The sequence below is a fragment of the Achroia grisella genome, unplaced genomic scaffold (genome assembly GCF_030625045.1).
Source record: "Achroia grisella isolate CSIRO2021 unplaced genomic scaffold, CSIRO_AGI_Agris_v1 utg780, whole genome shotgun sequence".
NCBI classification, from domain to species: Eukaryota; Metazoa; Arthropoda; class Insecta; order Lepidoptera; family Pyralidae; genus Achroia; species Achroia grisella.
In genome coordinates this window covers 8,202,026-8,274,114 of record NW_026713020.1, presented here as the reverse complement: position 1 = coordinate 8,274,114, position 72,089 = coordinate 8,202,026, and the positions used below count along the sequence as shown (strand labels likewise).

The window sequence follows — 72,089 nt, the reverse complement described above, 5'->3', positions numbered from 1 at the left end:
TATTAAATATACAATTTATTATTACGCTAGAATAAATACTCGACAGCCGGAAAACGTGTACAAATTATACAGTAGTATCTAACGAAGGTGTTTCTAATATATCTGGATAGATCTAGTTGATACCAGTTCATCGAATTATAATCCTGATGTTATTAATTTAACAAAGAAATACCAATTGCGACAATTCGCTATCAATTAGGTAATTATGCTAAAATCGTTGATAGAGCGTATTATACATAATTCATATTAATAATAATTCATATTATAATCTCTCTCATTGTTTTTTTACGATATCTTTGTTGTTACATTCTAGTTATTGTTTTTATTCAAATTCAAATTCAAAATATCTTTATTCATGTAGGTCTATTACAGACTCTTATGATATGTCAAATCTACCGTCAGTTCGGAATGATATCGAGATGAGAAGAACTGACAAGAAACTCAACTGATATAAATACATGGATACTTTTTTCAAATTTGGGAAATAGAGTACATTTAATTTTTTATTTATTTATACATAGAAATAATCACATCTATATCTATACAAACAATCAAATTCATGAATTATATATATTTTGTGCCGTCGAGTGGTCTAATCGAACCCGCGACCATCGGACGTAAAGCGGTGTGCTAGACCTCTAGACCATTCATGAGGATTGTTTGTATCGCTGAGCAATGTTTTAATATAAAATGTATCCATGAATATCACTAGTAAAATTACTGGAGTTATTACGTCATGTAAATTCATAAAAAATGAATCTCAAATGAAATGAAAACTTACAAAAATAATAACTGAGGACGATTCACACAGCGCCATCTAGTTTCAGAGCTTGTATTGCAAGTGCTAGACAACTGATATAAATACATAAATACATTTTTTTGTATATATATACATATTATACATATAAAACACTCAGACTGATACATATCTATAATGATACTCATGAATACAAATGTTTGCACAACGGTCATCTTGTTGTTTTTACTTTGTTTTTAACACTAAACTTTACTACAGTTACCAAAAAATCAATAGAGGTGAAGCGGTGTGTAAAAACCGAAAAATATGGGTCTCAATTATATGTTTGGGATCACATTAGTTGATTTTATAAAGAGATAACATCTAGTGAAAGTATGTTTTCCATTTTAAATTCAAAATCAAAATGAAAAAGCATTTTTTCATGTAGGACATTTTAGTCGCTTATTAACGTGAATTTTTATATTATAATAACTAGCTGTACCCGCGACTTCGCCCGCGTGGATTTTAACTTTGTTTTTCTAAAATAAAAGTAGCATAAGTTACTCCTTATTACATCAGCTGCCTGCCAAAAAAAGTCACGTCAAAATCGGCCAAGCCATTTCAGAAATTAATTAGCCGGAACAAACAGACAGACAGACAAAACTTGTAATAAAAATGGGTTATTTCAATATTAAAACAGACACCTCAATTTTATTTATATATATAGATTTTTTCCCTACCGTCATGTCTTATACCGACGATGTACCCACTGGTACAAATGACAGAACGCCCAAAGTGGACTTGGATACGATCCTGATAAAGGAATTGGGACAATTCGGGTTGTTTCAAATCATTCAATTTTCTCTACCTAACAAAATTGTGTTGTTATATTTCGTACTGACCTCATAAACTATTGTGTGGTTCCTCTCATAAATCCAAGAGGTGCATCTCAGAGTCTCATTAACGTGGAATGCGTCGGCAGTGCACGTGTGGTCGATGGGACGGAGTTTCTCGCAGCGACCCCCTGACTCCGGGAAGGCCCACACACCCCAACCACCGGTCTCGAACTCCGGCGGAGACGACTCGCATTGTGGTACTTTGCATCTGAAATCAATGTTGGTACCTTATCATCATCATAATCCACTTGGAAATCGCTTAACAGACTGCGAACCCAGATGGGCCGCTGCAGGTACAACTTGGCAAAGTGAGGTGCCGCTTCAAGGGAGGCTTGTGACTGCGGAGCACCATCCCAGACTATGGCACACCTGCTAGCTTGTCCTGTGTGCCCAGCATCCTGCATAAAGGAGGACCTAAGGGAAGTGACGGAGTGCGCAAGGGTCGTCGCGGAGTTCTGGGGAAAATATATTTAAATATATATATTTCGTTGCCGTTGAAACGAAAGAAGAAAGAAGATCATTATGGGACACAGTCACCTAGATACATCAAAATAATAATTGCATTTAATAATGTCTAGTAAGACAAATTCAATATTGTCTACTAGGCACTGCTGTGTCTAAACTGTGTCACCCCACCTTACATTTTCCTATTGTCATTTAGTATATAAGATCATTATTTCTATGTACATATTGTCAGTTTATTATCATCTGTAATATACATCGTCTCGACCAACAACATAGTATCATTTACCTGCAACAATCATAATCATGACTAAAATTCTCACTAAAACTCATCATCATCATCATCACTAAAATTAAGACGACGCATCGCAAATATTGACGTTGGAAATCTCGATTTTTCTCAGCAATTACAAATCATTCGTGGCTGACATAAAAACAATTGTGATTGTTACAGCCTATGCTGTAAATAATATAAATGACGTAGTGGAGTAACTTGAAACAGTCATGCTCGCTATAAAGTTCAAACTTGTGGCGGCGTGGTGGGCCGGGTCGATGTGCTCCCTCTAATATGGTTGAGTGCAACGATGGCTGGCTCATCCGTCATACTCGTGAAATGGTGCTGCTTGTGGGGACTAGTCTGTTCAGGTTGCGAACACTGATTAGATTTTTTTGTTTTTTGCAATAGCATATGCTGGTGGTCACTCTATTCTCCCAAATTTGAACTTTAATGACTGTGTATTATTGTAAACATGTACATTTATTTGAAAAGAATACGAGCTGAGTTTCTTGTCAGTTCTTCTCATCTCGAAATCATTCCGAACTGACGGTAGATTAGACATATCATAAGAGTCTGTAATAGACCTACATGAATAAAGATATTTTGAATTTTGAATTTAATAAAAAAATACGAGCTGAGTTTCTTGTCAGTTCTTCTCATCTCGAAATCATTCCGAACTGACGGTAGATTAGACATACCGTAAGAGTCTGTAGTAGACCTACATGAATAAAGATATTTCGTATTTTGAATTTAAAAAAAAAACGAGCTGAGTTTCTTGTCAGTTCTTCTCATCTCGAAACTGAGGTAGATTAGACATACCATAAGAGTCTGTAGTAGACCTACATGAATAAAGATATTTCGTATTTTGAATTTAAAAAAAAAACGAGCTGAGTTTCTTGTCAGTTCTTCTCATCTCGAAATCACTCCGAACTGATGGTAAAATTGACATATCATAAGAGTCTGTAATAGACCTACATGAATAAAGATATTTAGAATTTGAATTTGAATTCCATTCTGTATATCTGCGAAGTGCATTACACAATGACTACACTCATTGTTGGAGAATAAATTAAACTACAAAGACATGAGACGAGAGCAACGGAAGATATATTATTGACTTATTATATTGATCATACTTACGCACTCTATATTTCGACATATGACTTACAAATTCAAGTAATTTCATGTGATTCCTGTACAAATTGATATTTCAGAGACTATATATATTTGTAATGAAATTAACTGTCAACGTGCTACAGTAACCGTTTACCATCAGTCGGTCGTATGGTGGTATAAAATCAAAACTTAAAAGTTGTTACAAAATCTTAGCATTATGATTTATTATAGGCGAATATTTTATGAAGTGAAGTGCGTAGCGGTTTCTATGTTGATTGTCGCATGCCTAATCCTTGTTGTTAATTAAATATAAGTAAATCAATATTTATTTAAAAGAGCAACACACAAGTTTCTTGCTTATTCTTCTTGTGATGAATCTGCATTCCGAATAAGCGGTAGAATAAAAAAACTTGACTATTCCAAAGTGCTTATTCAATTCAAATTCATAATTCAAATTCAAATTCAAATTTTTCAAATTCAAATTCAAATTTTTCAAATTCAAAATTTTTTTTTTCAAATTCAAATTCAAAATATCTTTATTCATGTAGGTCCACTACAGACTCCCATTATATGTCAAATCTACCGTCAGTTCGGAATGATATCGAGATGAGAAGAACTGACAAGAAACTCAGCTCGTATTAAGTTTATTTGAATAAAGATTATTTCTATTTCTATTTCTATTTCTATTTCTATAAGTAACTAGCTGTGTCCGCGGTTTCACCCACATCAAATTTACAACTTATGTGTCATTCTGATCTATAAGCTATTACATAGCAAACTACGCTAATATAACAATACTAGCTATTGCACGCGGCTTCGCTCGCGTTAATTTATCCCTTTAGGGGTGGAATTTATCAAAATCCTTTCTTAGAAAATGCCTACGTCATAATAGCTTTATGCATGCAAAGTCTCAGCCCGATCGGTTTAAAAATGACAAAGTTTCAAATAAATTTTCATCCCCTATTTTATCCCCTTGGGGGTAGAATTAATCAAAATCCTTTCTTAGCGGATGCCTACGTCATAACATCTGCTTGCATGCCAAATTTCAGCCCGATCCGTCCAGTGGTTTAAGCTGTGCGTTGATAGATCACTATGTCAGTCAGTCAGTCAGTCAGTCACCTTTGAGTTATATATACTTAGATGTGCAACACTACAAACACTAGTAGTAGAGAGTTAATTCCATTATAATTATTATAAGTATGACACTACTGTCAGTAACTTACTGTTAAGTATTTACCACAGTAGAATAAAAAAAAAATGTTGGTCAACAAACAGTTACACATTATACATATGGCTTTAGGCTATTTTCTAATATTTTTTAACAGTTGTGTCACTCTCTACGTTAACCAATGAGTACTATAATTATATAATACTGCCAGGCCAGTTACATAGATTATGTGTTACTTATTAATTAACTGCCATTACTAATTCTACTAGAAAGAAAGAAAGAAAAATATTTTATTCAGTGCAATGTAAAAAATACAATATAAACAACAAACGAAAAAAAAGAGCAAATAAAATGTACATATAATTAAAATTAATTTACCATAACTAAAAAATAAACATAACTAAAACTATTTTATATTAACAATACAGAGAAAAGTAAAAATTTTATGCTGACCACAATGCAGACTTTTATATGTTGTGACAACCAACATATAAATCCAAAACTAATTGCAAAATTTAATTTAAATGACAATTGTTTAAGTGATGTTTCGTTTCGTTCACTTGTACTCAAAGTTAACAGCTATTTATAAAATTTCACGCTCCAATGCACAGGCACTTGTATAAATAATAACATGGTTACTCAAGTATATCATTGTGAGTACATTTACAATATGCTCAACTTATATTGTTTACAATATATTGTTGATACAAAGATAATGTATTTACATAAATTATTGTACAACTAAAAGCCTAAAATTAAAAACCTTATAATGTATATAATATACTAACTAAAATATATTAGTCCCTTTAGGCAAGGTTCCGAAGATACTGGCAGCGTTCCCTCTTTGAATGGCTAGACTAATTCTTTGTCAGAGGTAGCTGCCAGCTCTTCGGTCTTCTGTGATGTAATAATTAGTTTGATTAAATAGAAAAATGTTAATTTTCAAAATTAGAAGCTAGAATTGCCTCCTCTCATATAAGTCAATTAAATTAACCACGCCGTCTTAATCATTATCTAAATACTTTTAAAATTATATATAATACTTGTGTGTAAATTTAAAACTTTAAACGTAAAAATAAATTAAATTAATAAAAATCTTTAAATACAATAAATTAAAAAAAAATTGTCTGTCTGTTTGTTCCGGCTAATCTCTGAAAGGGCTGGACCGATTTTGACGGGACTTTTATTGGCAGGTAACTGATGTAATAAACAGTAAATTAGGCTACTTTTATTTTAGAAAAATAAAGTTAAATTCTCGCGGGGACAGCTAGTAATAAATATGATTTTGACATAATAAGTAAGTTATGTTAATTATCAGTTAAACGGAAAGATAAAATAAGAAATGATGAAGTACTGCAAAGGGTTAATGAATATATCATTGACACAGACAGATTATATGTATATATCATTGAAAATATACGGTGGAAAATGTTAGGGCACTTATACGATACGATGTATTTATGAATAATATTATAGAAGGAAAGAAAAAGTAGAAGGAAAGAGGGGAAGGGAGAGAACATAAAGAATACAGATAAATGTAGATCATGGAAGAAAGGAGAGGAAGGGGAAGAACAGAATGCAGACGAACGCAGATCAAGGAAAAGTTGGAGATGTATCGTATCAACAATTAAAGAAATTAATGGAAGATCGTGCGAAATGGTTAGAGCTCCACCAATAAAAGTGCGGCTCTTAAGTTATGAATGAATGAAGTAAGCAAAGTTATTCAAATTCAAATTGTAGGGCATATTAGCCGCTTATGAACGTCAAATTTTTTACATTATATTTTTAATTTTTTCCCTACCGTCCAGTACTGTATTTAGATCCAAATGATAAGAACTGGCAAGAAACTTAATTGAATTACTTTTTTTTTATTCAGTTTATTTACAATGTATATTTATATAGGTGTCTATGTTTAACATTAAATGAAAATCCTGTGCATGAACAACTATTGCCATGCACATTCATTCAAGTAATCGTTTAGTGAGTAATAGGCTTTGCTCAATAGATATGATTTAATTGCAATTGATAGAAATGAAAAGAATGTTTTAAAGAAAGAGGCAAATGAATGTAGATGGTTATATGGGTAGAGGAAGGCGGAAAAGAAATGGATGGACTGTGTGCAAGAAAGGGAGTGAATAACGAGATGACAAAAGAGGGATGTATGGAAGAAAAACACATCTTGTTACTTGTTGCTATCATCTGGTTGAATGCTAAAAAATAAATTCTAAACATCTGTTAAATCATATTTACTGAGCAAGGCCTATTACTCACTAAACGATTACTTGAATGACGAGCGTGCATAAATAATGTTCGGATTTTCATTTAAAAATAGATACCTATATAAATACCTATGCATTGTAAATAAACTGTTTCTGTGAGTTTCTTGCCAGTTCTTCTCAATTGGATCTATATACCGAACTGGACGGTAGGGAAAAAAAATATAATGTAAAAACTTGACGTTCATAAGCGGCTAAAATGTCCTACATGAATAAACGATTTTTGAATTTGAATTTGAATTTGAAAATAGACTAGTTTAACACAGTACTGGTTTCCCTCGAGACCAGTATACTGTGATAAACTGGTCTAATAAATATCCGAATTAAATTGGTGTTTTTACATATAGTCCCACCATATGTAAAAAAACCAAATTGATTCAGACTTCAAATATATACTTGATACTGTAATTATATGGAAAAATAAAGCTTAGAATAAATAAATATTGAAATTAGGTGTTATAATACAACCTGTAGTGTAAGAAATGTTTAATTTATATTTTCCAGTTGCTTGTTTTCCCAGTAGTTAATACATTACATTTAAAGGAAAAATACTTGAACAATTACCAGTGACATGTTGAGGAAGTGTGTCGCTAGATGGTGAGTGCTATATGAAGATTTCATTGTCATTTGAATATTGAGGCCATGTTATTTCTAGTTTAATTTTTCCCTCTGCGTTATCTGCATACTTTATCTATCCTAGCGGTCAGCGCAGGACATTATTATGATATACATTAACGACCTCGTTGGTCTAACGGTCTAGCACACCGATTTATGTCCGATGGTCGCGGGTTCGATTCCTCGCACGGCACAAATATTTGTATTCATGAGTATGATTGTTTGTATCGGTCTGGGTGTTTTCTTTGTATAATATGTATGTATTTACGAAAAAAAAATATCTATGTACTTGTATCAGTTATCTGGTACCCGTAACACAAGATAGCTTAACTTGGGTCTAAATGGCGCTGTGTGAATTGTCCTGAGATTATTATTATATATATACATATATATGTATATGTATATATAATCGTTTGAGGGGTCAGGTAGTTGTTATATGTGTATATATTTATTTACGGCCTCGGTGGTCTTACAGTTAAGCACACAGCCTTATTTCTAAAGATCGCGGGTTCGACATACTCATGAATATAAATATTTGTAATGTGCTAGAAATCGAACTCGCGACCATACAGTAAGAGAGTATGCTCACCGCTAAACCACCGAGGTCATGGAATAATTCAATCTTTCTAGTTTATATAAAGATCTAAACTAATAGGTCTAATCTAAACTAAGACGTGACAACTAATGACCATATCCCATTTGCAATGTTGTAAGATGTTCCGAAAACGAACTCACGACCATCAGAAGAGTGCTCACCGCTAAACCACCGAGGTCATGGAATAATGGAATCTTTCTAATTTAATCTTCTAAATATATATAACTCAAAGCTGACTGACTGACATAGCGATCTATCAACGCACAGCCCAAACCACTGGACGGATCGGGCTGAAATTTGGCATGCAGGTAGATGTTATGACGTAGGCATCCGCTAAGAAAGGATTTGCTTTAATTCTACCCCCAAGGGGAGGATAAAATAGGGGATGAAAGTTTGTATGAAACTTTGTCAATTTTAAACCAGGCTGAGACTTTGCATACATAAAGCTACTATGACGTAGGCATCCCCTAAGAAAACATTTTGATAAATTCCATCCCTAAGGGTATAAATTAACGCGAGCAAAGCCGCGGGTAAATGCTAGTAAGGTCTAAAGTATGTACATATCTACCTGATGACGTGACAACTAATGGACCGTATCCCGTTGGTTTATCTTTGCAGTGTTGTAAGTTCCTCCATCCGGCGGGCCTGACCGTCTTCCATAGATTAAATAATTAAACACATGGCATTGACAACAATCTAGTTTATAGTAGAACATTTTTTTTTATATATACAATACATAGATATAGATAGATAAATAAATAATTTATTTCCAATCTCAGCACTTATATATCTACATATAAATAAAATGCAATATACTTGTTTATATATTTGTAATATAAATAACTATTTCGTTATATACTCGTATCTTATAATATAATATATAAAAAATATATTATTTACCTAACCTAATTGTACAACTAAGAACCTAAAATTAAAAAGCTTAAATAAAATATAATGTGATGACTAAAATATATTATTAAAAGGGGTCCCTTTAGGCAACGTTCCGAAGATAAAAATAAATAAAATTGGAGTGTCTGTTTGTTATATTGAAATAACACTTTTTAGTACATGCATATGAATATAAATACACCAATTTACAATTTTTGTCTGTCTGTTTGTTCCGGCTAATCTCTGAAATGGCTGGACCGATTTTGACGGGACTTTTCTTGGCAGGTATCTGATGTAATAAGAAGTTACTTAGGCCACTTTTATTTTAGAAAAATAAAGTTAAATTCCACTTAGACGAAATCGCGGGTACAGCTAGTACAAAATATGCAATACATTAGATAGATTGCTTTCAGCAATAAGGCCGCCTAATTGTAACTATACATTTTGTCCTTTAACATATTGTTTATGGCTTTTTCTTTATCTATCTATCTATCTACATTTAACCTAAATCTTATGACTGTGAACTGTCTTTAACAATCAAAACAGGAAATGATACCCTAATTCTCGTTTCCTGATTTAAAAGATTCGCTTCCTCTCTGTATTCATCTATTGAGTTGTAAACACCAGGAAAATAAACTGTTTGTACTTATTTGTGTAGTTACAACTAGAATTTGCTAACGATATCATCATTTTATAAGTAGCTGTGACGTGGTCGAGTGGAATGAGCAGTCATGCTCACTAAAATGTCCAGACGTCTGGCGGCGTGGTGGGCCGGGTCATTGGCTCCCTAAAATATGGTCGCAGTGATGGCTGGCTCATCCGTCATACTCGTGAACGGGTGCTGCTTGTAGGGACTGGTCTGCTCTTATCACTACGACTGATTTAATCTTATTGTATATTTATATTTGATAAAAAAAGTTTGTATTCACACGTTACTTGTAAATGTGAACTGGTTGGTAGTTTGTATTCACACGTTTCGACTGGTAAATGTGAACTTACAAGGATTATTTAAAAGAGCAACACACAAGTTTCTTGCTCGTTCTTCTAGTGAGAAGAAGATGTTACATTCTATTCTATAGAATAGAATAGAAGTAATAATAATAAATAACCCTGGATAATTACCATAGCGCCACCTGGTCCCACTGTAAGCAGAGCTTCTATTATAGGTACTAGACAACAGATATAAATACTTATATATATTTTTTGTGAATACATACATAATATATATAGAAAACTCCCAGACCGATACAAACAATCATACTCATGAATACAATTGTTTGTGCCGTTCGAGGAATCGAACCCGCGACCATCGGAAGTAAAGATGTTACACCGCTAGACCACCGAGACTGTTAATAAATTTACTTTAAACTTACTTATTTAATTATCTTAGATGTCACAGTTATATTTTTTTAATCTAGCACTCATTCGCAATTGTTTGTGCCTTCGCTCGTTCTTGTTAATAAATTTACTTTAAACTTACTTATTTAATTATCTTAGTGTCATCACTACAAGAACGTACATACATATTATACATAGAAAACACCCAGACTGATACAAACAATTATACTCATGAATACAAATGTTTGTTCCGTGCGAGGAATAGAACCACGACCATCGGATAGTAAATTGGTGTGCTAAACCACTAGACCACCGGAACTGCCAAATAATAGAATAGAATAGGAAATTCTTTATTCAAATAAACTTAAATTTAAGCACTTTTGAATAGCCATACTTATTCTTTTTAATCTACCGCTCATTCGGAAAGCTGTCTCATCACAAGAAGAACGAGAAAGAAACTTGCGTGTTTCTCTTTTGTGTTCACATTTTTTAATTTAAATATAATAGAAACTACCGACTACTACTAATAACTACTACTACTAATTCATTAGAGTCAAATATTAAATACACAACGAAATGGTTGAGTAACTAAATTAGAGTAAGACGTAGTGAGCTACATCAGTGTAAAGTTTCATCGAAATCCGTTCAGTAGTTTTTGCGTAAAAGAGTATCAAACATCCATACTTACAAACTTTCGCGTTCTACTATCATCTATCTATGCATCCATCCATCCATACTGACAGACTTGCGCATTTATAATATTCCTAAGATATTTCAGCAGATCAGCTCGACAAGCACGTTCACGAGTATGACGGATGATAATGCACATAAAGTTTTTAGTGTCACGTCACGCGCGAACGACTAACTACAGTAAGTACTTATATAACACAATAATCTATACAGATAAATAAAATTGTAGTGTCTGTTTGTAATATTGAAATAACCGTTTTTTACTACATGCTTATGAATATAAATACGGTACATACGCCAAATTAACATTTACACAAATTACAAATTTACAAAAAACAAATTACAATTTTTGTCTGTCTGTCTACCTATCTATTTGTTCTGGCTAATCTCTGAAATGGCTGGACCGATTTTGACGGGATTTTTCTGGCAAGTAGCTGATGTAATAAGGAGTAACTTAGGCTACTTATATTTTAGAAAAAAAATTCAATTTAGAAAAACAAAGTTAAATTCCACGCGGACAAAAACGCGAGTACAGCTAGTCTTTATATATAAAAATAACGTGTCGCGTTGTTTGTCCGCGATGAACTACTAAATTACTGAAGCAATTGCAAATTTGACTTGCACATTGTGTGCAATTTGATCCAACTTGAAAGATAGGATAGCTTACATCTCAATTTATAGTTGCAATATCTAGACACGCGGTAGCGTGTCAAGCCGAGTTTCAAGTAAGACAACTGGCGAGCAGCACCGTGTGTATATTTACACGAACCATTTGGAGCCACTTTTGACACCCTCATAACTCAAAAATTCTTTCACATAAACCTGTCAAATATATATATACGAAATATACTGTAGCCTTCGCAAGTTTTAAACATGTTACTTGTCGGTTCCTATTTTATTATTAGTAGTAACTAGCAATCGAAAGTAATAATTGGTATATGAGAACTGTCCAAGCTAGACCTTAGGCTACAGTATATTAACCTAAGTTATAAGAAGAAATGATATTTTATATTGTTATAAATACATTTCAGGACAGACCATTGAACTTGGCACCCATTTAGATCTCATCTCTTTTGTCGTAGAAGTCAACAATCAAGGCATATATCATAATATTAAACTCGGCTATCATTTCACATTTATGTTTTTGTTGGGATTAAATTCAAATTCAAAATATCTTTATTCATGTAGGTCTATTACAGACTCTTATGATATGTCAAATCTACCGTCAGTTCGGAATGATATCGAGATGAGAAGAACTGGCAAGAAACTCAGCTCGTATTTTTTTCAAATAATAGTGGAACATGTTTATGATAAATACAGTTATTAAAATTCAAATTTGGGAGAATAATTATTTAATTATTTATTTAAGAATAATTATTTTATTCAAGAACCTTAGCCACAGCAACGCGTGGTCGGGTCTGCTAATTGTCTGTTAAATCAGGCGTGATACACAACAACATGTTTTCATTCATTGTTGTTTAGATAAGGACGGTATAGTTTTTTTAACGATTACTAGAAGACTAGCTGCCCCGCGCAACTTTGTCTGCATCACACGTACTTAACATTTCATCATCTGCTTCTTCCTTATCCCATTTATTTGTGGTCGGCGTAATATGTTTTTCTCTTCCATTCATCCCTGTTCGCAGTCATCGCGTTATTTACTCCCTTTCTTACCATATCATCTTTCACACAGTCCATCCATTTCTTTTTCGCCTTCCTCTGCTCCTATAACCATTCACATTCATATATAACACCTTCCTTAAGATATTATATTGCAATCATTCTTATCATCTGCTTCTTCCTTATCCCATTTATTTGTGGTCGGCGTAATATGTTTTTCGCTTCCATTCATCCCCGTTCGCAGTCATCGCGTTATTTACTTCCTTTCTTACCATATCATCTTTCACACAGTCCATCCATCTCTTTTTCGGCCTTCTTCTGCCCTTATAACCATCCACATTCATATGTAACACCTTTCTTAAAATATTATCCTCGCTCCTACGCATTACATGTCCATACCATGATAGACGATTACTCTTCAACCTCTCTGACACCGGCGCCACTTTCATACTTCCTCTGATGTATTCATTCTTTATCTTATCCATTCTTCTCACACCACCATCCACCACACATCCACGTACTTATCATTATATATCGCCCAATTTACAAAATATCTTCCTAAATTATTGCCTATGTGTTATTCTGATGTATAAGCTAGGTTGCTGTAAAGTTTCATCAAAATCCATTCAGTAGTTTTTGCATGATAGAGTATCAAACATCCATACTTACAGACTTTCGCGTTTAAAATATTACTAGTTACTCCCATAACTTCGCACGGGTGTACATGTATTATATATATAAATCTTCCTCTTGAATCACTCGATCTATTCAAAAAACCGCTTCAAAATCCGTTGCGTAGTTTTAGAGATTTAAGCATACATAGGCACGGAAAGACATCGACAGCGACATCGACTTTGTTTTATACTATGTAATGATTAAGATAAAACAAAGTGTGCCCATTCGCTTCCGCAATATGGTTTTTATATCACTCTATTTACACGTGTAACCAACTCTTTGTCATGACCTAATAGAGAAGGTGTGAATATTCTATAAACCATGTTATCAATGGAAATAACTCTTAGAAACCTACATATTACTATTTGATTACAAACAGGTTGTTTCGTTTCCTATGCCTGATTATGTGTCCATTAATAATAATAATAATAATCTCAGGACAATTCACACAGCGCCATCTAGACCCAAGTTAAGCTAACTAAAGCTTGTGTTATGGGTAGTACATAACTGATACAAATACATAGATTTTTTTCGTTAAATCCATACATATTATACATAGAAAACACCCAGACCGATACAAGCAATCATACTCATGAATACAAATGTTTGTGCCGTGCGAGGAATCGAACCCGCGACCATCGAAAGTAAAGGAATGTGCTAAACCGCTAGACCATCGAGGCCGTCAAAATAAAATATTTTTTTTTTATTTATTTATTTATTTAATTAACACAATATAATTTTAGTTCGCAATAGTAGAACTTGACTTGTATTTGGAACTATCAAGTAGTCCATACCTACATAATAAAAAGTAATAAACAATAGGCCAATAAAATATTATTCTTTCTTTCTCTCTTTCTTTCTTTCTTTCTCTCTTTCTTTCTTTCTTTCTTTCTTTCTTTCTTTCTTTCTTCAATAAATCAGTGATATGTCGACCTCCACGCGGTAATATCTGGAAAATGTCGTCATTAATGAGTATGATACTCACGAATACATACATTCATATTCACGAGTATGATTGTTTGTATCGGTCTGGTTTTTATCTAAGAATGTTATGTAATTAAAAAAAAAATTTCTAAGTATTTATATCAGTTGTCTAGTACCCATAAAACAAGCTCTGCTTATCTTGGAACTAGATGGCACCGTGATAATAATCCAGGGATGTTATTACTATATAAAGTTACTAGCTGTGCCCGCGGTTTTACCCGGTGAAATATATATCCTATACGTTATTCTGATGTATAAGCTATATTGCTGTAAAGTTTCATCAAAATCCGTTCAGTAGTTTCTGCGTGAATGAGTAACAAACACCCATCCATACTCATCAACTTTTATAATTCTAATAAGATATTAGTAATTTTAACTTTGATTTTTAGTATTTGCTACAGAGCAAAAAATTGCCCAATTTTTCCCAATAGTCCCATAGTCCCGGAGCTAGTCGTGAATTGAAGCTCTCATATTTATGAAGCCGACTGTACTAAGATTGTTATCAACATCAGCTGTTTTATTATCATATATAAAGTCATTTAATTTATTTACATAAAATGATTAATGAATACAAAAGGAATGACGGATTTCTTCCAATCAACCTTTGAATGACTGAAAGGTATTGTGGAGTGGTGGAAATATATACATATATATATATATACATGACAATAACAACAAAGGAAAAAGAAGCAAACACATTACATATAACTATAATATATAACAACTAGAATATTAAATAAATATTTAAGTTTAATATATAAATATACCTACATATAAATAAAATAATAATTATGAAATAAAAAATATATAAATAGTAGTTTTATAAAAATATTTCACCTACAGAAACTTACCTTTTCAACGAATACCAGTAACTTGTATTATTTTACAAATAGAAATAGAAATAATTTAAAAATATATTATTGGGCGAAATATAATAACAAATCTCAAGCAAGTGCGCGCGGGACAACTAGTATTCAATATTGTGAAACATATAAGCACTGTATTCTAAAAATAAATAAATAAATTTAGTTAAAAATTTTTTTTAAAGTAAATAAATAAATAAACATTACCTGTAATTAAGATCGGCTGCTGCAAAGATATATTGTCCATTGTACACCGCACTGAAGAGAATTGGGAATATAATGAAGCAATACGTCAGCATCTGGTAGCGGCCGAACTGCCCCAGCTCGGCCAGGATCGAATCCAGGTCCACTCCATCCTTGTGCTTCTCCATGGTCACAATTGTTCACACATAATAGGAAGGAACGTCGTCGCTCAACCGCGGCCGGACTCAGTCTGCATTACGATTCGAAGCATTATCAAGTACTAGAATGTTGTTATACACAAATCACGGGGAAATGTGGAGACACCTTCATAAAACAACTGCTACGAGAGATAATCCAGAATATGTGTCTAACAGTCTGTTAAGTAATTTGTCTAAACTGTGTATGCCATCTTTTTATAATCATCTTTGAGGGTAGATACAATATACTGTTTTAAATTTGATGTGGTCATTATTTATACATATAATTAGTAAAAATCACGGGATCTTACCACGTTTTATATTTATTTGCTGAGTCCCGAGAATCACGGGTAGCAAATAAATATAAAACGTGGTAACATCCCGTGATTTTTACTAATTATACGTATAGATACAATACATATTTTTTTTTTATAACACGGGACAAACGATCATGCACTCACCTGATGGTAAGTGATTACCGCCGCCCATGAGTACCCGCAACACCAGGGGAATTGCAAGTACGTTGTCGGCCTTTTAAAAAGGAATAAGCTCTGTTCTTGAAGGTTTCAATATCGTATCGGTTCGGAAATACCATTGCTGGAAGGTGATTCCACAATGTGGTTGTGCGAGGCAAAAAGTTTCTAGAAAACCGCACTGTGGAGGACCGCCATTATTTTGATAATCAGTACATTCGGACTTAATAGTCTAGCGCAGAGGTTCCCTAACTCTTTTCTGTCGTTGACCCCTTGCCATCATCATCTGCTTCTTCCTTATCCCATTTATTTGCGGTCGTCGTAATGTTCTTCTCTTCCATTCATCCCTGTTCGCAGTCATCGCGTTATTTACTTCCTTTCTCACCATATCATCTTTCACACAGTCCATCCATCTCTTTTTCGGCCTTCCTCTGCCGTTATAACCATCCCGACTCCTTGCCATATATTTCGGTTTTGGGTAGACCGCCATTCTTACCTGGTATTGATTTTTTATAACTTTCCAACTGTAGTAAAGTTTAGTGTTAAACACATAAAGTAAAAACAACAAGATGACGGTTGTCGTAGACCCCTTGCAGTTTTCATAGACCCCTGGGGGTAGATATAGACCATTTTGGGACTCACTGGTCTAACGGTTTAGCATACCGACTTCCAATGGTCCCGGGTTCCCGGAGTATAATTGTTTGTATCGGTCTAAGTGTTTTCCATGTTATATGAACTTTATATTATTGATATCTATTTTTATATATCACTTTTGAGTAACATATTGTTTTGTTACTTTCCCTCGCTGTGAGAAGAAGAAGAAGAATACACATTTTTACTAGTATTTAGTTTTTATTAAAATAGTAGTTGTGTTCCCGCTCCAGTAACATTATATAATATATGTATGTATTTCCAAAACAATATATCTATGTATTTGATGGCCTAGCGGTTTAGCACACCGCTTTTCTTCGGTCGCGGGTTCGATTCCTCGCACGGTACATTTGTATTTATGAGTATAATTGTTTGTATCAATCTGGGTACTTTTGATGTATATTACAATAAAATATTATATTACATATGAATGTGGATGGTTCTCTTTTTCGATCTTCCTCTATCATAAGGGTAGAGGAAGATCGAAAAAGAGATGAATGGACTGTGTGAAAGATGATATGGTGAGAAAGGGAGTAAATAACCAGATGACTGCGAACAGAGATGAATGGAAAAGAAGAACATATTACGACGACCACAAATAAATGGGATAAGGAAGACGATAATTATGATGATTACAATAAAATATCTATGTATTTATATCAGTTGTATAGTACACATAACACAAGCTCTGCTTAGCTTGGGACTAGATGGCGCTGGTCAGTAGACGATTATTTCGTGAAAGGTCTACCCTTTCACGAAATAATCATCTACTGACCTTAGAAATCGCATTGTCTATACGTAAAGTAATTTTAAGTACTGACAGTGGCACTCAATGAGGAAGTAGCCATTATTATTGCTAAAAGTTGTATATAGATGGCGTGATTGGTATCGATGGAATTCTTCATAGTTTTGCAAACGTTTTAAAAAACAAAACTGTGTTTTCAAAAATGTTTAATCAATTTTTAGAAAGTTATATATACATGTTAAAATGAAATAATGCGTTTAGAAAAGTAATTTTCATATATTTACTCATTATCTGTGGTACCGATAAGTAATTTAGAATTTTCGTATTACGTTGATCTCTTAAATGCAAAAATGTTGGTCATCTGATAAGATAGCTGCTTTCAATACTAAGTAGCGTATCTATTAAGTAGTATTGTGACGAAATAGTGATAATCTTTAGAGATAACTAGCTGTTACTCGCGATTTTGTCCAATATACATAGTTAAACAACCAACAATAACGTTCTCGAGGAGAGTTGGTGACAGTCTGGCGGTCGGCCGTAAAAAACATGTAGAATCTAAAATGAAAGTAGTCTAAGTTACTCTATATAATATTAGCTATCTACGAGTAAAATTTCCGTCAAAATCGGTCCCGCCATTTCAGAGATTAGCAATACCAAACTAATAGAAAGATTTTTTTAAATAAATTTTTTAATGTAAGTGCTGTAAAATAATTTTAATATGGATTTCGTGAAAAGCTGTTAATTTTATATATTAGGGAGATGTTTCAATATTATTTATTTATATAAATAATTGAGTAGATATAGTAGCTGCTTACTGTAGTAATATATTCATTTACGTGGTTGTAAATTGTGATAAAAATAGAATAGAATAGAATAGAAAATCATTTATTCAAATAAACTTACATCGAAGCACTTTTGAATAGTCATCACATTTTTTTTAATCTATTCTGAAAGCTGTCTCATCACAAGAAGAACGAGCAAGAAACTTGTATGTTGCTCTTTTAAATAATTTTATTCTTACTTTACAATTTAAGATTAAGTGTGTGGGAAGGAAATCAGTCATAGTGATTAGGGCAAACCAGTCCCTACAAGCAGCACCCGTACACGAGTATGACGGATGAGCCAACCATCACTGCGCTTGACCATATTTTAGGGAGTCCAATGACCCGGCCAACTTTAGAAGAGAATAGAATATCATATCATATCATTTAACTTTGTATCAATAATTTAAGAATAGAATAGAATAGAAAATCATTTATTCAAGTAAACTTAATTTAAGCACTTTTGAATAGTCATAACAAATTTTTTTTTATCTACCGCTCGTAAGTGTACCTGACAGAAACTATTACAATACGAAATTGTATTAAATAAACAATCACTTAGTGAAGAGATTCTCAACATTGTGAAATTCTGCCTTGACATATATGTACACATGGCATCTTGAAGGAAAATTACTCTAAAGAAGTTTATCAGGTAGCATTGTGACGTACAGATCAATAACGTTGTAACATTTATCTATATCTATCTTGATACAGCAAGTTTCATTTTCGTAATAGCTACTTATATTCTACGGACTCGGTGGTTTAGCGGTTAACACACCGCCTTACTTCAATTGATTGCGAGTTCGATTCCTCGCACTGTACGCACATTTGTATACTTACGAATTAAGTACATTATGAAACTAGCTGTTCCCGCGACTTCTCCGCGTGGAATTTAACTTTATTTTTCTAAAATAAAAGTAGCCTAAGTTACTCCTTATTACATCAGCTACCTGCCAAAAAAAGTCCCGTCAAAATAGGTCCAGCCATTTCAGAGATGAGCCGGAACAAACAGACAGACAGACAAAAATGAAAAAAAAAGTTATTTTGGTGTATTTACCGTATTTATATTCATATGCATGTTGTAAAAAACGGTTGTTTCATTATTACAAACAGAGACTCCAATTTTATGTATATATTATAGATTATATATATCTGTATAATGTTTTTATAGAAAAACTTTAAATCCATAGCACTGACAATATTATCTAATTACACTAATAATGAGTGCGTAGCGATTTCTATGTTGATTATCGCATGCCTCTTACTTGTTATACTGTAATTATTTATATAAAAAAAACATCTATTAAAAAGAGCAACACACAAGTTTCTTGCTCGTTCTTCTTGTGATGAATCTGCATTCCGAATGAGTGGTAGAATCAAAATATGACTATTCAAAAGTGCTTGTTTGCAAAAGTGTTGTTATTTGAATAAAGATTATTTCTATTTCTATTATATAAAAATAACGTATCTATATATTACCATCAGTTGTCTAGTATCGATAACCCAAACTCTGCTTAATGTGGAACTAGATGGCGCTGTGTGAATTGTCCTGAGATATTATTACTAAATTAAACTATATATGTTTACACATCAAATGTGCGAATCCAGTCACCTTATATGTACCTCCTTGTTATTGGCCTTGTATGCAAATATATAAATAATGGAATGGTGCACCAGCCTGCGGTTTTTTTTATGACGCAGGAGACAAACGAGCATGCGGCTCACCTGATGGTAAGTGATTACCGCCGCCCATGAGCACCCGCAAGACCAGGGGAATTGCAAGTACGTTGTCAGCCTTTTCTTGAAGGTTTCAATATCCTATCAAACGGTTTACGCTGGTGGAGTCCCAGTGGAGGATAAGAAGAACATAAGGGCAGATCAGTGAGGTCATCATGGCAAATTCAGTAGAAAGGGGAAAGGTATTGTTAGTAATGTGGATTAATAGATTAGCTATAGTTAGCTATAGTTATTATCGAGCGATCTACTGTATGAAGAGTCGTGACTCATTAAGAGAGAAATTCAAAGAGGCAAATATTCCATCCTATATGTTCATAAAAATCTTGACTTATTTCCAAAAAACAGCAATATTCATAATATTAATACTAGATTTAAAGACAAACTTGCTGTCCCCAAGTATCGTTTAGAAAAATTAATAGGTCTTTTATGGGAATAGGTATAAAAATTTACAATAAAATACCAAAGGATATATTGGAATTACCCTTAAATAAATTCAAAACATCTGTTAAATCATATTTACTGAGCAAAGCCTATTACTCACTAAACGTTTCTTGCCAGTTCTTCTCAATTGGATCTATATACCGAACTGGACGGTAGGGAAAAAAAAATAAAATTATAATGTAAAAATTTGACGTTCATAAGCGGCTAAAATGTCCTACATGGATAAATGATTTTTGAATTTGAATTGAATAACATCCTTGCTAGCAATGGACCATGTCAGATTGACCTTCATAGGGTCCCTGGAAACCGTCGTGATAAATTCCTAGTAAGTTTTTCACGATTTAACTCGACCATACTATCTTATGATGCCCCAATACACGCCGTTAGATTGGAAAATAAAATTATATATGGTCGTATCCGTCAGGCAGGAGTTGGCCTTCAGCCGCTCCATAAGTCCTTCCTTGGTTTGAAGTGCCATCTGCACTCGCCCCTATCGTCCAGTGAAGCTGTAAAATACATATATTCAAACATATATTGCTAGCAATGAGTTCTTCACTCGACATTACTAACAATCTGATTGGTTTATATAGGCGAAGCTTACCGCAGTCCACTTAGAGGTAAATAAAATACATATATTCAAATTCAAATTGAATTTGAATATCTGTATTTTATTTATATACTAGCTGTTCCCTGCGACTTCGTCTGCGTTTTCGTTGTTTTTCGTAAAATAAGTAGGCCATGTCCTTCCTCAGGGTTCAGTGGTTTTGATGTGTTTTCCTAATATTTCCCTTCACTGCTCTGCTTCTATTGATCGTAGCGTGATGAAAAGTATACTATAACCTGAATAAATGTACCGTTTCGTTAAAATCCATCGAGTAGTTTTATTTCTATAACGAGCATACAGACAGACAGACAAAAATTTTACTGATTGCATTTTTGGCATCAGTATCGATCACTAATCACCCCCTGATAATTATTTTGGAAATATATTTCATGTACACAATTGACCTCTCTACAGATTTATTATAAGTATAGAGGTAAATAAAATACATATATATGTAACATAATAATTATTATATATTTATATTTGCATAATCGTTTTATGTACACCAACATCAATACCCAGAACAATATCTACGTAATATTAAAGTGTTCACAAGAGCACAACAGTATATAAACATCTATATATATTGATAGAATGATATATGTTATCATAATTTATAATTACTACTAAAAATATATGTTTTATGTTTGGAAAATATCGACTTCGCAACTCCGACGATGGCGTAGATACATAGTGTGGTTTTTTATAAGAATCACACACACCCCCTTGTCACCTCGGGCACGTCACATGGTCTTTTGGAGACTTTTCCATAATTAAAAAGGAATGGGGGTGGGCATCACTTTTTTTATAATGTGGGAAAATATCCAAAAGACCATCTTACAGACCTTAGGTTAAATAAAAAATTAAATGCTCGGAAGTAATTTTCCAATCATATACATATATATATTGCTATATTATATGCAGGATTCTAATATATATACTTAGCTAGGTAGACAAAGGCGAAAGGCTTTCTACTAGAAATTATAATATCTCGAACAATTAGTACATATTATTTCATATTTATGTTACATATCGCACACTTAGTATAATACTGGCTGAACACAAAAATTACAAATTTTGAAAAGTCCACTTTATAACTGTGCTATTAAAATCTAATTTCTGAATTACACCAGTATTGCACTAGATATGTGATATATCTATATCCTTATATTAATACACAAACATAATTTATTGGTAAAACTTTTAAATAAAAACAAAATTTATATAAAAATAAAAATAAATGCGCGCACAGGTTTTTTTTTTTCTTTTTTATGGCTTGGCACGATGTTGCATTGCCAAAGATGATTTGGGAAATTATATTTTTTACTTATTTAAGATACATATGTAACAATTAGTGATACATATACAGATAATAAAGTACTATATGATCAACATATTAAGTATATAAATTTAGAATACAATAATTCAAATAATTCAATTCGACAACAAATTAAGAAATTATTTTTGACAAATATTTTTTTCTTTTTTAATAGAATACAGAGCATCGAGACGTAAATGACCAACATATTAGGTATATAAATTTAGAATACAATAATTCAAATAATCCAATTCGAAAATAAATTAAGAAATTATTTTTGACAAATATTTTTTTCTTTTTTAATAGAATACAGAGCATCGAGACGTAACTTTAACTAGATATAAGTACATGTTAATATCGTATACATTATTAATATACTAAAAGTTTTAAGAATGAATCGCCTTCATCACCCAGCTTGTGCAGACCGGTTTCTGAATGTTCTCTCTAAATATTGGATGCAATAGTAATCGGCTGTTTTCCTATAGTTTTAATGTAAACGTACTTGAGTTCTTGTTACAATTTAGTTACATTTATTTATGATTATTTAAGTTGTATATGAACTTAAGATTTTTCTTTTTTAATTATTTGTTTTTGGTGTGAAGATAGACTGCTCCCGTAGGACAGACACAAATTATGTTTTATCTAAAAAGCAAACGAAGCCACGGGATAAATGCAGTTCATTATATTTATACTCCACACTAATAATACGACGATGCATGTACAAAAAATAGAATTAGTTTAAAAATCCTTTTCATAATATAATAAAATTTCTTTTCTTTCTACTCAGAATAACATTGTTATCAACCATTCTGAAACCGGCCTGTTATAACAAATTAGGGGATATAACATAATTGTTATATAATTACAGGCTATACATTACATTCGCACGTGACACGTAAAGGTTAATTAACGAGTGATCTGATACAAATTACAATAGAAAATTTCGATATAGACACATATACAGAGAACTACTGACCGACAGCGTACATTGGTCGAATTGCTCTTAAAGTAATTACAGTATAGGAATTATAGTGTAAAGTCGTGTCCACTGCGTCCCTATAATTGTTATACATAACAAATTTGGGGCGATCCATTATTACGTCACAATTAATTTGAAACAATTGCATTTCGTCACTTTTTGACCGCGCCCTTTGACTCCTCACTGTTGGTCACATTTGTGACACTTCAGTAAGGCGACGACACATGTTTTGGAATATTACATAGGTATATAAATTATTTTATTAATAAACAAACATAAATAAGTAGTTCATAAATTTATTTGATTTCCTATAAAACAATATACATATAATATTTTATAATAAAATGCAGATTATGAAACGTCAAGTCACAAAACTTACGACTCCTGCCATCCCTTATTGTGGCATACAAGACCTTCCTACCTACCTTCCCTACCCTTAACGTCTCACATTGTTTATGAATGACCTCTATGGGGCACCATTGAATAATTCCATAATAACAACACTATTGTGAACAACAATATATTAAATGTCCTTTACAAAAGGCTATAAGCATTATCTTATAAAAAAAACCTCAACCTTGTATATCAACAACTTTTGCTTGTCTTTTTTGGCAGTGTGGACACGACATTACCGGGAAATATATCTGCCTCCCTCTTTACTACACAGTAGCGATAATTAGAGAGACAGAAATTGTTTTTTTCTACACAACGATCTACATAGATATATGTGTTAATAGTTTATATATTGATCTATAACTTCAAATTTGTTGTTACTACAAATAGTTTAACATTTAGAACTGCCCGCCTACTCTGGAAACCAATTCCAAGTCATTGACATTGGATTGTGCCTTTTTATACTTTTATAGCTAGAAATTTATTAATTATAATACATATTTCATATTTTATGTCAAAAAATACCAATCACGAAACATGAGCGATTGCGTTTAACTATTGTTTGTGTTCACTATAATTCTAAAAATTAAAAAAAAATTAATACTGTGGAGATTTTATTTTTCAAAGACATATTCAATAAGATTTATAAATTATCAATAACTCTATTGGCTCTGTAGTTAGATGTCCGCCATTTTGAAATGACAATTAATTAATTATTACAAAATGGCGCTAAAGCGCATACGATTGCCTTCAATCGTGTGAATGCGCTCACTGGCTGCGCACGCGATATTTCTCGTTCTCTTTGTCTATATTTACTTGCACGCTCTTTTCTGAAAGTCTATTCCCGCTTAAAAGAAAGTAAAGTACGTGTAAAGGTAGGTAACAGTAACGAAGGTAAGAAGCACAAATTAAAATGAAAACTGTACGATTTAAAGTAAATAAGTTTTATTTATTTATCTACTATACGCCGCACGCTGCAGAATTATGCTGGCGAGATTTTGGCACATATCTATTGTTAAAATAACCATTTTGAGAAACTGAATGTCTGTCAAACTAAGATAATTTTATGTAGAACTGAAAACAATCTGACAGACAACTTGCTAGTAAGTGGTGCATTCATATACATGACCATCACGAGATCACGTCTTCACAAAACAGCCGTACCTTTATTCCGTTGCCATTCCCAAGGTTTAAGGCATAATGCCTTACCCAATAATTTCACTGCTTTATCTCATTATTTAATATATTTAAACCTAGTATTTGATTTCAATTATTTTCTCGAATACAATGCTCCGTAGATTTTAGTAGAATTTATTTCACAAAATAAAATCCAGATAGATTTTATTTTGTGAAATAAATTATTCACTTAATTCAATTTCCCAATATTTGAATACTTTATCTCATTCTCTAATAATTTTAAATGTAATATTAGATTTCAATTATTTTGTCCAATGCTCAGTCGATTATCTGTATTTTATTCAGTGAAATAAATTATTCATTTATTACTGTTAGCATTTTTATTACTTATTTCAATTCAAATGCTTAAATATTCAAATTCAAAACCTACCTACCTACCTCCTACCTCGGTACCTCGGTCTCACCTATTTCAGCTTGCTTTGTAAACTGTTTCAGTTATAAGATAAAAAAATAGGCAGTGAAATAACAGGATAAGAGGAATGGTATCACATGAGTGGTATCACGGACATCATATGATAATGTGATGTCCGTAGTGCTGTTCATGTATATAGGCGACCATTACCTCTTACCATCAGGTGGATGGTGCTCTTGTTTCCCATTGGAATTACATAAAAAATGTACTAGAATTGTCAACAAGAAACAACTAATTTGATATTCAATAAAATAATATACTTACATATAATTGTTAAATATGATAAATATATTACATATACAATTGACTATATTGAGGAATTTACATATATTTGGTTTTAAATTACCCGTTTCCTTTACTCTGGGATTACAATACTGAACCTTTTAAACATTTATTATTATTTATTATTAACGGAATTCTGTCGCAGAAATTATTGCTGAGATTTCTTTAAAAACATATAAATAATTTACAGACCGAATGGCGTATATTTACATATATATGAACGTTTGATACATATTTCTTATTCACTATTACATGAACATGTAATGATGTAACAAAGAATAATGTGAATAAATTAATTTTGTATACATTTTGTACATATTATTATTCATATAAAAAATTAACCAAACACCAAATGAATAAAAAAAATCGTTAATTCTGCAAGCACTAGTGTTATCGAACAAAGGTCTATATGATTTGTTAATCTTTTATAGTAATTTAAAAATCTTTCAAAATAGTATTAAAAGTAATATACACATCAAAACTGTGTAAAATATTTAGTAATATTTACACACATTGACCCCAGTTTTACATATATTAACCCTGACTATGAAATACTAAATAAATATATATACAGTTGCAACTAGGTCGTAGGACAGATGGCCGTTGGGGCAGTAAAGTCCTTGAGAGTGACCGCGGAGCGGAAGACGCAGCGTGGGAAGGCCTCCAGCAACGTGGACCGACGATCTGGTCAAGATCGCTGGAAGGCGATGGATGCGAGCAGCGCGGGACTGTCGTGGAGATCTTTGGGGGAGGCCTATGTCCAGCAGTGGACGTCGTTGATGATGATGATGACAGTTGCAACTCCATGTATAAATTCATAAGTATTTACCACTGAATACAAAATTAAAATTATCAGTAACTTCTGCATATTTTATAAGGGGACAAATGTGTAAAAAAGTCTCGTGTCTCAAGTATTTTTTTATATGTAATATCTGTCAAATTGTAAATATATCCATGTGAAAAAAAACCATACACCAAATACTATCAACCATCTCCAACTTCGAAAAAAAAACCTCACTAATAAACGTAAATATATTTAAGTACTTGACTGTACCTGTTGGATTACGAATCCTTATAAATTAATATATAAAAGAGAGAGTGGACTGTATTTATTGAAAAGAAAATAATTAATGGAAAAGGAAGTAAAAATACGATTTCGACCTGGAAGAACGTCTTCCACACTCCGAACACCCCAAAGTAAGCAATGTAACACCAAACTTACTCACCTTTGCTCAGGAACGTCCCGATGTGTAGTACTGTTTAGTGGCCACGCACTCTAGAGTGTATATTTTCATCAAAAAATTGTAATGTGTTAAATAATTACTTAATTATCTTGTTTTCTGTAGATAAAAATACGGAGCGTCCTTTTAATTCCAGTTCTTATTTTCAATTGTTTTTTTATTCTTTTTATAAAATTTAAGTGGCCACATGTTTTTATATGTGGCCAGTATTACCGAGCGCCCTTTGCTCCAGTAAGCAAGCCGGTGACACAACCTGCTTAGACTAAGGAGGTTCGGAATACGGAACATACCCCCGGCCGAAACCGTATTGACGGTTTCAAGTTAGTATAAAGGTAAAATAAAATTCATTAACTAAAGAAGTAATGCAAAGGGAACTGTACAATAATAATAAGGAAAAAGAAATGGAAAATTAATTAACATAGGAAAGGGGGCTCAGTTTATTAACTGGTCTTTTAAAGAGGTTTTGTGTATGGATTGTCACACTTCTAATAATTCCCTCATCTCCAGGACGAAGTAATTCAATATGAGCTAACCAGTTGCAAGGAGACACGTTATCGGTTTTAAGTAATATAATTTCTCCTATTTTAATATTAGCATTAGATTTGAACCGTTTTCCCCGTTGTAAAGTATTTAAATCTTTCCATCTTTTCCTAAATAGTTGCGTACGTTTCTGTATATATTGCCAACGTGACAATCTGTTAATTGAAACATCCTCAATAGTATACTCTGACATAACAACGAAACTTTTATCTCTAAGAAAGTAACCCGCGGTTAAAACGTTATAATCGTCTGGATCATAATTCGCTGGTAGTGGACATAGCGACGTAGAATTTAATATAGTCTCTATTTTACAATATATTATGAAAAGTTCCTCAAACGTTAAAGATTTCTCTCCTATAGTTCTAACAAAATGGTACTTTACTGATTTAATATCAGCTTCGGCTAATTCATTCATATTTACTGCATTAGGCGAATTAAACTTCCAAATTAAAGATTGATTAGAACAGCTCTCTATAAGTTTATTTTGAGTTTGACGGTCAGATACAAATTTCTGAATTTCATTTAAATATTTACTACCAGCTATAAAATTTGTACTACTGTCGGAATAAATAACAACACATAAGTCTCTACGAGAGACATAATTATTTAACATAGAAAAGAAATATTCCGTTGATAAAGAAGATAGAGTTTCATGGTAAACCGCTTTTGACGAAAAGCATACAAATAAAGCAATGTCTGCACGGTATGATTTTGCGTTGCAACACAAACTTTCTTCCATGAAGAATTCTAGTTTATATTGTGCTACTTTATTAGAGTTGGTACCGATAGGATGTATAATTTTAAGATCTAGGTTTAATTTTAATAAAATTGACTTGTCAATGTTCACGAACAATGTAACAGACCATTTACTAATATTTTCGCGAAACCAATGTGGACCTGATAACCATTTTGTACTATAGTTTACCAGCTGAGACGGAATAGCGCCGCGAAAACTAATGTCAACCATGTTATAGAAACTGTTGATAAATCTCCAACAATGTGGCGGTATAGTTTTTATTATTTGTGTAACACGGTTACAAACAAATAATTTTAATTTATGAATTTGCAGCCACGACAATACGATTGTCGAATCAGTAAAAGCATACACACTAGTAAAATTTATACGATTTAAGTTACTATTTATATATTTAATTAATTTACATAGCTGTAGGGCGTCCATCAACTGAAGACGAGGAATAGTCAACGGCTTGATCGGTGCCACTTTATATTTGGCCATTATAAAACTTACTTTAACATGCCCTTGATCATCTCGACTAATAACATAAACATTCGCAGCATAATCTCGAGTAGATTCATCGCAAAATCCCACTAATTCACATTCTACTTGATTAAGCAGTAACATGTAGCGTTCAATAAGAATTTCAGTTAAACAGGACAATTGAGTAATAAAATCTGTCCAATGTTTACATATGTATGCCGGTATCTGTTCATCCCATACTATTCTTAACTTCCATAGATTTTTCATTATTTCCTTAGGCATAAATAAACAATGCGATATAAAACCCACGGGATCATATATCGATGCTAATAATTTTAATACAGATCGCTTTGTGTTTATATAATGTTTGATATTTTGAGTAATATTGAACCTGCCTGATATCGGAACCCAATATAGATCTAAAACTTTTACAGTGCATTTATTGTCATTCTTAATAAAATCAACAGGACATTGTCTATGTTCCACTATTTTCGATGTTAACTCTATTTTCGAAAATTTACGTAAGGTCATGTCTACTGACGTTTGCTCATTAGTTAAGGAAGATAAATGCCAATTCAAAATATTATCAGTATCAGTAGCCCACAATTTACCACTAACAATAAAACCAAATACTGTTTCAATCACTTGAGGAATATTAGGTTTAATCAATAAAGGTTTATCTTTAATAAGTTCCGACATTATGTCATTACCAAGTAAGATATCTACACGGGAACGTTTATAATAAAACGGATCCGCTAAACTAAAATTCTTATATTCGTCAATCACGGTTGACGGGAACGAAACATTAGGCATATCAGTCGATACTTTACTAACTACAACCATATCTACTGTAAAATAAGTCTCATGTACACGTCGCGATGAAAATGTACATGTGACCATTCCGTAATTCTTCAAGGACTCACCCCCAAGTCCATATATCAAATAAGGACACTGTTTACGCGGAAGACCTAAACGTTGAGCACAATCTGTTGTTATAAAAGAGCACTGTGCTCCAGAGTCAAGCACTGCACGGCAGTCCTGACTTCCACCATACATATCCCTAACTTGCAATCGCGCTGTACCTAACACGACGCTGTAGTTATATTTATTATTAGTACTTTGTAGTACTTGTGCACCAGCTTCCGACTCGCTCACGGAACGAGCGGCGACTAGCACTTGCTGTGACTCTAAACTAGTCGAAGGAGAGTCGAGATTAGAAGGAGTGGACGCCGTCGACACGGTCGACACTTGTCCTGCATCCTTGTGTAATAAGTAGTGATGTGGTGACGCACACACACCACAATTTATTACACTTTTACAAGACAAATTATCATGATTTGCCTTTAGACAATTAGTACATAACTTTAATGCCTTGACACGGTCAATTCTGGCATCTGGTGACAGTTTACGAAACTGTTCACACCTATAAATCATATGATTTTGATTACAATGAAGACAAATAAATTTAGAATTATTATTATTAGATTTAAAATTATTATTCGACAACACTGATGAAGTAGTAAGAGCTTGCTTCTCCGATAAAGAACGCGGTTTATAATTATTGTATATTGTTTGATTTTTTGTTATGGGTTTACGTTCCAGTACCACGGGACTGGAGTACGAATTAGAAAATGTGTGTTCGAGTACCTTAATTTGGTTGTTTACGAAACTCATTAATTCTGCGAATGACGGAAGTAATTTTTGATTATGACTATCTTCAAATAATTTTCTAGTGGTTGTATCTAATCCACTTAACGCTAAATGACAAATTAAATAATCACTTAAATTATCCACTTTTAACGCTTCGATTGCCTTCCATGAATTATCGAAGGTATCTATGAATGAACTTAGGTTTGCCGCAGAGTTCTTTCCTATCGGAATGAAGTTAATCATTTTATCTAAATACCTACCTACTAATATTCTGTGGTCTTGATACTTGTCTACTAAACATTGCCAGGCAAGTGGATAGTTATTGGCAGTGATAGGAAATTTCTTAATTATGTTAAGTGCTGGACCTTTTACACAAGATAACAAGTAATGAAATTTATCAATATTTTCAAAATTACGTTCATGAACCAATGATAAGAAAGTATCATGAAAGGTTGTCCAGTTTTCTAATTGGCTGTCAAACTCAAATAACTTTAGTTTGGGCAAAGACGGCCGAACCTGATCACAATGTTTATTCGTTGAGGTACTCTCTAACGTTCGATATTTCACTACTACTGATCTACAGGCAGAGTATAATGTATCAAATGAATCCAATTCTCTAGTAGAGTATTTAGTATCAGGATTTAACTGAATTTCAAGTTGTAATATTTCCATAATTGTCTCTTCAAAACGTGTTCTAACATTATCTAAATCCGAAAATTCAGCTAAATACAATTGAAAATTACTTTTAGTCACAGACAGTGACATATCATAAACCTTTTGTAATTTGGAATATAAATATTCCTTTCGAAAATTTAAAATCTTTTGTTTAGAATCCATTTCAGAATTGGTCGTCATTTGTTTTATTGATATTAACTACCTATATGAAAAAATTATATCGCCCAAATATAATATGCTTCCTTGCAACTAATTTCAGCTATTATTGAATGAAATGAGATGCTATAATTTTAGGAAAAACACAACAAATGTAAATAATATAATATATATAATTATCCGAATTACTGGATAAATGAATATTATAACTAATAGGATGTATTTCATCCGGTTCGATTGGGCCAAAAAATGTTGGATTACGAATCCTTATAAATTAATATATAAAAGAGAGAGTGGACTGTATTTATTGAAAAGAAAATAATTAATGGAAAAGGAAGTAAAAATACGATTTCGACCTGGAAGAACGTCTTCCACACTCCGAACACCCCAAAGTAAGCAATGTAACACCAAACTTACTCACCTTTGCTCAGGAACGTCCCGATGTGTAGTACTGTTTAGTGGCCACGCACTCTAGAGTGTATATTTTCATCAAAAAATTGTAATGTGTTAAATAATTACTTAATTATCTTGTTTTCTGTAGATAAAAATACGGAGCGTCCTTTTAATTCCAGTTCTTATTTTCAATTGTTTTTTTATTCTTTTTATAAAATTTAAGTGGCCACATGTTTTTATATGTGGCCAGTATTACCGAGCGCCCTTTGCTCCAGTAAGCAAGCCGGTGACACAACCTGCTTAGACTAAGGAGGTTCGGAATACGGAACATACCCCCGGCCGAAACCGTATTGACGGTTTCAAGTTAGTATAAAGGTAAAATAAAATTCATTAACTAAAGAAGTAATGCAAAGGGAACTGTACAATAATAATAAGGAAAAAGAAATGGAAAATTAATTAACATAGGAAAGGGGGCTCAGTTTATTAACTGGTCTTTTAAAGAGGTTTTGTGTATGGATTGTCACACTTCTAATAATTCCCTCATCTCCAGGACGAAGTAATTCAATATGAGCTAACCAGTTGCAAGGAGACACGTTATCGGTTTTAAGTAATATAATTTCTCCTATTTTAATATTAGCATTAGATTTGAACCGTTTTCCCCGTTGTAAAGTATTTAAATCTTTCCATCTTTTCCTAAATAGTTGCGTACGTTTCTGTATATATTGCCAACGTGACAATCTGTTAATTGAAACATCCTCAATAGTATACTCTGACATAACAACGAAACTTTTATCTCTAAGAAAGTAACCCGCGGTTAAAACGTTATAATCGTCTGGATCATAATTCGCTGGTAGTGGACATAGCGACGTAGAATTTAATATAGTCTCTATTTTACAATATATTATGAAAAGTTCCTCAAACGTTAAAGATTTCTCTCCTATAGTTCTAACAAAATGGTACTTTACTGATTTAATATCAGCTTCGGCTAATTCATTCATATTTACTGCATTAGGCGAATTAAACTTCCAAATTAAAGATTGATTAGAACAGCTCTCTATAAGTTTATTTTGAGTTTGACGGTCAGATACAAATTTCTGAATTTCATTTAAATATTTACTACCAGCTATAAAATTTGTACTACTGTCGGAATAAATAACAACACATAAGTCTCTACGAGAGACATAATTATTTAACATAGAAAAGAAATATTCCGTTGATAAAGAAGATAGAGTTTCATGGTAAACCGCTTTTGACGAAAAGCATACAAATAAAGCAATGTCTGCACGGTATGATTTTGCGTTGCAACACAAACTTTCTTCCATGAAGAATTCTAGTTTATATTGTGCTACTTTATTAGAGTTGGTACCGATAGGATGTATAATTTTAAGATCTAGGTTTAATTTTAATAAAATTGACTTGTCAATGTTCACGAACAATGTAACAGACCATTTACTAATATTTTCGCGAAACCAATGTGGACCTGATAACCATTTTGTACTATAGTTTACCAGCTGAGACGGAATAGCGCCGCGAAAACTAATGTCAACCATGTTATAGAAACTGTTGATAAATCTCCAACAATGTGGCGGTATAGTTTTTATTATTTGTGTAACACGGTTACAAACAAATAATTTTAATTTATGAATTTGCAGCCACGACAATACGATTGTCGAATCAGTAAAAGCATACACACTAGTAAAATTTATACGATTTAAGTTACTATTTATATATTTAATTAATTTACATAGCTGTAGGGCGTCCATCAACTGAAGACGAGGAATAGTCAACGGCTTGATCGGTGCCACTTTATATTTGGCCATTATAAAACTTACTTTAACATGCCCTTGATCATCTCGACTAATAACATAAACATTCGCAGTATAATCCCGAGTAGATGCGTCGCAAAATCCCACTAATTCACATTCTACTTGATTAAGCAGTAACATGTAGCGTTCAATAAGAATTTCAGTTAAACAGGACAATTGAGTAATAAAATCTGTCCAATGTTTACATATGTATGCCGGTATCTGTTCATCCCATACTATTCTTAACTTCCATAGATTTTTCATTATTTCCTTAGGCATAAATAAACAATGCGATATAAAACCCACGGGATCATATATCGATGCTAATAATTTTAATACAGATCGCTTTGTGTTTATATAATGTTTGATATTTTGAGTAATATTGAACCTGCCTGATATCGGAACCCAATATAGATCTAAAACTTTTACAGTGCATTTATTGTCATTCTTAATAAAATCAACAGGACATTGTCTATGTTCCACTATTTTCGATGTTAACTCTATTTTCGAAAATTTACGTAAGGTCATGTCTACTGACGTTTGCTCATTAGTTAAGGAAGATAAATGCCAATTCAAAATATTATCAGTATCAGTAGCCCACAATTTACCACTAACAATAAAACCAAATACTGTTTCAATCACTTGAGGAATATTAGGTTTAATCAATAAAGGTTTATCTTTAATAAGTTCCGACATTATGTCATTACCAAGTAAGATATCTACACGGGAACGTTTATAATAAAACGGATCCGCTAAACTAAAATTCTTATATTCGTCAATCACGGTTGACGGGAACGAAACATTAGGCATATCAGTCGATACTTTACTAACTACAACCATATCTACTGTAAAATAAGTCTCATGTACACGTCGCGATGAAAATGTACATGTGACCATTCCGTAATTCTTCAAGGACTCACCCCCAAGTCCATATATCGAATAAGGACACTGTTTACGCGGAAGACCTAAACGTTGAGCACAATCTGTTGTTATAAAAGAGCACTGTGCTCCAGAGTCAAGCACTGCACGGCAGTCCTGACTTCCACCATACATATCCCTAACTTGCAATCGCGCTGTACCTAACACGACGCTGTAGTTATATTTATTATTAGTACTTTGTAGTACTTGTGCACCAGCTTCCGACTCGCTCACGGAACGAGCGGCGACTAGCACTTGCTGTGACTCTAAACTAGTCGAAGGAGAGTCGAGATTAGAAGGAGTGGACGCCGTCGACACGGTCGACACTTGTCCTGCATCCTTGTGTAATAAGTAGTGATGTGGTGACGCACACACACCACAATTTATTACACTTTTACAAGACAAATTATCATGATTTGCCTTTAGACAATTAGTACATAACTTTAATGCCTTGACACGGTCAATTCTGGCATCTGGTGACAGTTTACGAAACTGTTCACACCTATAAATCATATGATTTTGATTACAATGAAGACAAATAAATTTAGAATTATTATTATTAGATTTAAAATTATTATTCGACAACACTGATGAAGTAGTAAGAGCTTGCTTCTCCGATAAAGAACGCGGTTTATAATTATTGTATATTGTTTGATTTTTTGTTATGGGTTTACGTTCCAGTACCACGGGACTGGAGTACGAATTAGAAAATGTGTGTTCGAGTACCTTAATTTGGTTGTTTACGAAACTCATTAATTCTGCGAATGACGGAAGTAATTTTTGATTATGACTATCTTCAAATAATTTTCTAGTGGTTGTATCTAATCCACTTAACGCTAAATGACAAATTAAATAATCACTTAAATTATCCACTTTTAACGCTTCGATTGCCTTCCATGAATTATCGAAGGTATCTATGAATGAACTTAGGTTTGCCGCAGAGTTCTTTCCTATCGGAATGAAGTTAATCATTTTATCTAAATACCTACCTACTAATATTCTGTGGTCTTGATACTTGTCTACTAAACATTGCCAGGCAAGTGGATAGTTATTGGCAGTGATAGGAAATTTCTTAATTATGTTAAGTGCTGGACCTTTTACACAAGATAACAAGTAATGAAATTTATCAATATTTTCAAAATTACGTTCATGAACCAATGATAAGAAAGTATCATGAAAGGTTGTCCAGTTTTCTAATTGGCTGTCAAACTCAAATAACTTTAGTTTGGGCAAAGACGGCCGAACCTGATCACAATGTTTATTCGTTGAGGTACTCTCTAACGTTCGATATTTCACTACTACTGATCTACAGGCAGAGTATAATGTATCAAATGAATCCAATTCCCTAGTAGAGTATTTAGTATCAGGATTTAACTGAATTTCGAGTTGTAATATTTCCATAATTGTCTCTTCAAAACGTGTTCTAACATTATCTAAATCCGAAAATTCAGCTAAATACAATTGAAAATTACTTTTAGTCACAGACAGTGACATATCATAAACCTTTTGTAATTTGGAATATAAATATTCCTTTCGAAAATTTAAAATCTTTTGTTTAGAATCCATTTCAGAATTGGTCGTCATTTGTTTTATTGATATTAACTACCTATATGAAAAAATTATATCGCCCAAATATAATATGCTTCCTTGCAACTAATTTCAGCTATTATTGAATGAAATGAGATGCTATAATTTTAGGAAAAACACAACAAATGTAAATAATATAATATATATAATTATCCGAATTACTGGATAAATGAATATTATAACTAATAGGATGTATTTCATCCGGTTCGATTGGGCCAAAAAATGTTGGATTACGAATCCTTATAAATTAATATATAAAAGAGAGAGTGGACTGTATTTATTGAAAAGAAAATAATTAATGGAAAAGGAAGTAAAAATACGATTTCGACCTGGAAGAACGTCTTCCACACTCCGAACACCCCAAAGTAAGCAATGTAACACCAAACTTACTCACCTTTGCTCAGGAACGTCCCGATGTGTAGTACTGTTTAGTGGCCACGCACTCTAGAGTGTATATTTTCATCAAAAAATTGTAATGTGTTAAATAATTACTTAATTATCTTGTTTTCTGTAGATAAAAATACGGAGCGTCCTTTTAATTCCAGTTCTTATTTTCAATTGTTTTTTTATTCTTTTTATAAAATTTAAGTGGCCACATGTTTTTATATGTGGCCAGTATTACCGAGCGCCCTTTGCTCCAGTAAGCAAGCCGGTGACACAACCTGCTTAGACTAAGGAGGTTCGGAATACGGAACAGTACCTTATAAGGAAATATTATAGAATAACCAAAATAACCACCTAATATGTACACCCTACCACATAAATATCTGCTGGTAAAACAACAATACATCAACACAGCGTATATTCATTTAAATTGATAACAAGTTTAGGAGATACTTAAAACTAAGTACAGTCACATGACTAAGTTATTATATACATCGACAGTTAGTATTCTTCACAGGTTTGTTACAAGGAAAACACTCATTGCTACGGGTAAAAACAATTTTACACAACAATCCCGCAATATAATAATTTATATTAAAACTACTTAATTATAATAAAACAAAACTTTCTGTATGATACATGCAAAGATATACAAACAACGTTATTATTATTAATAGTAATACCAATATTGATGATGTAAGTTCACATCGATACTGTCGAAAAATCTGATATTTTAAAAATATTAAAAGAAGGTAGTTTCATTATTACTCGCGTATAACCCCCACTCATACCTTCTCTGTATAAAAGGGAGGGATTTTGTAAGCCGCGGTTTCCCCTCCGATCGATCCCCCGTCCAATTCAAACGGGGACCGATGTTACGACGGCCTGAGCCGAGGTTCGAACCCCTAGCGGTGCCCTCAGACTAAAGTCGTATCCGTCAGGCGGGAGTTGGCCTTCAGCCGCTCCATAAGTCCTTCCTTGGTTTGGAGTGCCATCTGCACTCGCCCCATAACGTCCGGTGAAGCTGTAAAGGCCAGCTGCGGCCAACAGCATTAGAGTAGTCCGAAAAAAAAAGCCTCGGCATTCGGTGTTTGAGCACAGGATGTGCTGGTTGTATTTTAAATCCTAAAGTGAATTGTGTTAGGACATAGTTAAATGAATGCTATATAGTTGTTATCTAAATATATATAACTCAAAGGTGACTGACATAGTGATCTATCAACGCACAGGCCAAACCACTGGACGGATCGGGCTGAAATTTGGCATGCAGGTAGATTTTATGACGTAGGCATCCCCTAAGAAAGGATTTTGATAAATTCTACCCCCAAGGGTATAAAATAGGGGATGAAAGTTTGTATGAAACTTCGTCAATTTTAAACCGATCGGGCTGAGACTTTGCATGCATAAAGCTACTATGACGTAGGCTAAGAAAGACTTTGATAAATTCCACCTTTTACTAGTACTTAGAGCTAACATTTGTTCAAACCACATATCAATTATCTTTTATATTTTAACACAACTAGTTAGAACTCACTTCCTTCATTATTCCACACCGCTTTACGACCGATGGTCGCGGGTTCGATTCTTCGCACGGCACACACATTTGTATTCATGAGTATTGGGAGCAGCTAGTATAAAATATGTTTATTACATATTTGATGATTTTACACACGATGTGTAAATAATTTGGTACTTTGATTAACATACTTATTTGTTAGGGAAAAGAAAATGTTTGGTACCTTTACACAAACTAGAAATAATGTTATTAGTATATATGTAATATTAACAAATTTACATAAACCACTTTAACTGTATCCTCTCATAAAAACCATCGCTCCTAAGAATATCCTTCAATTCTTGTCCCTGACGGGTCTAAGTAGCGAACTCTGGAAAAGGGCGAGCACAATAGATCTATGTAGGTCGCAGTGCTACACGTCTAAAGCCTTGACAATAGCCCAAAATCTTCAATATAAAAACTAATAACTTTAGCATCATTAATTAAAAATTCATCTGATAAGGACTAGCAAGGGAGACTACAGTCCGGCTTGCGTTTCTGACAGGTCGGGATCGAATTACAAAATGAATAACTATTGACTTGGAAATGACCAAGATTCGTATTGTTTCATATCATATTATATATCGACGACCTCAAGCACACCGCTTTACTACCGATGGTCGCGGGTTCGATTCCTCGCACGGCACAAACATTTGTATTCATGAGTATGATTGTTTGTATCGGTCTGGGTGTTTTCTATACATAATATGTAAGTATTTACAAAAAAAAATATCTATGTATATGTATCAGTTATCTAGTACCCATAACACAAACTCTAGCTAGCTTAACTTGGGTCTAGATGGCTCTGTGTAAATTGTCCTGAGATTATTATTATTATTATATTATGTTTAATTTGAATATATAAAGTATATATACATGTGGATATGTTATACATGGTGTGTATTTTTTCGGACTAGTCTAATGCTGTTTGCTGCAGCTGGCCTTGGCAGTTGCACTGGACGATAGGCGAGTGTAGACGTCACGTTAAACATGCAGAAGGATATATGAAGCGGTTGAAAGTCAACTCCCGCCTGACGAATACGACTTTATACTAAGGGCACCGGTAGGAGTTTAAATCTTGGCTCAGGTTGTTGAAATTAGATTCCTGTTTGAATTGGATGGGGGTTTGATCGGAGAGTGGTTTGGCAGGTGGAAAGTACCGGGTGATGGTGGTGTTGGTATTGGCGGAGTGAGTTGAGAGCCGCTACGTGTCGGACGAAGTTAGGTTGGCATAGTATGGCAGGTGGAAACTACTATGCGATGGTGATGTGGGAGCAGTGAGCCGAGCGCTGTTAGGCCAGGCTGCCACGTGTCGGGCGGAGTTAGGGCCGCACGGTATGGTGGAAAGTACTGGGTGATGGTGGTGTGGGTTACTGCCGTAATCAGCCGAGCACACCGGGATCAGCCCGCCACTATCTAGTGGAGTTAGGGCGGTTTGGTATGGTATGTGGAAAGTACCGGGCGATGGTGATATGGGAGAAGTAGGTTGAGCGTCGTCACATCGACACCACCCGCCACGTATCCGGTGGAGTTAAGACGGCATGGTACGGTGGAAAGTACCTGGCGATGGTAATGTGGGAGGAGTGAGCTAAGCGCCGATAGACCGACGTCAGATCGCCACGTGTCGGGTGGAGTTAGGGCGGTACGGTAACGCAGGTTAAAAGTACTGGGCGATGGTGATCTGAGTACGGGCTAAGCGGAACGCCCGCTACGTGTCGGGTGGAGTCAGGGCGGCACAGTACAGCAGGTGGAAAGTACCGGACGTCGGTGCGGGTTACCGGTGTGATCAGCCGAGCGCCGCCACGTGTGGGGCGGAGTCAGGGCGGTAGAGGGAGCGCGGGCGCGCGCGGGTGCAGCGCGAGCGCGGCGGCGGCGGCGTCGGCGGCGGCGGCGGGCTCCCCGAGCGCGGCCAGCACCAGCGCCAGGCGCCGCCACGTGTGGGGCGGAGTCAGGGCGGTAGAGGGAGCGCGGGCGCGCGCGGGTGCAGCGCGAGCGCGGCGGCGGCGGCGTCGGCGGCGGCGGCGGGCTCCCCGAGCGCGGCCAGCACCAGCGCCAGGCGCCGCCAGGTGTCGGCCCGCGCGGGCTCCAGCGCCGCCGCCTCCCGCAGCGCCTTCTCGGCCAGCCGCAGCCAGCCCAGCGCGTAGTACGCCGCGCCTGCGCATACCCTCACCTCGTACCGCGCTCGCTCGCTCGTGGCCCGCGAGCCGACGACTAATCGAGAACACCTAACTCTACACCTAACTCAATCGTATAAAAAGTTTCGGACCGGAAACCTAGGCCAGCGAAAGTCGGTTGCGATTACAAGAATGAATTGGAAAGCAGCACCGTCGCAAATATATAAAAATATTTAGTCATTTCCGGCCGATTCAAATTACTATCAAATAATAATTAAACTCATATATTGAGGATAAAAAATATTCAGCTTGCTATAGCGTAATGGATTATACTTAATCTAATAACACGATCATGTAAAAAAAAAAGAAATGAATTTCTCTCACATTAAAATCTGTCAGTAACTAATACAAGTTATGTTGAATAAACAAAACTGTTCTACAGGTTATAAGAATCTACTGGTGCAACCCTCGTAATTGTACGTACGAAGATATAGCAATGTGACGCGTATAATACTTACCGAGCTGCACGATGCTGTCGAGGTGCGTGGGATGCAGCGCGAGCGCGTCCTGGAAGCTCTGCCGGGCGGCGCCCCACGCGCCGTCCGCCGCCTGCACCAGCCCGCGCTGCGGGACACGACGCCACACGTTAGTTCGCAACCACGCTCGCTCACACCAACACGAACGCGCGCACGCACGCACGCACCCACGCACGCACGCACGCACGCATACAGAGAACAGACTCGTAAAATAGTATCTCTGAATATATGGTACTTACCGTGTAGAGCACGAGATGGCTGTGCGGCGCGAGCGCTGCAGCCTCCGCCACGCAGCCCGACGCCGCACTCACGCGGTCCAGCCTGCAACAAGCGGCCAGTTACACACTACACTATTACGGGATGAAACACTTTAAAAACCCAAAGGCCTGAGTGGTCCAGAGTGCATTAGTGCCCATTAGTGCCATAATGCAAGCTTTGTTTAGATGGATGAAAATGACTTTGTGTAAATTATTCTAGATTATTATTATTACCATTATCTCCACACTGACCTCAAACATTATCATATGCATTACTTCGTGAAGAAAGTGTCCGGTCGTTACTTCAATTCCACCAAATCTTAGTCCCACTGAAATCAGCACGGTCACTGTGCATTTAGATTCTAACGATCCTCGTAAGTAAACTTCTCCTGATTTCTTAATAACACACGACACTGTCCTCGCCGGCGAAAACGATGACCCCGGCCACGCCGCACCGTACCTGAGACAGAGGTCTGCGAGCAGCAGCCAGGCGTGTGCGCGGCGGGGCGCGCGGGGCGCGGGGCGCGGGGCGGACGCTGATGACGCGGCGTCCGACAGCGCGCGCTCGGCCCGCACCACGCCCGCAGACGACGCCCGCAGCGACGCTGCACACAACACCGACCGTGACCATATCGGGAAAACAAGTAGAAGACGACAGATTGGCATTAGGGGGAAAGAACACTGTTAGTAATATGGATGATCTTATTGCTAGCAGTGTACCAAATCAGGTTGCCATGGAAACCATCGTGATAAATTCTTGATGAATTTGCCACGATGGACTAACTGACCTGACCTCGTGCTCATCTTATCATCATCCACTGGTACCCCGCCAGCGTAAACCGTTAGCGCAGACGGATGTACGATTCCTCATTGGCATTGATAAAAAAAAGACAGTTTAACATTAGATTTCTGTATGTGTATAGGTGATACCACTATATTCACGAGAATACCGAAATTTAATAATACAGCCAGCATGAAGAAAGAGCTAAGGACCTATATGTAAACCTTGTGGAACGCCTAATAATAATTCTATATTCGAAATCGGAAAAAAATTAAAATTTTTATCCTCTTGAAAATATGATATAACTTAATATGATACCATTATATTCATGACAACACCGAAATGTAATAATCCAGCCTAATAGACTCTCGACTTCATAATTGAATAATAAATTAATATTATAGTCATACCGGCATCTCTTGTACTGTGCGTGTCGTCGTGTATATCGTCAGATAGCGCGTCCAGCTCCGTGTATCCGTTCTGTTCTAAGTCAGTCTCTTCGAAGTTGTTCAGTAATGTTAATAATTCCTTTCCTGTCGCTAGAGCAGCCTGTAATACCAAATACGAGCAACTTCGTTTAACAACTGATAGATTTGGAGGTATTTGGGAGGCAGATATACAATCTACAAAATAACGGCATGCACAAAGAGATTCAGAGGACGTATAGTGACTGTACAACCCAACACTAAACATTGGACTACCACAACGTCCTCTGGTGATAAATAAATAAAACAACCAGTTATATTGGATTGTAGAACTAAAAAGGGGTTTATTTCTAGAAATCACATTTCTACACATATATTTAACAAAACGGATCAATATCGTCGTCTACTTTTAATACAGCGCCATCTAGATAATCCCGCAGTTGTAGAACGTATAGGATTTAATATTCCACCGAATTACATGAGAAATGTCACCGGTCGTCGTGTCTGACTGTTTGCAATTGCAGCGGTACGTACAAACCACAATAATAATTGCCCACTATGCGTGCAATGCAATTATTAAATTTATTTTTAGGTAAGGTTCAAGATGCTGATGTATATACAGAAGCCGCGTCTTTCATAATAAATAAAATAAGATTATTTTTCTCATTATATACTTTAAGTATAATATGTAGTAAATTATTAAATAAGTTTATATTGTGTTAATTAAATTAAAAAAAAAAAGCAGTATGTAGTTTGTGTACCAAAAGATCTATGTAAACTAACAAACTTATACGTTGACAATAGATCGCGGTCGGGCACGTACCTCGCCGCTCTCCCAGACGAGCTGCAGCGCGGCCAGCGCCCACAGCGGCCACTCGGCGGAGGGGTGGTGCAGCCGCGCCAGCCGCGCCGCCTGCAGCGCCCGCGCCCCCCGCCGCCCCGCGCACGCCCGCGCCCACAGCGCCGCCGCCAGCCGCAGCGCGCCGCCGCACTCCGCCCGCGCCGCCAGGCACGCGCGCGTCGCGTCCTGCACACACACACACACACACACACACAGTCGCATCACACACAGCGCCCGCGCCCCCCGCCGCCCCGCGCACGCCCGCGCCCACAGCGCCGCCGCCAGCCGCAGCGCGCCGCCGCACTCCGCCCGCGCCGCCAGGCACGCGCGCGTCGCGTCCTGCACACACACACACACACACACAGTCGCATCACACACAGCGCCCGCGCCCCCCGCCGCCCCGCGCACGCCCGCGCCCACAGCGCCGCCGCCAGCCGCAGCGCGCCGCCGCACTCCGCCCGCGCCGCCAGGCACGCGCGCGTCGCGTCCTGCACACACACACACACACACACAGTCGCATCACACACAGCGCCCGCGCCCCCCGCCGCCCCGCGCACGCCCGCGCCCACAGCGCCGCCGCCAGCCGCAGCGCGCCGCCGCACTCCGCCCGCGCCGCCAGGCACGCGCGCGTCGCGTCCTGCACACACACACACACACACACACAGTCGCATCACACACAGCGCCCGCGCCCCCCGCCGCCCCGCGCACGCCCGCGCCCACAGCGCCGCCGCCAGCCGCAGCGCGCCGCCGCACTCCGCCCGCGCCGCCAGGCACGCGCGCGTCGCGTCCTGCACACACACACACACACACACACAGTCGCATCACACACAGCGCCCGCGCCCCCCGCCGCCCCGCGCACGCCCGCGCCCACAGCGCCGCCGCCAGCCGCGCGCGTCGCGTCCTGCACACACACACACACACACACAGTCCTCGCGTGCCGCCCGCTGGTGCCCGCTCCACCCTGCACACACACACACACACACACAGTGCACGCGTGCTGCCCGCGCAGCCGCTCCACCTGCACACAGCGCCGCCGCCAGCCGCAGCGCGCCGCCGCACTCCGCCCGCGCCGCCAGGCACGCGCGCGTCGCGTCCTGCACACACACACACACACACACACACACACAGTCGCATCACACACAGCGCCCGCGCCCCCCGCCGCCCCGCGCACGCCCGCGCCCACAGCGCCGCCGCCAGCACACACACACACACACACACACAGTCCGCAGCGCGCCGCCGAACTCCGCCCGAGCCGCCAGGCACGCGCGCGACTCGTCCGGCACACACACACACACACACACACACACACAGTCGCATCACACACAGCGCCCGCGCCCCCCGCCGCCCCGCGCACGCCCGCGCCCACAGCGCCGCCGCCAGCCGCAGCGCGCCGCCGCGCGCGTCGCGTCCTGCACACACACACACACACACACAGTCCGCCCGCGCCGCCGCGCGCCGCCGCAGGCGCCGCGCGCGCGCGTCGCGTCCTGCACACACACACACACACACACAGTCGCACACACACAGCGCCCGCGCCCCGCGCCGCCCCGCGCACACACACACACACACACAGTCGCCCGCGCCCACAGCGCCGCCGCCAGCCGCAGCGCGCCGCCGCACTCCGCCCGCGCCGCCAGGCACGCGCGCGTCGCGTCCTGCACACACACACACACACACACAGTCGCATCACACACAGCGCCCGCGCCCCCCGCCGCCCCGCGCACGCCCGCGCCCACAGCGCCGCCGCCAGACACACACACACACACACATTTGTATCACACATAGCAGGACCCCTACACACATTCATTCATTCATACACCCTTCATGTTCCGCTGCTAGTTGCTGCGGAAGATGAAGGAAGAGCAAAGGACCTATATGTATACCTAGTGAAACGCCTAATAATTATTCTATATTCGAAATCTGAAAAATATTAAATTTAGTAACCTCTTAAAAATATTATAATTACTTAAAGAGGTTACTTAACCTCCTAAAACTACGATAAAATAATTGAAATTAAAACTTTATTGAAGAAATTTTTCATGATGAACAATATCAAATGCTTTAGTAAAATCGATCTTACCATGGCATCGTTGAGCATGCCGAGATACATGTACTGTAGCGCGAGGTAGTAAAATGCTAAGTGGTCATTGTCATCTAGTTGTACCGCCCGCTGCAGAAGCTTCAGACTCGTCGTATTAGCGGCTTCTTTCTCGATGCGGCAATTTGTTTTCTGTTAATCACAACACCTACATTTTTTTAACAATACACTGGAATTTTCTTTTTATATTACTTTCAATATAATTTGGATGAAATACAGAAAAAGTCTCAACGCAAAGATTAATACCTGAGCCTTCATTTGGTGTCCGATGCCGCAGTATAAACAGCAGCGCGCCAGCATTGGCCCCTCCTGTTCTTCTTCTATCGCTAATGCCGCTTCTGCCAGCTCTATCCCGTCTTCTATCTACAACAATACAGCGATTATAGCTAAGATCACCAACAAGTTAGTTTGAAAAATCTATAAATGTGTATCTATCATCACGAATCATCAACAAGGCAAAATCCTCTTTTATATGATACCCTAGTCATCGAACTATAAACAAAATTTATTTCCTTAGCGAGCTAGCGACAATTTTAATAAATAGAACAGAATTCAAAACTGCATAGCACAGAGTCTCTGCTATTCTGATGTAGCATTTATCAGTAAAGTATTATAATAAAATATCAACGAAAGCATTAAATTACTCTACGAAGAAAATACACAAGTTTACTCTTTCTAAAATTAATAAAACTCTTCTTGAAACTATCAGATAGAAAACCGTTAGCAATCAGATTCATCGTCGAACTGCTGTAGCTGAAGCAGGCTGCCACGATGTAACTGTAATTCGACTAGCGCATTCGGTAAGAGGTCGCGTCGGCCGGCGGACCACTGCCAGCGCAGAGAACGAGAGAACGTACTCACCCAGCCCATGTGGTAGCAGGTGTCGGCGGCCACGAGCCGCAGCGGCGCGTCGGCCGGCACGAGCGGCGCCGCGCGGCGGACCACTGCCAGCGCAGAGAACGAGAGAACGTACTCACCCAGCCCATGTGGTAGCAGGTGTCGGCGGCCACGAGCCGCAGCGGCGCGTCGGCCGGCACGAGCGGCGCCGCGCGGCGGACCAACCACCCAGCCCATGCCAGCGCAGAGAACGAGCCCAGAACGGTGTCGGCGGCCACGACTCACCCAGCCCATGTGGTAGCAGGTGTGGGCGGCCACGAGCCGCAGCGGCGCGTCGGCTGGTAGCAGGTGTCGGCGGCCACGAGCCGCAGCGGCGCGTCGGCCGGCACGAGCGGCGCCGCGCGGCGGACCACTGCCAGCGCGCGTACTGCCGCCGCCCATGCAGCGCCACCTACCACCATAAAAATAATAATAGTTGACATCTTGTAATGACCAATTTGACGACCTCGTTGTTCCAGTGGTTTAGCATACCACTTCCGATGATAAATACCATCATCATCTCAGCCCGGAAGACGTCCATCATCATCATTATCATTATCGCCCAGAAAACTTCCACTACTAGACATAGGCCTCCCCCAAAGATCTCCACGACGATCGGTTCTGCGCTGCTCGCATCCAATGCCTTCCACCGATCTTGACCATATCGTCGGTCCACCTTGCTGGAGGCCTTCCCATGCTGCGTCTTCCGGTCCGCGGTCGCCACTCGAGGACTTTCTTGCCCCAACGGCCACTTGTCCTAAGAGCTATGTACCCTGCCCATAGACCACCGAGGCCGTCAAAGTGACGTGAAGTGTAGTGATAGGTTACCGGGCGCGTGCGGGGAGTGCGGCGCGGCGGCGGGGTGCGCGGGGGCGGCGGGCGCGGCGGGGGCGGGGGGCGCGGGCGCGGCGGCGGCGGTGGCCAGCGCGCGCTGCCGCCACACGTGCGCGCATCCGAACGAGAACTTCATTGCACGCTCCAGCGACTGCAACAATTATAATAAGCATTTTTATAGGCTGCAGATATACATTCGGTTTTTTGCCGTCAATCCGAATAATAAGATAAGATAAGCATTTATTGTCTATAACTGTGTTACATCATAAGCTGCAGGTATACAGTCGGTTTGTCATCGTTGGGTAGCACGAATGCGACTAATAGGCTGCAGATATACAGTCGAGTTGTCGTCGTTGGGTATCACGAAAGCGACTAATAGGATGCAGATATACAGTCAATTTGTCGTCGTTAGGTAGCACAAAAGCGACTAATTTGGTGCAAATATATAGTACAGTCGGTTTGTCGAAGTAATGTCACATGAACATGACTAATAGACTAGATATACAGTCGATTTATCGTCGCCAGATTACTCAAATGTAACTAATAGGCTACAGATTATACATCTGTAGTCTATTAGTTTGGGGCGACCACAAACTAATAGGCTACAGATATATAAAAGGAACGTGACTAATAGGGTACAAATGTACAGTCAATTTGTCGTCGTCAGGTCGTCCGAAGGCAAATAATAAAGTGCGGAAAACTGTGATCTACGCAATTCAGTCGCTGAATATACATTCCACTCATATGCAGCTACTCATTGTAGCGAATATTAGATAACACAGAAACATTAATAAATTATTTAGCATACATTAAAAATTATTATTGGCTACTGCGTCGGACTCGCAACTCTCATAAAATTACTACAAAATACACATACTTATAATTAACAAGTAGTCTTTATAGTATAAACCTAACAATTACTTCACCCCATTCTCTATGGAGATAACTTGGTTAAAACATATATTGAAGAAGATGAGAAGAGCAGGTGAAATAAAAATGTTAGAATCGTATGGTTCGTATAAAGTAATAGCGTCAAAACAGCATAACTGAAATCAAGTCAAATCAGCATTTGTTTCTGTAACCATAAAATCTAATCATTTATTAATCCAAATTAGATGAATGTTACGTGTAAAATGAAGCAATGATACAAAAATAAAATACGCTCACCTCTAGCACGAGACAGAGCTGCCCCCAGCGCGTGGCGGCGACCGCGAGGAGGTCGACGAGGGCGACGGCGGCGCGCAGCGCGTGCGCGCGCGCCGCCTCGAACTCCGCGCTCTGCGACAACACCGCGCCGCGCACCGCCATCGCCTCGCCCACCAGCAGCACCAGCACCACCTCCTCGTACGCGTTGCTCGGCACGAACTGCAACCCACGCCGCGCACTCATACCTCCATCCACCTCTACACTTCCCCCGACTGTTTCATTATTTCTACAAATATCTACACTTCCCCCGAATTTTCATTATTTCTATTCATTTTCATTATTTTATCGATATTTATATCGATAGTTTCATTATTTCTACAATTAGTGTAGATAACAGTTCCCCCGACAGTTCATTATTTCTACAATTAGTGCAAATAACACTTCCCCCGACAGTTCATTATTTCTACAATTATCTACACGTCCCCCTACAGTTTCATTATTTCTACAATTATCTACACTTCCCCCGACAATTTCATTATTTCTACAATTATTTACACGTCCCCCGACAGTTTCATTATTTCTACAAATTCATGACTATGATTGTTTGTATCGGTACACCCGCCTGCGCTGACGGTTTACGCTGACGGGGCACCAGTGGAAGATGTTAAGATGAGCATAAGGTCAGGTCAGTTAGCACATCCAGTCGGAATCGCGTGGAGGTTAACCTGACAAATTGTTGTACACGGCAATGCGCGAGCTGGCATTGCGTGCGGTTTTTCTCGTTCTCTTTGTATACATTCAAATACAAACTCTTTCTTTCGTGAAAGCCAATTTACCCCTAAAAGAGCGTACGTATAAGGGGAGCTATTTAAAATTACCATGTTTGTATTATAGAAAGTATTTAAGCTAACCTGGTTTATGCTGGCATACTTCTTCGGTTTCCACGGCCCCTCGGAGACGTGCTCCTCCTTCCGCCTGGATAACGTCCCTGGCTGCGGTGTCGGTACCTTTTCTGGTGGCTTGTATACCTAAAAGATAAGATTGGTTGCTAATTTCCCCATTTTCATTATTTCTACAATTATCTACACTTCCCCCGACATTACACAGGGGACAAACGAGCATGCGGCTCACCTGATGGTAGGTGATTACTGCCGCCCATGAGCACCCGCAACACAAGGGGAGTTGCCGGCCTAACTAAGTATAGAGTGGTGGTACCTGTCCGGTGCCTCCCCTCATGAGGACCTCAGCGAGCTGCCGCGCCAGCGACAGCCGCAGCCCCTGCGTGGCGGGGGACTCCACCGCCGTCAGCATCTCGCGGTACCTGCGCACACACCACATTGATCAGTGACAGATCTACGATATTGCGCGCTTACCCAGAAGTAATCTATCCACCATAGGCGTGAAGAATCGGTAGGTGTTTTCTCTGGGAACATAAAACTGGAGGTGTGTTCCACTCTCAGTATCCGGCTCAAAGGATCATAAAGATGTATAAGTGATGCTGTGACCCACACAATCTGGTTGCTATGATGATAAGCTTTCCAACTTGGTTTATTGAGTACACGTTGCTTCAGTGTGGACTGATACTTGCTTGTGAGTATTTGGGTGTACTGAAGGAAATATGATATGTGTGGGCGTTATATGGACGCAGAGCGGAGATGCTAACGGTTGTACGCTTTGGCAGTGCGTATTAGAAATGACAACGCGAACCGCTCAGTGCGAATATGAAATTACCACGAAAATGACTCTATTGGAGCAGGCTTGAATTTACCGAACATTACTAGTCTCTGACCCCTTGTCAGATGTGTGGGTGGGACTTTGTATAATTGTCTAGTGTGTGTGTGTGCGGGACCTGTGCACGGCGTCCTGCAGTCGCCCGGCGCGCACGTGCAGCAGCGGCGCGCGCTGCATCGCTGCATCCAGCGGCGGCGACGCGGCCGACGCGCGCTGCAGGTACAGCAGCGTCAACTCCGACGACACCTCGAAGCTGCGCACCTGCGCACGCACACGGTTACTGCACACCTACCATACGTATTATCTGAGCGCTGTTTACTGGAATTATTACCCGGGTCTTAACACGAATAATTTAATAAATTACAAGTAACGTTTCGACTAGGTTGCTGTAGCCGTGGTCACGAGTCGACTGGAGCAGCGTGTGTCGCGAACTTTCGTTGAACAATCTTTTAATGTTAGATAAAAAACTGCTGTCACCTGTCTTGACATCCGTCACATTGACATCGCTGTCGCTGAATCGAAATGACATCGTGGTCAGCTCGTGACCACGGCTAGTGCAACCTAATCGAAACGTCGAGATAGGCAAATACCTTTATTTGCTATAAAATTATTCGTGTTAAGACCCGGTTAATAATATAAATAATGGATTTTATTAAAGTAAACCAGAGGTAGAATCTTGAGCATTAACTATTTAAATTTAAAAAGAGTATATATATATAAAGGAATACTTACTTAGTATCCATTTACACTTTGTCTTTACGTGCGTTATTGAACCTCAATTACTCTCTCATTGACTTCCAACAGATGGCGCAAATTGTTAAAGACTAACAAAAATATGGTGGATTGTGAAACTGCGATAGTGAATGACAGTGTTAGAAAATAAAAGTGTTTTAGTGGAAAAAGATCAACGAATCATTACATAGTATAAAACAAAGTCGCTGTCGCTGTCTGTCCGTCCCTATGTATGCTTAAATGTTTAAAACTACGCAACGAATTTTGAAGCGGTTTTCTTTAATAGATAGAGTGATTCAAGAGGATGGTTTATATGTATAATACATGTATACCCGGGCGAAGCCGGGGTGGGTAGCTGGCAAATATTAAATGTAGTTTCTTTGTTTTACAGATAATGTTTGTTACATTACGATAACTCGTTTATAATTTGTAATTTGTTTGTATCAAAAATTGTAAAAGTTTAAATAATATTACTTTGTTTTACAGAGCAACGCATGCTTTACTTTGTCGAGAGACCTATTAATAGATAAATTGTCTTATATATACATAAAATAGAAATAGAAATAATCTTTATTCAAATAAACCCATTACAAACACTTTTGTATAGTCATATTTTGATTCTACCACTAATTCGGAACGCAGATTCATCACAAGAAGAATGAGCAAGAAACTTGTGTGTTGCTCTTTTGAATAGATGTTTTTTTTTATATAAATAATTACAGTATAACAAGTAAGAGGCATACGTTGTGCATGGTTTTATATGTATGTTTGTGTGTATGTCTGCGTATGTGAATGTATGTGTGTGCATGAAATGCAAATGCATGTTACACCTCAGGATCTCACCATTTCTGTCTCTCTCTCAGCCTGTTTGAACCGGCTGGTGGAGCCCGGCACCGCGTTCTGCTCCAGGCACAGCCCTTTAATCGCGTAGGACTCCGCCATTATACGTAGACTCCGCCTGCACACGTACAAATATATATGACAGCGCAAGTTCAGTACAATGGCTATTTTCATTGTTAATTTAATTATATTCGGCCTATATTGAACAAATCACTGTTATTTAATACTAGTTTATGCCCTCAGCTTCGCTCGCGTTAATTTATCCCCTTGGGGGTGGAATTTATCAAAATTCTTTCTTAGGGGATGCCTACGTCATAGTACCTTCATGCATGCGAAGTCTCAGCCCGATCAGTTTAAAATTGACAATGGGTGTAAAATTAATCAAAATCCTTTCTTATCGGATACCAACGTCATAACATCTACCTGCAAGCCAAATTTCAGCCCGATCCGTCCAGTGGTTTGGGCTGTGCGTTGATAGATCACTACGTCAGTCACCTTTGAGTTATATATATTTAGATTTAACATAATGAAGTATTAAAGTTAAGGATTATTACAAATATTGTAAATAGCGCCATCTAGTATTTATAGACCGGACTAAGTTGTTTGTCATAAGATATCCGTTACCCCCGCTTCTCTCCCTACTACAATAACTTCAGTCTATAAATGCGGAGGTCGGTAGTTGAATAATTCCCCTCCGATCGATCCCCCGTCCAATTCAAACGGGGACCGATGTCACGACGGCCTGAGCCGAGGTTCGAACTCCTAGCGGTGCCCTCAGACTAAAGTCGTATCCGTCAGGCAGGAGTTGGCCTTCAGCCGCTCCATAAGTCCTTCCTTGGTTTGGAGTGTCATCTGCACTCGCCCCCTATAGTCCGGTGAAGCTGTAAAGGCCAGCTGCGGCCAACAGCATTAGAGTACAAAAAAAAATTGAATCACTTTCTTTCTGTGTGTAACCATTGCACCGAATACATCTCTGCAATTTGATAAAAGTGTTTATTATTTATTATCGTAGCGATTATTATGCATATTACTATGAATACTTTCAATGACAGTTAATGAATTAACTATTAAATACAATGTTTATATATGTTAATCAATGTTATTATAATTATTATACACACAACCTTGAACCTTGTCCCATGGTACAACAGCAAAGAAATTAATAACTCCAGTGCTCATTGCTTCCGTTTATTACGTATTATAAATATATTGTGACAATTTTATTACAGATGATGTTTACATATAGATACATCATAATGATATAATAAACGCGAAAGTTTGTGAGTATGGATGTTTGTTACTCTTTCACGCAAAAACTACAGAACGGATTTTGATGACAATTTACTGTAATATAGCTTATAATAATAATAATATAATATAATACTCTCAGAACAATTCACACAGCGCCATCTAGATCTAAGTTATGCTAGCTAAAGCTTGTGTTATGACTAGATAACTTATACAAATACATAGATATTTTTTTACATAAATACATACATATTATACATAGAAAACGCCCAGACTGATACAAACAATCATACTCATGAATACAAATGTTTGTGCCGTGCGAGGAATCGAACCTGCCACCATCGGATAAAGCGGTCTGCTAGACCACCGAGGTCGCCGGTGCTTATGCGTCAGAATAATACATTTTTTTTATATACCATTTAGGTGGCAAACAATCATACGGCCCATCTGATGGTAAATGGTTACCGTAGCCTATGGACGCCGGGTGTTACGTGCGCGTTGCCGACCCTTAAGAAACCTTAATATACCTTCTTGAAAAACCCCATGCTGTAGTCTCTCGAGAAAACCTCGACAGGTAGTTCATTCCACAATCTATACATAATAAACTAGAAACATTTTACAAATGTTTGATGTAAGCTATGGAAGAATGGAGCCTCCTGGCACAGATACTCGTATATTTATGCTTAAAAGGAATCTTCAACATGTAGTTGTAAAATTGTGACACCTAAAGAATTTTAAATTATTAAAATTTTTAAACACATAGACTATGTTTTTTATAGAAATCTAACGCGTATGAATGACTTTATATATAAAAATTACGTGTCACGTTGTTTGTCCGCGATGGACTCCTAAACTACTGAACCGATTGCAAATTTGATTTGCACATTGTGTGCAATTTGATCCAACTTGAAAGATAGGATAGCTTACATCTCAATTTATAGTCGCAATATTATTCAAGAACCTTACCCATAGCAACTCATGGCCAGGTCTGGTAGGCTAGAGTAAGCACAAGGGTGAAATCGCGGGAACAGGTAGTTATCAATACAAACATACTCATAGCGGGGGGGAGGGGCACCATATCAGGTCGACCTCCACGCGGTTCCCCTTAGAAACCATCGTTATAAATTCCAGGTGAATTTATCACGATGGGCTAACTGACCTGACTTCATGCTCATCTTATCATCCTCCACTGGTGCCCCGCCAGTGTAAACTGTTGGCGCAGGCGGGTGCACCATTCCATTATCTATACATATACATAAAATTTGGGTGTCTGTTTGTAATATTGAAATAACCGTTTTTTACTACATGCATATGAATATAAATACGGTACATAGACCAAAATAACATTTTTTACAAAAATTCTAAAAAATGATATTTTAGTCTCTATGTCTATTATTGTCTATCTATATATTTGGTGTATGTCTGTCTGCCTGTCGGTCTGTTTGTTCCGGCTAATCTCTGAAATGGCTGGACCGATTTTGGCGGGACTTTTTTTGGCAGGTAGCTGATATAATAAGGCGTAACTTAGGCTACAGGTGCTACAAACATCTGGCATTAGCCCAAACAACCCAATAAAAAAAACTTAGGATACTTTTATTTTAGAAATAGATAAATAAAGTTAAATTCCACGAGGGCGAAGTCACGGGAACACCTAGTCACCCATAAAAATACTCATAGCTTATTTATTATACTCACACGGGTAATTCCTTCTCCTTCAGCGTATTCAGGTCCACCAGTTTATACTGCTTCAAAGCTTCGTCATAAGCTCCGCAGGCGTAGTGCAGCTTTCCAAGTAGAAGATGAGCATCCAACCATACTCCAGCCTGCTTGCCTGCCTCGTCTGTCGCCAACGTGAGGTATCCTCGAGCTTCTGACAGCTCCCGCTGCGCTCTCTCCACATTCTCCTTCGACGGAGGCCATTCCTCCAAATAAGCTTCGAGTTTCCCTTCACCGATGAGGAAGTGGGCAAGACTCTCTGTGGATAGATATATAATTATAATTAATGCAAAGAACAAACATATTAACAGGTTCCTAGGTCTTCCAGGTTCTTTTATTTTCGATGGTCGTGGGTTCGATTCCTCACATGGCGCAAACATTTGTATTCATGACTATGATTGTTTGTATCGGTTTGGGTGTTTTCTATATAGAAAATAGGTTTCTGAGATTATCATAAAAAAATATATATATACAATATAATATATTTTGTTTATATTATGTAGGTATCTATTTTTTTATAATAATAATCTCAGGACAATTCACACAGCGCCATCTAGATCCAAGTTAAGCTAACTAAAGCTTGTGTTATGGGTACTAGATAACTGATACAAATACATAGATATTTTTTTTCGTAAATACCTACTTATTATACATAGAAAATACCCAGACCGATACAAACAATCATACTCATGAATACAAATGTTTGTGCCGTGCGAGGAATCGAACCCGCGACCTCGAAAGTAAGGGGGCGTGTTAAACAGCTAGACCATTGAGGCCGTCAAATATTTTACTACTACAAAAATACTATACATTCATACCAGTTGTAGTACCTATAACACAAGCTCTGCTTAGCTTGGGACTAGATGGCGCTGTGTTAATTATCCATGATTATTTATTTATTTAAATTCAAATTAAAAAATCATTTATTCATGTAGGACATATTAGCCGCTTATGAACGTCAAATTTTTATATTCTAATTTTATTTTTTTCCCTACCGTTCAGTTCAGTATATAGATCCAATTGAGAAGAACTGGCAACTCAATTGAATATTTTTTTTAAAAGCCAGAATATTTATAATGTATATTTATATAGGTGTCTATGTCTAACATTAAATGAAAATCCAGTGCATGAACAACTATTGCCATGCACGCTCGTCATTCAAGTAATCGTTTAGTGAGTGATATGGTTTGCTCAGTACATATGATATGATTTAATAAGGTATTATCACTGTCTTTTAGATGCCTATTATAGTGATGACATAGTATCAGAAAATATAAACAACATTAATTTACACTCAATATATTTGTTTACCATACTATGATTCAACATACACACACAGTTATCGTAATTAGAGATGTGCTAACTCGTAATAAACATAACTCGATTTAACTCGAGTTGAAATTCAGGTAACTCTAGTTGACGCGAGTTACCTGGAATAAACAGTTTTTTTTTCGAACAATTCTAATGTTTTTGGCCGCAGCTAGCCTTGAAAGCTTCACCGAACCATAGAGGGCGAGTAGAAATGGTACTTCAAAGCCGCGGAAGGACTTATAGAACGCATAATCATTTTAATGATAACATAACAGGACGAATATGCGAAAAAATGATAACGACCTCAAATCAATATTGAAACATTTGTGACGAGTGAAAATTGTATGATATGAAATGATCGGAAAATTTCATGTCATTGTCAGTTCGATGACAGAATCATGCTCTCGCTCTTTCACTTGATTCATTCATTTACAAGTTGAATACTTCAAACTCGAGTTGGCAGATATCAACTCGAGTTAACTCGACTTCACCGCAACTCGAGTTAGTAACTCGAGTTGACACATCTCTAATCGTAATTATCACATCCGAATATGAGCATATATGTACATGACCGCCTGAAAATTGTATGTCTGTGTCTGTATTGTATGTATCACAATCCTTACTAAGATTATTAATGCGAAAGTAACTCTGTCTGTCTGTCGCGCTTTCATGCCAAAACTACTGAACCGATTTAAATGTAACTTGGTACACAAATAGTCTAAACCCTGAGAAAGGACATAGGCTACTATTAAATGCGAAAAAAGGGCTGTAAGGGGTTGACAGGGGAGATAAAAAGTTGAATGGAAGTATTGCCATTTTTAAAGTTAGTAGCTTGAAACTTATTTTTTAGGCTGTTGTTTAAATATAAATAAATATGACATTTAAAGTTTTTATAAATTGTACCCTCAAGGGGCAAAATAAAATAGGGGATGAAAGTTTGTATGGAATTTCATCATTTTTGAAGTTAGAATGATATCATCAATGTCTTATTTGTAAACTAATTTGTGTAAATAAATAAAATGCTATTCCACGCAGACGAAATCACGGCCACAACTAGTATATTATACATTAATGCATAAGAATCACATGTGAAGCTGTAACTAAAAAAATTTGGGGGGGCAAGTGTTTTTGTGTGTAAAATTTATTTTCTAAAATAAAAGTAACCTAAGTTACTCCTTATTACGTCAGCTACCTGCCAAAAAAGTACCGTCAAAATCGGAGCAGCTATTTCAGAGATTAGCCGGAACAACCAGACAGACAGACAGACTAAAATTGTAAAAAATGTTATTTTGGTATATGTACCGTATTTATATGCATTTAGTAAAAAACGGTTATTTCAATATTACAAACAGACACTCCAATTTTATTTATATGTATAGATTTAAACATATTATCAATATGGATACAATACATATAATAATTACAATGCATCATGACCTAATCTATGTGACTTCCCGTTTATTAATTTATTCATAACACTGATGGTCTTTTAAGTCAAGAGTGAATAGGTATTATTCATTTCATTTATATCGAGCAATCTGTACCGACTAAAGTCGGGACAACATGTAAACATGATACATTACAGAGTGGTACCCAAGAGGACACAAAAGAAGCAGAGGCAGACAGACCAAAAGATGGGAAGATGACATCAGGAAGGTAGCAGGGAAAGTTTGGACTCGGAGTGCAAGGGACCGAACCCTATGGAAATACTTGAAGGAGCCCTATGTCACATGACAGATTGTTGACAATCAGATGTGGAAAAAAAAAATTGTAGACCATCAGGACCGCAGTTACTGCTGTAAATTTGTAATGTAATGTTAACAGTAAATAAAGGCTTTTATTATTATATTATTATTATTTTAAGTTGCAGGTTAATATAAAGAATTTCTAAAATAAAAGTACCTTAAGTTACAAAAACTGCTCCTATAACATTAGCTATCTGCAAGTAACAATCCCGTCAAAATCAACACCGGTTTCAGAGATCAGCAAGAACACACAGACAAAACCATTTTTCTGTTCTGGTTGGCCTATTTGTTTTAACACTTTCGCATCAATATATTAGAAATATATTTATTCAGATGTAATATATGTAAAGCTGCAAGTAATTATAATACTAATTTAGTCAGCATAGCATAGCATGTAAAATAGAAATAGAAATAATGTTTATTAAAATAAATTCATTACAAGCACTTTTGAATAGTCATATTTTGATTCTACCACTCATTCGGAATGCAGATTCATCACAAGAAGAATGAGCAAGAAACTTGTGTACTCTTTTGAATAGATGTTCTTTTCTATAATAATTACAGTATAACAAGTAAGAGTGTGTGTTGCTCTTTTAAATAATCCTTGTAATTTTACAAATCGAAACATATGAATACAAACTACTACTAATCTCTGAAATGCTGGACCGATTTTGACAGGATTTTTTTGGCAAGTAGCTGATGAGTAACTTAGCCTACTTTTATTTTAGAAAAAATCTCTAATAAACTTTTTTGTTAAATTCCATGCAGATGAAGTCGCATGTACAGCTAGTATAATCTATAATTTATGTGTTTGTCTTTAGGAATAGGTTTATGAAATAACTATTTATAGTTTACTTACACAAAATGAGTTTAATAGTATGACAATAATAACTTTACAAGCATTGTAAATTAAGTCTGAGTCATGTAAGGAAATAGGTGAATGCAGTTTTCCATATTGAAATATTGACAATTTATAAAGGAAGGATTTACTGGTGATGGTGGTGGGAAAAGTTGAAATCAAGCGAAGAAATGGGTACTACTGAAAAACTTGGAGGCCTATGTTACATCACAACAAACTGTTAACATTCAGATAGAAAAAAAAAATTAATATAAACTAACAGGAATACAGTTACTGCAATCTAAATATATATAACTCAAAGATGACTGACTGACATAGTGATCTTTCAATGCACAGCCCAAACCACTGGACGGATCGGGCTGAAATTTGGCATGCAAGTAGATGTTATGACGTAGGCATCCGCTAAGAAAGGATTTTGATTAATTCTACCCCCAAGGAGATAAAATGGGGGATGAAAGTTTGTATGTAACTTTGTCAATTTTAAACCGATTAGGCTGAGACATTAGAATAAGAAAGAATTTTGATAAATTCCACCCCTAAGGGGATAAATTTATGTGAGTGAAGCTGCGAACAAAAGCTAGTTAATATATAAACTTAAAGTTAACAGTTTATTACTGTTAACTTTAAGTTTACAATTTTGTTTATTATTATTATACTGGTGCCTATCCATCTAGAGGAAGAAAGAAAGAAATTACAGTGGGTTGCCAAATTAATAGGGACAGTCACGAAATATTCGTTTTTTGTAAAACATTGGTCTATAATTAATTAAAAACGTCACTTTAGGCTATAATTATATTTAATAATATCAGACACATATCTTATAATGAATTTAGACTATAATAATTTAATATTTGAACAACTAGAAAATATAAACAAGTATAATAAAAATGATGATGGGAAATTATTAGTATTTTGTCACATTTCCTTTTGCTTCTATCAGTGCTTGAATCCGCCTTGGCCTACTTTCAATACACTGTTTAGCACTTTCTTTTATTTTGGGATTGTGAAACCATACATTTATTAATTTTTCAACTAGTTTTACTTTGGTAGTTATGATTTCCTTAGCAATTTCCGCCTTGGTAATTTCCCACAAGTTTTCTATGGGATTCATATCAGGAGAATTGCCAGGCCAAGGTAAAACTGGAATGTTGTGGTCTTCCAAAAATTTGGTTACACTCCTCGCTTTATGACATGGAGCTGAATCGTGCATAAACACGAATTCCTCCCCATTCGGGAACCATTCCTGAAGTTGCGGCAACAGGCGAGTTTCTAATACTTGCTTGTATTGGTCCTGTCTCATGGTTCCCTGGACGATATAGAGGCGCCCAACTCCTTTTGCGCTGATGACAGACCATACCATTATTTTTACAGGGTGTTTAATTCGTTCCACTATGCAATCAGGATGAAATTTCTCGCCTGGGCGCCGCCTCACGAAGTTACTTTTGTTGGCCAGAATTTCAAAAGTTGACTCGTCTGAGAAACATACCTAAAAAATATAGAAACTATTTATAATTTTTGTAAATATGATTTTATATAACACAAATAAAATTAAACATAGAACTGACCTTATTCCAGTCTTCAACAGTTTTCAGGCGGTGCTCACGAGCCCAAGCAAGCCTTTTCTTTTTCATCGCCTCTGTTAATCGGGGTTTCTTAACTGGACGATGACCTGTCAGGTCTTCCTCTGCCAACCTTCGCTGTACAGTTCTTTTTGAAACACGTATTCCAGATTCCTGTACTATCTGAGTTAAAAATCCAGCACTTTTCTTTCTGTTTTGCAAGCAGATATCTCGAATTTTCCTATCGGAACGTGTTGTTGTGATACGTTTTCTGCCACATTTGCCTTTTCTTTTGGGCGAAAGTGGCTGATTTTGATCTAAATTTATTTTTATTTTATTGACGGCAGATTTCGATATCCCGGCCAGTTGTGCTATCATCCTCTGAGAGTGATTTGTGTGTAGGAGAAGGGTTTTTAACCTCGGATTTTTTTCTCGGAGTCAAATCTACCCCTCGACCCATAGCCAAAGCTGAAAATATAAAAATAAATTAAAATTGTTCTAAAATCCGCTCCAAAATACTTTAATTTTAATTATAGTAAAATATTACTTACTTGCAGGTATTGATTATTTCACAAAACCACTAAAGAACTGTTTAAAAGAATAATTTACGTGTTTCACTTTTACACGTGTGAACGACTGTGTGTCTCTCCCGTCATTAAAATATATTTCCAAAATAAACAAATCTCTCAGCACTTGAAATTCACTTTGAATTTGAGTTATAGAGACAAGGTGAACATAAAAACATATCAGCAAAAAACTTTTACCACTTAAAAACGTAGTCAAGACCACTTGAAGAACAAAAATGATAAAAAATGGGACTGTCCCTATTAATTTGGCAACCCACTGTATGTTTATATGTATATATATTATATTATTATATATGTGTATCAACACAAAATATACAAGAAAAATAATTTTTATTTGCAATTTTAATCATTATGGAATCAAATATGTCTACTTTCAGCATATGCCATGATGGAGTGTCACAATGCTGGTATTCTGGCTACCCAATATTAATTAATTATTTCCTTAGGTATTTATAAACTATGTAAGTTCCAAACTTTTACTGGTCAATGAAATACCATCCACCAACATTATAATTAAAAAGACTAGATCATATTTTATATACGTTTAGAATAATGTTCTCTTTAACTATTTTTCTAAAGTCTGTAATATAATTGTATGAAAAAACATTTCTTTTCTATGATACTATAGTTATATCCTAATAAAAGATACTAAATAACGACTTATTTCAAAATACACTCAGTTATAATGTAACAAATTTAATTATCTAATATACACATTACATAGAGTAATTTTGAAGTTTAATTCAGACTATCATAATGACATAGATTACTTAAGTTTTAACTAAAAAATACTTTATTTACAGACAGATAACGCTACGGGCCTGGAGGTGGACGTGACTCACCATGCTGTGGAGACCTGGCCTTCAACAGCTGAGCCAAATCAATCACCTTCTTCCAGTTAGAATCCTCGCGATTTTTGTCGATCTCCGACTCGTAAATGCGTACAGCATTCTTACTCCTCGATGTCATTTTAACACGAGGATATGAATGTTTGTACGTCACACCATTGAATAGAAATTGTTAATCACTTGTACATTGCAAAATTTGGTTGAAATTGCAAGAATTCCTAGCAATCAGTCCGAGACTCAGGTAAGCAAGTAATTATATTGAAGGTCAGACTTGACATGACTGACGTTTGCTATGACATCTCTCGCGCGTTCCTTTTCAACGCTAAATAAGATTGCTATCCATATGTATTTGGAACGGAACGTAAGAAAAAAATTTTTTTTATTATTTAAACTTAAATATAAATTTTTAATTAATAAAAGAAATGAATTTCTTTTTATTAATCGTACTATCAAAATAAAATAGACCTCAATTTATATATTAAATTGTAAAATGTAAATGAGTCCATAGATAAACCTTCATGTTATTTATTACAATCAAGAACCAATGCACACTGCATTCGTTTTTGATTGTTTATATTTTTTCTTATCATAAGCAGACTAAAGTAATAAACTTACTGCGACAGTCAATAGATGGCGCTGAGCGTCTGTAAAATAATGGAACTTGCGAATATGTTCTATAAGATGTAGGTAAATAAAATTATGTTTATGATTTACAAAGAATATGATTGTCACCGAAATTTACGTCTGAATAAAATACTCGGGCTGTATACTGGTATACTAGCGACATGTAGACATATACTTTAGACATGCTCATAGTCTCACCTGCGTTAAATTTATAGACTACCTATATGTTATTATTATGTATAAGTATGTAATATTATCTGTGGGCTAATTATGTAACACGATATGAAATTGTTTCTGTTGAAGTTGTGATGCAATATGAAATCATTTCAATTTAAAAAATGCGATCAAGTAAGGTCGAATGACCGCAACATAAATCATTTCTATCGATAAAACACTACTATGAAGTTGCAGCGGAATATTGTTAATCCGACCAATTTAAAAAGTCAGTACATTAGATAGCTTATACCTTTAGAGGGATACATTTTAATTTATTGGGTTGTTACACTAGTTGGTTGATTTGAAACAATTTTTATTGCGTTCAAAAATTACAAAATATACTGCAGCGTTCACTTGTTCTTTTATTTTAATTTTATTAATAGACATTTAATAAAATAAAATAAAGAAAGTCTATTCTATTCTAATGAAAAAATAAGGTTAATAATTTTGAATATAAAAGCATATTTTATACAAACTATTTATAATCATTAATAATAATAATCTAACCTACAAATTAAATTTTCTTTTCTGCTATAGATACCTAGGTAAGTACGTAGGTATCCATATAAATTTAAAATGATATGGGCACATCTTTTTAAATTTGTACATAATTGTAAAAACTTTAAACAAATAAATTTATTTACTTTAAACAAATCACAGAGCATCATAAACGTTGTATTCCGTTCACAGAGCACCGTATTCATTGAAATAGTTTTTTAATTATATTAATATCATAATCAACCCTAATTTTATATTAAACATTTACTCTAGTTAATACAACATTCTATGTGATTTGGGACGAAAATAAAATATCGAATTGGCAACACTGATGTCGTGTTGTGAGTCGTGACAATTTTCCCATTTTAATAAATTTAAAACCTTTTCACGACTTTCTACGTAATATTTAATATAATAAAAATATATGTAATACTGAAAATTACCAAAACAAGATAAATAATGCTGCTAATGCTGATATTTTAAAGATTGTAACCAAAAGAAACACCTTCTAAATTGTTACTCATAATGTAAAAACCGTTTCAATTCCACGCTGTCATTTCGGCAAAATAGCGATTACGTGACGTTGCAACGAGGTTACTAAATCGACATTCGATAGAAATAATTTTTATCGATATGTAAAGTTGCGTTTACGTTGCAATGCTAGTTGACAGCGTCAAATGGCGTCTATATGATCGCATTATTGACAGATGACGTCATTTTCACTACGTTACATACGAAAATCGTTGCGAACGAAGTTACATAATTAGCCCACTGATCTGTAGCATAAGCTATATTATTGTAAAGTTTCATGAAAATCCGTTCAGTAGTTTTTGCGTGAAAGAGTAACATACAACCATCCATCTATTCATCCATATGTATTAACAAACTTTCGCGTTTTCAATGTTAATAAGATACTTATTTAAATTCCAATTAAAATATTAATATTATGAGTACCTTGTGTAATGCAGTGGGTTAGGAATTAAGGGGAATCGTTAATTTATTAATTGCGATTGCAGGAAAAACGACCTATTTTCCATACCTATATAATAGAGAAATATAGCTACTTTTAGATGTACATCAGTTAATTAAAAAAATAACTTTCTACCTATAGAATTGAGGAATATAAGTATACACACACAGACACTTTTACATGTACTATAAGTTAATTAAAAAAATAACCCTTCAGACAAAGTAAGGCGTAAAGGCAAATGGCTACTTTTAGATGAAAGTTAATTAAAAAAAAAATAGCGATAAAATACGAAATATATTCGTCTATCTTCGTCAGAAATATATACTAATATATTTCAGACGAATAAACTGTAATGGCAAGTGTTACAATATCATTGCAATATGATCAGAGGCGGATCTACCTAAGGGCTTTTTGGGCTGCAGCCCAAGGCCCCGAGGATACAAAAGGCCCTCAGTCCGCACTGAAACGATATTTAGAATATAAAAAAAATATCTATTATAGAATGTTAAAAAACCTATCATAAGGTTGGCAACCCTGAGATCAATAAACACATGCAAGTGCACGTCTATCGAAAGGAACGAGGAATTTCTGGTCGCTTGTTTTTGGTGTATCTTTTAGTTGAGTAATATCATTAGGCTGCTAAGTAGATTTAGCCCAGGGCCCCACAAATTCACGTTCCGCCCCTGAATATGATTATGTATTAGGTGTTTCCGGAATGCGCAGGCAGGCATGGTGACGACATCGCTATATCGTTCCGACGCGATGCGATAAACATGTTAGGAATTAAATTGAATGAAAACAAACACATTATCGGTATATTTGGTTTCCTAACGATAGACAAAAATAATAATAATAATAAACAGTGTAAAAAAAACAAGCAAAAGCTGAGAGAATATAAAAAAAATATCTCAGGACAATTCACACAACGCCATCTAGTCCCAAGCTTGTGTTATGGGTACTAAACGACTTGTATAAATACATGGATACATTTTTTTTGTAAATAAATACATATTCTGCAGTCAGAATGTTATATAGGTTAGTAATCATAACATATTTTTAAACATTTCATTACATAGTATAAAACAAAGTCGTTGTCGCTGTCCGTCCGTCTCTGTGTATGCTTAAATTTTTAAAACTACGCAACGGATTTTGAACCCTTTTTTTTTCAATAGATAGAGTGATTCAATATGAAGGTTTATATGTATAATATAATAATCTCAGGACAATTCATACAGCGCCATCTAGACTCACGTTAAGCTAGCTAAACCTTGTGTTTTGGGTACTAGATAACTGATGCATATACATAGTTTTTTTTTTGTAAATACATATTATACACAGAAAACACCCAGAGTGATACAAACAATCATACTCATGAATACAAATGTGTGTGCCGTGCGAGGAATCGAGCCCGCAACTATCGGTCGTAAAGCGGTGTGCTAGACCTCTAGACCACCGAGGTCGTAACATATATAATACATGTACACCGGGGCGAGCATCTAGTTTCTTTATAATATAATGTAATGTATATAATAGATTTAATATTTATATGTTTACGCATGCACCACTAGTGCCCCACCAGGGTATCCATTCATCCACCACCACAAGTTTATTTGCGGACAACGTTATAATTTTAATTTTCATACTGCTTTCTTGATATATGATAGCGTAGCGGCTTTTGTATTGATTGCCGCATGCATCCTTATGTAAAGTGCGAATACTGTAACTACCATATAGTAATTTTTGTAGCTGTGACGTGGTCGTGTGGAATGAGTAGTCATGCTCACTAAAATGTCCAGACATGTGGCGGCGTGGTGGGCCGGGTCAATGGGCTCCCTAAAATATGGTCGAGCGCAGTGATGGCTGGCTCATCCGTCATACTCGTGAACGAGTGCTGCTTGTAGGGACTGGTCTGCTCTTATCACTACGACTGATTTAATCTTATTGCATGATTATATTTGACCCAAAAAATTTGTGCTTGTTGGTAGTTTGTATTCACACGTTTCGACTTGTAAATGTAAACTTACAAGGATTATTTAAAGGAGCAACACACAAGTTTCTTGCTCGTTCTTCTTGTGATGAGACAGCTTTCCGAACGAGTGGTAGATAAAAAACAAATTGTTATGACTATTCAAAAGTGCTTAAATTAAGTTTATTTGAATAAATGATTTTCTATTCTATTCTATTCTATTCTATTCCACCATTTTATTATCATATAAAACAACCGCTCAGTAGGGCGGAGACGGGATTGACAGTAATGTGGACTGACGATCTTACTGCTAATAATGTACCATGTCAGATTGACCTCCACACGATTCCCCCTGGAAACCATAGTGATAAATTCTTGGTGAATTTGTCACGTTGAAGGTGTTAACCTGACCTCATGCTCATCTTATCATCCTCCACTAGTGCCCTGCCAGGGAAAACCATTACCGCGGGTGCACCATTCCATTATCATCCATTAAAAGAACACCACATAATAATTATTAATATAAGCTCATCATCATCATCATCTCAGCTCAGAAGACGTCCACTGCTAAACAAAGGCCTTCCACAAAGATCTCCACGACACCGCGCTGCTCGCATCCAATGCCTTCCAGCGATCGTGACCAGATCGTCGGTCCACCTTGCTGGAGGCCTTCCCACGGTGCGTGTTCCGGTCCGCGGTCGCCACTCGAGGACTTTCCTGCCCAACGGCCATCTGTCTTACAATCTATGTGCCTATATATATATTATATAGGCTAGTATATAACAAATATAGAAATTACCATCCGCAGGTGACTTCGACTGACTCACTAAACGAGATAAACGCTTCACACTCTCCATTTTGTAACACTTCTCACTTTAAATATAAAGAATATACATATTTAATTAGTGATATACATACGTCTATAATTAAAATAACAACTCGCACAATTAGGTTTGACAAGTAACGTTATCCAGTAGATTAGATAAAACCCGACTAATCTACTAATCATAGAAATGTATTTATTCACGATTCATAAAGTACTTTGTACCGGCAATCATTTCGGAATACTTAAATAATGTTACTTTACTAAAAAAAGATTTATATATCGTATGATATGCTTATTATAAAATCGAAGAGTTTGTAATTGATAATAATGTTTCTGTAGAAAAAACTTAAAATTCGTAATACTGACAATAGGGAAATTAAGTTTATTTAATGAGGAAATTAACTTTATTTTTCTAAAATAACAGTATCCTCAGTTACTCCTTATTACATTATCTACCTGCCAATAAAATTCCCGTCAAAATCGGTCCAGCCATTTTAGAGATTTACCGGAACAAACAGCAAAATAGACAGGCAGATAAAAATTGTAAAAAATGTTATTTTGATGTATATACCGTATTTGTATTCATATGCATGTAGTAAAAACGGTTATTTAAATATTACAAACAGACACTCCAATTTTATTTATATGTATAGATTACAGAGAATATAGTGCCCACCAGCATATGCTATTGCATTTTTGCGAAAAGGAAATAGTCCAATGAGTGGCCGTAACTCAAACAGACTAGAAAGCAAAAGCAAAAATATGAATCATAAAGTCTTAGTCCTTCGGAATGAGCCACGATACCATCACTCATCTATACATATAGATAAAATTGGAGTGTCTGTTTCTAATATTTAAATAACCGTTTTTTTACTATATGCATATAAATATAAATACAGTACATACACCAAAATAACATTTACTACAATTTTGTCTGTCTGTCTGTTTTGTTCCGGCTAATCTCTGAAATAGCTGCTCAGATTTTGACGGGACTTTTATTGGCAGGTAGCTGATGTAATAAGGAGTATCATAGGCTAAATTCTTAACTCTACATATATTTGTTTCCCATGGTACTTACAGTGGAGCCCTACCAGTGTTACACGTTTAGTCAGTATGACCTTGTTATTACTAAATTATCTATAGGAAATGCATATACAGCAGCGAGTCGATGCAGATGGGCGAGGTGCGTGCCGCAGGCGGGGCAGGGTGCATGAATGACGCACCTGTGCTGTGCAGGCTAGCAGTGCGCGGCGCAGTGCAGGTCAATGTCGGGCCGCAGCCCGGGGCCGGGGGCCGGGGGTGGGTGCAGGGGTCGGGGGTCGTGGCGCAGGGGGCTGGCGGCCCGCGATCGACTCACAACCCACCCACCCAGCCAAATTGGCTTACCTTTATCAGCGCATGTGATGGATTTTAACTCCCTTTTGAGAGTGGTACACTAGTATTGCAGTCAGAGAAATGTAGATAAAAGAAAAAATTATAGTATTTAATGGATTTGTATCGTTGCAGGTAATAATATATATTATATATTTTAGGCGCAGATCCGGCCGCACATGGAATTAAAACTATATTATTTTAGTTTGTTAACTAACGTTATTATATTGTTTATGTTCATGGTTATTGTGGTCGCGCTGAGTCACTTGTAAACCTGTTTACGAGCTGCGAATGGATTGATGCCAATGCAATTCATTCATATTTTGTACAAGTTGAAATGTAAATCTACCCACGCAATTGCAACATTTTAATTTTTACCTATTTGTCGCTGGAAGAAGGTAGTATCTATGATACAGGCTCGGCCTAGTATAGATGCTACTGGTAAATTATATGTATGGTGTGTATTTAACAAAAATGTAATAGTTTATAAGTAGAATAACTGTAACTACTTAAAATTGGTGTCAAAAAAAAAAATATATATTATTATTATATATATTATTATTATGGAATACTGTTCTCATCTCTGGGCGGGAGCAACTCAATACCAACTACTTCCATTTGACCGCATTCAGAACCGAGCAGCCAGAATCATTGGTAATCAACGTCTATGAGACAGACTCGACCCATTGGCTCTGCGGCGAGATATTGCATCTCTGTGCATTTTCTACCGCATATATCACGGGGAGTGTTCTGAGGAATTGTTCGGATTAATACCAGCTGCTGAGTTTCACCACCGTACCACCCGCCAGAAACTGAAATACCATCCTGATCATCTGGTTGAATGGCGGTATTCCACAGTGCGGTTTTCTAGAAACTTTTTGCCTCGCACAACCACATTGTGGAATCACCTTCCAGCAATGATATTTCCGAACCGATACGATATTGAAACCTTCAAGAAAAGAGCTTATTCCTTTTTAAAAGGCCGACAACGTACTTGCAATTCCCCTGGTGTTGCGGGTGCACAATTTTTTAAAATAAATAGACTGATTCTGAAGGAAGGTTAATATATATAATACATGTACACCCATGTGAAGCCGTGGGCTAGTATATAACTTTCATCCCCTATTTTATCCCCTTGGGGGTAGAATTAATCAAAATCCTTTCTTAGCGGATGCCTACGTTATAACATCTACCTGCATGCCAAATTTCAGCCCGATCCATCTAGTGGTTTGGGCTGTGCTTTGATAGATCACTATGTAAGTCACCTTAGAGTTATATATCTTTAGATTTTGGAAGAAAATCGCAATGATAGTGAATACCATGTTAAAATTCATTGCACTGTACCATTGAAGAAGTAAGCAATGTAACAAACATACGAAAATAACGACTACACTTTATAATCTTTACATGTAAAGCTTGCCGTACCTGGTGTAAAAGATATAAAATAATTTGTGTTGCGAGTTTCACTCATAACATCCCAAAATCCACTTGTTCTTTTTAGCACTCGTAGAATAAATTGAAGCAATTTATAAATATGCAACGTACATAAACCGGGGAGCACTCGTATACCGGTAAAAACATTGTTCAAACAAACCGGTACTAGTGTTGCCAGATTTGGGATTTACCCCAAAATTTGAGGGGATATTTATTTATTTATTTATTTACGTCAGACTAAGTGAGCTTTACATTTTCCCAATGTGCCCACTTAGGAAGATTGTATACATATATACACAGTTATAAAACACTAGTTAATAATACAAACACTAATTACTCACAAAAAAAAATCTCTATTTTCCATACTACTTAAATAATCTACTGCCATCCTACGAAACTCCAGCAAATTACAAGTAAATATATCTAGATCTGGAAAGCGACTAACTACACCATTGAGTAGGTTAAATGCCAGAGAAATATTGTTGTCATGGTGGAAAATTAAATGACATATGTGTAAAAATATCATAATTATAGCTAAGGACAATTTACACAGCGCCTTCCAGTCATAAACTAAGCAGAGCTTGTGTTATCTCTACTAGAAAACTGACAGAAATACTTAAATACATTTTTTGTGAATACATATTAATATAAATAGAATACTAGATAATTTACAAAATACCATATCAGGTTGACTTCCATGCGATTGCCTCTGGAAACTTCTAGAAAATCGCGGTTCACTTCAGGTTATTTAATTACCAATGGCAAAGTGACCTGACCTCTTTCTCGTCTTAACATCTTCCACTGGTGCCCCGCTAGCGTAGGCCAGAGGGTAGGAGGTACTATTCCGTTATCTAAATATATATAACTCAAAGGCGACTGAGGCAGTGATCTATCAACGCACAGCCCAAACCAATGGACGGATCGGGCTGAAATTTGGCATGCAGGTAGATGTCATAACGTAGGCATCTGCTAAGAAAGGATTTTGACTAATTTTACCCCCAAAGAGATAAAATAGGGGATGAAAGTTTGTATGAAACTTTGTCAATTTTAAACCGATCGGGCTGAGACTTTGCATGCATAAAGCTACTATGACTTAGGTATCCGCTAAGAAAGGATTTTGATAAATTCCACCCCTAAGGAGATAAATTAACGTGAGCGAAGCCGTGTGCGAAAGCTAGTCGTCAATAAAATATGTATACGTACATAGAATACATCCAAACCAATACAAGTTTGTATCACACTCATGAATACAAATGTCTGTACTGTGAGGGGAAATAAGACGGTGTCCAAGAACCAAGAAGCAAGAAGTACAAGAAACCCCTAAGATAGGGGTTGTCTATCTCAATAAACAATAAGTTTATTTGCGGACAACGTTATAATTTATTTTTCATACTGCTTTCTTGATATATGATAGCGTAGCGGCTTTTGTATTGATTGCCGCATGCATCCTCATGTAAAGTGCGAATACTGTAACTACCATATAGTAATTTTTGTAGCTGTGACGTGGTCGTGTGGAGTGAGTAGTCATGCTCACTAAAATGTCCAGACATGTGGCGGCGTGGTGGACCGCGTAATTCGGCTCCCTAAAATATGGTCGAGCGCAGTGATGGCTAGCTCATCCGTCATACTCGTGAACGAGTGCTGCTTGTAGGGACAGGTCTGCTCTTATCACTACGACTGGTTTAATCTTATTGTATATTTATATTTGACCCAAAAATTAGTGCTGGTTGGTAGTTTGTATTCACACGTTTTGACTTGTAAATGTAAACTTACAAGGATTATTTAAAAGAGCAACACACAAGTTTCTTGCTCGTTCTTCTTGTGATGAGACAGCTTTCCGAACGAGTGTATAAAAAACATATTATTATGTGTGATAAAAAACAAATTGTTATGACTATTCAAAAGTGTTTAAATTAAGTTTATTTGAATAAATGATTTTCTATTCTATTCTATTCAATTTTGTCGTCGGTAAAGTTGTCTATCTTAATTTTGCCTTTCGACACATTTATATAGACTTAAAAACAATTTACGAACACCCAAGGAAAGTATAATAAAAACAAGAATGGCAGAAGAAGCGACAAAAAAAGAGGACTGCAAAAAAAGTGCATTTTTTTAATGGAGAAGATGAAAAAATTTTGGGGAAGTTTGGAAAAAATTTTAGGTAAAAGTTAAACTGTATTCTGGCAACACTACTTGTAATAGATTTGGGCGACGCAACCAAGATAAATTGTTGACACGTCAGCATAAATCACCGCAAAGAATACGGGAATCAGCGTAATGATCTTCTACACGAAGCTCCCGTAATACACATGTTGTTGACATTATCATCCGTCATACTCGTGAACGGGTGCTGCTTGTGGGGACTGGTCTGTTCAGGTTGCGAACACCGATTAGATTTTTTGATTTTTTTTTATATAGCATATTCTGGTGGTCACTCTATTCTCCCAAATTTGAATTTAAATGAAATATTATTGTAAATATGTACAACATTAAAAAAAAATACGAGCCGAGTTTCTTGTCAGTTCTTCTCATCTCGAAATCATTCCGAACTGACGGTAGATTTGACATATCATAAGAGTCTGTAATAGACCTACATGAATAAAGATACATATTTTGAATTTGAATTGTTCAAAAAGAAATGTTTTAAAAAGAGGATATATATTTATGTAATGCAAGTAAACTGATAGTTCACCTGACGGTAAGTGGCAACCAGCAATAGCCATCGATCTATATATATATATATCTACTAGCTGTTTCCGCTAAAAAAACTAAAATAAAATTAGCCTAAGTGACTCCTTATTACATCAGCTGCCTGCCAAAATAGTCCCGTCAAAATCGGGCCAGCCATTTCAGAGATTAGTTGGCATAAACAGATCGACAGATAGACAGACACAAATTATAAAAAAGGTTGTTTTGGTATCTGTACCTTGTTTATATTCATATGCATGTAGTAAAACGGTTATTTCAATATGACAAACAGCCACTCCAATTTTATTTATATGTATAGATGTATAGATATATATATGAATAATACTTCCACGTACGAACATACAAAACAATAGAATATTATTGTATTAGGATCTCATCCGACATTCATAATACATAATGAAAACGTGCTAAGAATCGCTACGAGGGCGCTACGAGACCGCTACGAAAAGCTACGACAACGCTAAATTATTTTACTATGTTCAACGGCCTTGGTATACTTCCGGTGGTGCGGGTTCGATTCCTCGCACGGCACAAACATTAATATTCACGAGTATGATTGTTTGTATCGGTCGGGGTGTTTTTTTTTTTTTTTATTATAATGGAATGGTGTACCTGCCTGCGCTAACGGTTTACACT

The 72,089-nt window shown here is 36.6% G+C and overlaps 2 protein-coding genes across 2 annotated transcripts in view; both read right to left on the bottom strand.

The window, feature by feature from the left end:
* The window catches only part of LOC131851124 (organic cation transporter protein-like), a 22,155-nt gene extending 6,540 nt beyond the window's left edge, over positions 1–15,615 (bottom strand). The window contains exons 1-2 of the mRNA XM_059201555.1: positions 15,407–15,615; positions 1,639–1,840 (exon numbers count right to left, since the gene is read on the bottom strand). Coding sequence (XP_059057538.1) covers positions 1,639–1,840; positions 15,407–15,570 — 366 coding nt within the window. The 5' untranslated portion in view covers positions 15,571–15,615. The remainder of the gene's footprint in view (positions 1–1,638; positions 1,841–15,406) is intronic.
* A 24,088-nt stretch (positions 15,616–39,703) lies between these two features.
* Positions 39,704–61,074, bottom strand: LOC131851053 (tetratricopeptide repeat protein 7B). The gene is made up of 17 exons (XM_059201475.1): positions 60,834–61,074; positions 53,910–54,189; positions 50,970–51,084; positions 49,513–49,655; positions 48,879–48,984; positions 48,575–48,691; positions 47,685–47,882; positions 46,591–46,668; positions 45,969–46,126; positions 45,054–45,171; positions 44,790–44,939; positions 42,692–42,895; positions 41,854–41,992; positions 41,123–41,267; positions 40,645–40,726; positions 40,388–40,493; positions 39,704–39,909 (listed from the first exon to the last, which is right to left on the bottom strand). The coding sequence occupies exons 1-17, from the start codon at positions 60,958–60,960 to the stop codon at positions 39,704–39,706; spliced, it is 2,472 nt and encodes an 823-aa protein (XP_059057458.1). The 5' UTR covers positions 60,961–61,074.
* Positions 61,075–72,089: the final 11,015 nt, after the last annotated feature.

What these genes read in the sequence shown, in the direction of transcription:
- LOC131851053 (XM_059201475.1), bottom strand. Translation starts at nt 60,960, where the DNA reads ATGACATCGAGGAGTAAGAATGCTGTACGCATTTACGAGTCGGAGATC. An exon ending in AAGGAGAAGGAATTACCCGT is followed by an intron (nt 51,085 to 53,909) that starts GTGAGTATAATA and finishes GTACGTGTGCAG; the next exon opens with GCGGAGTCTACGTATAATGG. An exon ending in AGTATGCCAGCATAAACCAG is followed by an intron (nt 47,883 to 48,574) that starts GTTAGCTTAAAT and finishes CGTGGGTTGCAG; the next exon opens with TTCGTGCCGAGCAACGCGTA.